General features: G+C 39.9%; 1 protein-coding gene across 5 annotated transcripts; it reads left to right on the forward strand.

Moving 5' to 3' along the window:
• The first annotated feature begins 18,789 nt into the window (after positions 1-18,789).
• On the forward strand, positions 18,790-49,882 carry Fam204a (family with sequence similarity 204 member A). Of its 5 annotated transcripts, none has more exons than XM_023709117.1 (8): positions 18,790-18,829; positions 24,463-24,704; positions 25,267-25,354; positions 25,481-25,511; positions 25,692-25,791; positions 33,114-33,203; positions 48,179-48,285; positions 48,581-49,882. In XM_023709117.1, exons 2-8 carry the CDS (start codon positions 24,471-24,473, stop codon positions 48,630-48,632), a joined length of 702 nt encoding a protein of 233 aa, XP_023564885.1. In that variant the 5' UTR covers positions 18,790-18,829; positions 24,463-24,470; the 3' UTR covers positions 48,633-49,882. The 5 variants fall into 5 exon arrangements, with proteins under 5 accessions (XP_023564885.1, XP_004625697.1, XP_023564884.1 ...); XM_004625640.2 differs by having other exon boundaries at positions 18,809-18,829; positions 24,466-24,704; XM_023709116.1 differs by lacking the exon at positions 18,790-18,829 and adding an exon at positions 19,014-19,083.
• The last annotated feature ends 16,447 nt before the right edge of the window (positions 49,883-66,329 follow it).

Consider the following 66,329-nt stretch of genomic DNA (forward strand, 5'->3'; position numbering starts at 1 on the left):
TCTCTCTCTCTCTCTCTCTCTCTCTCTCTTTGTATTTTAGGGAAGGGTCTACAAGTTGTTTAGGGTTCTCACTACTAGATCAGACTCATAGTGATCCGCCTATTTACAGCCTCCCAAGAGCTGGGATTGCAGGTGCTCACCACCATGCCCAGTCTCAATTGCCATCTCAGTGTGCCCCAGGGGCAGGGCTGGCTGGCAGGCCTAGGACCAAAACCTCATTTTAACATATTTTATCCTAAAAAGAAAGCCCACAGCCATAGCACTCACTCTCCACATCCTGCATCCTATTAACCCTGGGCACCACAAATTTACTTTCTGTCTCTACAGATTAAGCAGCATTTTAGAAACAAATTTTAATTATCTCAAAGGTTGGTGATGTTTATGACCTTATTAAACTAATACATTCAATACAATATTCAGGTAATGACATTTTTATCTTTAAAATGAAGCATTAGGTTTATAACCGTTTCAAACACACTGGTGAGTTGCATCTGTGTCACGTGTACTTGTGTGCCCTTCTATTTGGTTAGTACTGTAGCATTTTATATTAATACCTCCAGAAATGCAGAAATATTGCATTAGAAAAGTGGTAAATACTTGAATGGTTAGCATGAACTACATTCAGAGCAGAATGTCTCCAACAACCATGTCATTCCTGGTGTGTGTGTGTGTGTGTGTGTGTGTGTGTGTGTGTGCGTGTGTGTGTACTGGGGACTGAACCTATGGCTACTCTGCCACTCCTTTTTATTTTGGGGCAAAGTCTCATTAATGTGCTCTGGTTGGCATGGAACTTGCAACTCTGCTGCCCCTGTCTCCCTACTAGCTAGGATTCTCCATGTCCAGCTCACTCCTATTTTTTTTTTTATGTACTTAGTACAAGGTCCACAGGGTCTCACTCACGGATCAGATTCAGTGATCCTCCTGTTTTCAGCCTCCCAAGTGCTGGGATTACAGACATGTGCCACCACACCCAGTCTTCCCTCCTACTTTTTATTCTTCAATTTCTTCTCTCTCAACAACACAAACATGCACACACATGCACACCCACACCCACACCCACACAGAGCTGCCACAGGCATTTGTATACTGAGTCACTGAGCAGGTTTCAGTGACAAAATGTAGCAGCAATGCACACACAGCATTGATATGTTCTTACACAGACTATAAAATAACCTTTATTGTGTATTTTGCTTGCACATACATATGGTTTATTTCTAAATCATACTGGGAGTCATAAGATGTTCTTTGGAGGGCAAATTGCTAAAACAGAAAGCAGAAATATCTAAAATAGTCTTCTTGGTAGGTTATTGATTCTAATGATTTTATTCCTGGCATTATTAGAAACTCTGGAGACAATTCACCCATTCACTCATTTGATCAACACATATTTATTGAATAATGAAAACATAAAGACTGTGGTATAAGGTCTTAGAACAATGTGATGCTAATATACAGCTTCCTTAGGAAGTGTTGCTAACTCCAGCATATAAAGGGTAAGCTGCCTTCTCATAAGGAAAGAGCTCAAAGAATCATGCATCTTTTCCCTTTTCTTGAAAAACTGCAGCCTATATTTTGCAGGAAAATTCAACATAATTGGTATATACCCATCTTTTTAGGTGAATTAGGCCTTAACTGACAGATAGCTCATTTTGTTCTAAAATTCAACGAACTCTTGGAAAATCTTATTCCACACAATCTTTTGAATATGTCATTTACCATTTATATTTGATGGCCTTAAGCAAAAAAGTTATAAAAAGGTATTAATGCAAGTAGATAATAAAGCTGCATTCTATAAATCTATAGCAGCTTACAGTAATCATTAAAGCATGCAAAAGTCTTTCATCTATTCAAAAATATGCAGTGCACAGAATGTCTTCTAAGGTGCATGACAAGTCAGAGTTAAATATATATTAATAAATGAATTAGCTTCATAAATAATAGCCATAATGACATTTTAGGAGACAATAAGTCTGAGGATTGTCAGAAAACGGTTGATGTATGAGCTTCACGTCTCAGTGATTCTTCAAAATGAATAGGCTTTGCAAGATAGTTCAGACCCGCAACCAGCCTATTTCCTTGAATAATTTACTTGTTGTCAATTTGTACAGCCACATTACACATGCAAATTGTGCTGCCTGTGCAAACACCACTTGGAGATGATAAAAACAAATTTACGAAGGCTATAGAAGGAGGATTTATTTCACTTTCTCACCCAGGTCAAGCAATACATGTATCTGACGATTGTGTGTACCCAATTTTGTTGTAATTATATCAGCAAATTATTCCTTATAATCTTATTATTTTTAGCAGTCTCCTTGTGCTTGGGATAATTAGCTTTCTTCACTCAGTGTAAAAACAATTCAACTTGCCAGCCAGGCAGGGCATAGCTCCATTATCTGTTTTGGGTTTAAATTTATTCCCTATATTCTTGGACACTTTGTGTAAATTAAAAATTTCATAGTCCCTAATACTGTACACGCTGTTCATTCAGTGATGAATTAAGGCCCCTAAACCTCTCCGTTTGCTATTAGATATCTCACCCACTTTATATGTTAATCTGTGCTAATGAATTCCACAACCCCTAGCCACAGCGAGATGACTAAAATTATTACCACTTACAGAGATATGCCTTTTTCATTTAAAGTTCAATTCAAATTGCTCCCATAAACAGTCTGCCACACAAAGATACCTCCTATAAAGAAGAGTTACTTACCTATAAGTAGAGTTCTCTGAAGGTAGTATTATCTTTGGATGCACATTCCTAGGTCACGTGCCCTCAGGTCTGTGGCACTGGGGAGAGGATTCATAGCTGATGGGTAGGCCTTTCTTTCCTTGGGGCTCTTCATTAGCTCTTTGGACAATATTCCCAAGGGTTCTTTGTGCCACACCCCTTCTCACAACTACTCCCATTCTTATCAGGAGTCAGGCCATGCAACTGCCTGAGAGCTGAAGGACTGGTTATCCTAAATAGTCACTGATGAGCAAGATGCGTAGTTTCCTCTGGAAAGAAGTTGCCTATTAAATAGTGTGCTTGGCAATTGAAAAACAAATCTAGGGGCTGAAATTTTAGATGTGTACTTGCTTTACATATAAGTAACATTTTTTTCTTCTCGTTATAGAAGAATTAGAAAATATAAATTAAATGTCTAAAACTCACACATCCCACCAGTAGTCCTACTGCCCAGTGTCACAGCTGGGGGTAGTATCCATTTTTCAGACTAGTCTTCTCTGTAGAAACCCTCTTTCTTTGACAACAAAATCACTGGTCTTATCATGTCCCTTTTCCACCCATTCCATCCAGAAGTAGGTACACAGAGTTACTTGATCCATTCTCCCAAGTATCCAATTCAACCCACTGTAAGAATTTTGGCTGCCATCTTCCCAAAGTTGAAGGATTCCCACAGTTTCAAGTCCTGAACTCTTGGCTCTTTCCACTTCTTGTTCCTTAACAGAGCATGAGTTCTCACACTGCTACAGCTCCAACATAACCTCTATAATTATCACTTTCTGAAATAAGTCCCATCCACCACAGAGCATGGTACAAGGTACAGACTACAGTTGGAAGCTGTGATTGTTGGTACGGGTGCCTCCCTTCTGTTGCTGGTTCTGCCTGTGATCCTCGTGACCTCTGTGGGAGAAACAGCAGCTGCTGCCTTGCTGGAGAGAATGCCTGAGGTCCAACAGCTTCAGTAACTTTCCCAGAGAAAGGGATGAGTACGCATGTCTTTGCCCCTTCTGAACACAGAACTCCATTTTTCATTGTTGTTCTAAATTGTCACTTTCAACTTTGACACTTCAGGCAATTGGTGTGCTTTGGGGATCTTTCCATAAAGATATTTTTTTTTTCCCAAAGGTATATTTTTGGAAACTTTTTTGGTCAGAAATTCAGAGCTTCATACACTATTTTATTTTGTGTATTTTTAATTATTTATTACGTTGAGAGGGCTATTTATGTAAAGCAAACATTTTTGCTTTGGGAGATTTTAATAATAGTGTACCTTTCATAGTATCCTCTGTTTAGATGTCAAAACAACTTCTTGGGGATGAGAATTTTCAGTCAATGGTTGGGAAAATACCATAGGAGAACTTAATTCAGTATCTCACTGGCATGCAGGTGGTTAGCTCCAAACTCCAACCCTTCCCACTCCATTTGCTCGGCTCCATTTGCCTCAGGGTCACTCACAGGATTATACATCCGTGCAGATCGGATGGCAAGTCATATGTGATATATTATAGCATGAGAGTAACATCAAATTAGGGGGCAATTTAGTACATCATTTTCAAATTGGAAACCATCCTGTGGATGATAGATCGAGCAGCCTACAATTAAGCTGAGTTAGTATTTGGCAGAACCTGGTGGACAGCTCTTAACAAGTAATCTCTCCCTCATGTGTTCTTAGAGGAAGATTAAATGTGTTTTAATCCAGCATCTCCTGTGGAACAGAGTGTTTGTTTAATGGCCTCATCTCCATTTATTTGTCTTAAGTGTACATTTGATTCCAACGGGCCAAACCCTGAGAAATGTGAAGTAGGCGCTGTTGCTTCTGCATCTCAGCCACCTCAGGAGCAGCTTTCCCTTGCTGCTTCCGGTCCCATAGCCTTCTTCTCAGACATACACGCTGCCGACTGCTGCTCTCATTTGCTTCCTCAGAGGCCAAGCTTTCCTTCAATTTCTTTCTTTCTTTTTTTCAGAACCGGGGATTGAACTCAGACCCTTGCGCTTGCCAGGGAATTGCTTATTCCACTGAGCCATCTCCCCAGCCCCCCCAAGCTTTCCTTCAGACACATTGTGGGGCAATCGACTAATAATGCTCACCGTGCTTCCGGCCTCAGCATTATTTTCATTTTGATGGGGACAAATCCTAGAGAAAAGTATGTCGGGGCCAAGAACATGTTCCAAGGATACCAAAGGATGTGACTTAGCTCAAGAATCTCAATTGTTAGCAATCATTTTGTGGAATCGTTGGCTGCCACGTGGAAGACTGGGATTCTTGTTCTAGTTCACATAACTCTTTTTGTGTAGTTAAGTCATATACAAAATGGGAATAATGTGGAATCTCCCTCATTTGATTGTTGTTCGTTAATATGCTCCATGTTCTTCTTCCTCTTCCTCTTTGTCCTCTTATTTCTTGGAGGAGCTGGTTTGCTAGGAGAAGAGTGTGTGTAGGGTGAGAGTCACATGTTCAGGACTCCAATCTCAGCTGCCATTTGCTCTGTAGCCATGTGACTGTGGGCATGTGGCCCCCTCCTTTTTTTTTTTTTTTTTTTTTTTCATTTTAGGGAAAGGTCTACAAGGTGTTCAGGGTCTCACTACTAGATCACACTAGTGATCTGCCTGTTTACAGCCTCCCAAGGGCTGGGATTACAGGCGTGCGCCACCATGCTCAGTTTCATCTGACCTTTTGAACTTTAATTTCTTTCAGTACAAAAAGGGATAATAAAGCATCTTATATTTCAGTTGCAAAAATTAAAAAGGCAATGTTTATGTCAGACTTAGCAAGACATTCTATATCTGGAAGACAAGCATGGGAGCATTAGACAATTATTATTCAGGCTAATAAAGACAGAGGAAATTTAAATTCAAAAGCGCAATTTTCTCAATATGAAATTACCTCTTACAATCTCTTAACTAAATATAGATGTTGACTTACTTTCATTTAAATAGTAAGTTTCTAGGTTAGTGAACTATAAACACTGTTTCTTTTATTTGAATATTTTCCTACTGTCCAAAACAAATAATCAAATAAAAACATAATGCTATTGTTTGGAGAAAAAAATCCAATGAAATGCTAAGGAGATACTAGAGAGTGGAAGGTTGCTATAAACAAAAAATTAATATCTGGAATTTTAAAGAACGTGTTAATAAGAATTCAATGAGCAAAATGGAAAAAGTATAGAAATCCTATTATTAAGCAAAATTATGAACAAAGGCTTCGCTTTTCTATTTAATTAAAAACTTGACTTTGAAAATTATTGTTCTCTTTCAAGTCCCATTATTAGTTTTAAAAAGTTTATGATTTTGTTAAAATGTGTCAAATGTTTCAGTTACCCTTATGTCAGGAAAAATGAATCCTAGATACATAATAACACTTAATAACATGTATAATCTTTACAACTAACAATTTAGAGGTTTTTTAAAAAATTGGTTCTAGCTCATTCTACTAATCTGAGCGTCACTTCACCTTACTACCTTGAATCAACTGCCAAGTCCTTTATATTGGTACTGTGTTTTAAAGGCAGCCTATAGTTTTCCCAGCCTCTAGTTGAAAAAGAAAATAATCTTTTGGTTTTGGGCTCAGTTCCACACCTCTACTTTTCATGTAAGTTATCACTGCAGCCACCAGGCTCCATGACTTCCGTTTCCATGCCTTTAGGAGCCTCTCTTTCAAAGCTCTCCAGAATTTGGTATCAACCCAACTTTCCCATTTTTCTGATGAAACTCAGATTCAGGGACTTTTGGATACCTGAACATATCATTGTGACTTCAAGTTCTAGGTTTGATCTTTAAATCATGCTACACTTTTCTGAACATGGCCTATAGTTCCCCTAATTTTCCTAAAATGAATTCCTTTATCATACACATCTATTATGTATTTTATATCCTTCTAAGGCTGGTGTATAGATAGTTAATCAAAAAATAATCCTGGAATCCCAGTGTAAATGAACTGTTTCTTACTAATTACAATGACAACACAGTGTTCTAGACTTTAACTAGCACTTATTACTACAATTGTTTATTTCCATCTGGCACGGCAACTATACTTTGGAGTCTTGGGTGGCAGGGACCATGACTTATATGTCTTATTTAATTATCTTTCCCTTTGTTCAAAAAGCAATCAGTGTTTCTGATAATGCTTTGCTTTTAATATATAGTAAATCATGTTTTAATAAATTGAATTAAAATTCTATTTTAAAAGAGAAGATGAGATTCTGTGTTTTTGTAAAACATTTGCTTTTTTGTTTTGGGTCTACCAGTCATTTTTATGGGGGAAAAAGCAATTCTTAGCGAGGAGTTTTCTTTTTTTAATGTATTTGGTTGCTTCAGGGTCTCACTATGCAGCTCGGGCTCATGGTGATCCTCCTGCTTTCAGCTTCTCCAGCTCTGGGATAGCAGGCATGTTTCGCCATGCCTGGACTCTGGATGGCTCAGTGTGCCTTGGGGGTGGGGCTGGTGCAGCATGTGGTGCTGGGGATCAAACCCTGATCCCTGTGCTTGCCTAAGCTTGCCTAAGCAGGCACTTAAGTCTGCTGAGCTATCTTGCCAGCCCTAAACTAGGAATTCTTAAATAGAATAATTTTTCTCAACAATCATATATTTTTATGTAAGGAAAATTTATAGCACATTTACTCATTATTCATTGTTTAAATATTTATCATGTTCCCAGCGTAAGCACTACAGATAATGTAACTGTCAAAGTGATACTGAACATAAAATTATTAATCTTTGATCTTAAAGAACATAAGCTAAAAGGAATAAACTCAAACAAGAACAAAAGCAAAATGAAAATGTGAAGACCATGGAGAAGAAATAAAACAGACAGATACTGGAAAGGACAGATAAACAGAGAGTGACTCTATCAGTTTTCTAGCTCTTAGCTCGAGGACCAGCCACAGTCGGTGGCACCATGTAGTAAGGCTAGAAAGTGAAATCTGTCTTACTTGGGAAGGAGTTTAGGTCAGTGCTATGGTTTGTGTCTAGGTGTCCCTCCAAAGACTCATGCAGTTCATGGGGCAGCTTCTGGAGTCTGTGATTATTGTGGGTGTGGCTGCTGCACCAGCCCTGGGACAGGTAATTTGCATTACAATGTGAGAAGGGGAGAGAGGCTAGCAAGCTGCCTGAGCTGCTTCCACTCCTTTTGCTGTTTGCTTTTTGCCATACTGTGAAAAGTTGCTCTCTGCCATGTGCCACTCTGCCTTGGAGCGAGTTGAGTATGGACTGAAACCTCCACTAACTGTGAGCTAAAAAACCTTGCCTTCCTTCATTTTGAGTGTTGGATATTCATCCCAGCAATGAGAGCAGAGTAACTGAGACAGTCTATAACAATTGTTAGAAAAGGAAGGGAATATTTTGAGAAAGAAAAGAACCAGAGAAGATGAGCTTAAATTTCATATATAAAATATGACTGAATCACTCTGGATGACAGTTGAGCTACAAAAATGGAACAGAGGCTCCTAGTAACCCAGAAGTGACAAAATTAACTGGAATTTAAGTTGGTTCCTTTCTCTGGAGGGTAAAAGCCTATACTAAGTGGATGGTCTCACTTAACAACAACAACAACGAGATAATATTTTTGGATAAATATAGTATAATCCAGAATTTCTACAACATTATTCACAATTTCCAGAATAAAATTCAAAATACTTGTCATATAAAGACACAGGCAAATAGGAATCTTTTTGAGAAAAAAAATCAGTGGACACTCTGTTCAGGATATTTCAAAACTATGAGGGCAGAAAATATCTCAGTGGTTTTCAGGATCTGGAAATAGAAATATTTGAGTACAACTCAAAGGAAACTTGAGTTGATGGCAATATTCTGTGTATCAGTCATGGTAGTGTTTACATGACTATGTGAAAATCTCATAACATACAAATTATAAAGGGTGAATTTGTATTGCATGTAAATTTTTTACCAGTGTCTGATCTGAGAAAAAGAGAACAAAGGTAAAATAAAGATAAAAGAAAAACTTTTGAAGGGAACACTGGGGCCCTTCGGATAAAAGAAAAACCATTGCCAATAAACTTATACTACAAGATATGTTAAAGGAAGTACTTTTGCATAAAGATAAATGAAAACAGATGCCAACTCAGAATTAGGGAAGAGAATAGAGAGCTTGGAAATAGTAAGTAGGTGGGAAGATATAAGACTATTTTTCTTCTTTATTCTTTTAAAATACAAATGTGAATTAGAGCAAAAATCACTTTAACATGAGAGTTACAATGCATGTAGATGTGAAATACATGGAAACATCAAAGCTGGGTCAAGAACATCAAATGAACCTTCATCGTTGCCAGAGTTCTACATTTTACATGAATTTTTATGATAATAACCCTAAGTAGTCTGTTGAAAAGTTAAAGATGGATAATATAATCCCTACAATGACCATAAAACAAAGGTGTTGAAAACCTAGTACACACATTGGAATGAAATTCTAGAAAGGACCCAGAAGTGAACGTGGGAAGAAACCAGTTCTCTAAGGGTGGGCAATGGCTTAGAGCAGGGGGGGTCATCAAGATGGCAAGGTCAAGCAGCTCAGTATCTGCTTCACTCAGTTAGCCTGTGTATATGTCTATGATTCAAGATGAAAGTGAGAGGTGCTGTAGTTAATTGGAATTAAATGCTATATACATTTATGCAAAGTTTAAAGAAGAAATGCTATACTTTGGACATTGACTGTCCCCAAAGGCACATGTGTTAAAGGTTTGGTGCTGCCATAGTTGTTCTGCTGGTAGGTCATGCAGCCTTTAAGAGGGGTGGCCCTATGGGAGACCCATGTATCATGAGACGTGTGACCAGGAAAGGGATAGTGGCTCCAGCACCTTCCTCTTTTTCTCTTTTGCTCACTAGCTTATGATGAGGTGAGAAGTTTTGCTCAGACACACATTTCTACCATGACGCACCACTTAGCCACAAGCCCAAAGCAACCAGGTCAACTACTCATAGCCCAGAACCTCTAAAAGTGTGAAGCACCATAGACCTTTATAAGTTACTTATCTGAGGTTTTTATTTTCATAGTGATGGGAAGCTTATTAACTCAGAAAGCAAGATGAAGAAATGTCAAAGTCAAAACTTAGTAATAGTAAGATTGTGTGAGTCAGATCATTCAGGAGATCCTTAATTCAGCAAGTACATTTGAAGTGTTTATTTGTAGTTATAGCTCATAGAGAATAATTATTTCATTAGAATAATGCTCTAGGTGGTGTTTATTATTCCCAGGTCCTAGATAATGCCACATTACAAGGCAAACCACCTAAATTACTAACACTCAGTAAGAAATTGATGTGAGAAATCCCTCCACCTTGGGAAACTTCGGGAAAGAATCTAAAGGTTCCTTTTCCACATTCAAAATAAAATGCTAATAAGTAATTAGGTTTTTTACTTAACTTTACAATTTTCTTTTGCACAAATATGCCATCTTCCTGTGAGTTAGCAGTTATGATTAATAGGGTGGGTCATAGTATTTGGGAGGGGCACAAAAAGATGAGGAACAAGACACTGAAGTTACTGTGGAGGAGGTTTCCAGCGTGTGTCCATTCCTGAAGGCTAAGAGGAAAGACAGGGAGCACTTTTGAGGTTCTCCCAATACTAAGAGAAAAAGGTACTGGTTTAGCCCCGCTAAGAGGACCAAACTGGGCACCAGCTGCAGGGGCATCACTCATCTGCAATAGCTTTGTGTTTTGTGGGTTTTTTTTTTTTCCAGATAAATTCAGGATATTGTGTTGAAGGTGGAAAGGAGGTAAAAGCTTGCACACAACAAGTTTTTAAAAAATATCTTTGAAAGTCACATTGAATTAAAGGTGGTATATGGAATTCACAATGAAGAAGGTAGTACCAAGGGCTAAGCTGAATTCATAAGACTGAACACAGAATATGAATGGGTAGAGAGCAGCAATGATAACATGTAAGGACAACCACATGAAAACATGAATGGGAGAAAATGAATAAATAGATAGGGCAATAATAGACTTGATGTTCAGAATTGTCCCTTATTCTCTATTTCCATTCCCTTTGTCATTCATTTCTAACAGCCTTCTCACTAGGTGCCTTTCACTTCGGTTCAACTACCTCCAAATACATCTTTCAAATTCACAAGACTGTAACATAATCTCTCTGGAGAGCCTGCTTCATCGTGTCATGCTGTTGATCAGAGTCATATAATTCCCTCCGCTGTATCAGTGAGAATCTCTCTGTCTGCCTTAGGAGACTCCACAATGTGACCTAAGCTGATTTCTCAGTCTTTTCTGAACTGCAGCATTCCTGTCATTCTATGTTGTTCCTAGACCAAATTCCCCATTTCTCTTTTTCCCATACACTGCCACCTTCATGTCTGCCTTATCTACTACATGACAAGCACTGACATTCAGGGGCTCACAACCTACTGAGGAGACCAACTTATGACAACTTTTGTATTTTGATGTGGTAATGCCATGTCACTAGGAATCAACTATTATAAAGCCATGCAGAAGAAAGGCATGCACTGTGGGAGTCAGGGAACGTTTAACTCAGGAAGTAATATTTGATCTAGGTTATAAGGATGAAGAAAAGTTTAACGGGTATGAAAAAGAAAGGTATTCTAGGTAGAGGAAATAATATGAATTAGAATCTAACTATCCTACCTTTCTACTCTTAGGATCTCTATACCACAAATCTCCTAATTTTAGTGTATAAAGTATGAAGTATATAATTTACAAGTGTGTGTTTCAGACTACAAACTTTTTGACAGGCTAGCTCATGTATTTCTTTTGAATCCTGAAATGTTATGACAGGGGAGAACAATGAACACATAGTAAATATCACAAAAACTGCTAGATTAATCTGATGACCACTCAACATTCATGTGTCCCTTAGTCTTTCCATGTCAAGAGAGAAAATTAATGTTTTCTGACCATCACCTATCTGCCAGGCTCTGTGTACCTTGATTTATAGAGATTAAGCAGGCAGTGGGGGATAATTTGGAGAATGGATGCATCGGTAAAGGAGAGACTAACATAGTTTTCAGTGTTGAGAACCAGAGGTGATTGAAAAGGACGCTTCTGGTGGGACCTAACCACTCATTAAGTGCCAGAAAGGAAAAGTGAGCTAAGAGATTTTGCTTCTGAGGCCTCTTTTCATAAGCTCCCACTTGATTGGCCACTCCACTGAGCAGCACTGGTGTCTACACTTTATTGACTTACTGACCTGATTTGTTAATTACTTTTTCATTGCTGAGACAAAATACCCAACACCCAAAGTTAAAGGAGGGAAGGTTTATTTGATTCACCATTCATAGGTTCAATACACAGGTGGCTGACTTCATGGGAGAGTGGCATAGTGGAGGGGCATGGCAGAGGAGAAATGGTGCATGGTAGAGTAGGGCAGGCAGAAGGCAGCAAGCAACACACAAGCAAGCAACCACAATAAATGCAGCTCTTCTTATTTTATTAGTATACCTTGCCCTCAGGGCAGGTAGCACTCACATCCTACATCCTAACATCAAACCAGGAATCAATCCCAGCATTGCATCTTTGATCCCAGCAGCACACTGCCTAGATTCAGCCACCACCAAGAAGCCCCACACAGGATGACATGAAGCTTTGGGAAGGGACATCTAGATACAATCCATATGCTGCCACCTCATCAGAGTACTGTGCAGCAGGGGACAGAACAAGAGCTTCAGCAAAGGCTCCCTGTCTGTGGTCTTCACAACACTGGATGTATAGTATTAAGCAAGTTGCTTAGACTCTTAAAATCTTAATTGCCTTCCCTGCAAATGGATGCAATAACAGCTACATCATCCTCATAGAATTACATGAGCTGTTAGTGAGAAATTATGTCGCACAGAGGAATGGTCTATAAGAATCCCTCTTCTGTTCTCCCTCTCTCCCTTCATACACCCTATCAGACTTGAAGAATGTGGAAGTCCTACATGTGACCAATGAAGAAAAAATGCATTTCTTTGGCAGCATCCTGTATCATCAAACTTTTCTTTCTTCATATGTCAGTTCTTGTCAATGTTAGTTGTTCCACATTTTCTTGGAAGACTAACATTTACAGAAGCTTCAGCCTACAAGTCTGAAAAATAAATCCACATAGAGAACCTGTATTAGTCATGAAATATATTGACAATTGCTGAAATTCAGCACTCCATGATTTCAATTCTTTTATGTAAGTTAATGATATTTTCTTTCCTCAGTGTTGAAAAAGAGGCACGTTATATAGAAAGAACTTAACTATCGTCAATTTCAGCAAGAAGCACATTTATTATATGTTCAACAAAGTTTCATTCACTTTTTCCAACTGAAAAATATTTAAGGGATTTCATTGTATTTGGAGAAATGTTTCATTAATCAGATGTTTAACAGTCACTGAAAAGAACTTTACAATTAATCTTTTATAACATAGGTGTAACTTCTAATCTCTACACTAAGAAAAAAAACATTAAGTATAAGGGAAACTATCCACAAACCTTAATATTTCTTGGCAAAGAAAAACTGCTTTGTACTTATAAGGATATAGTACAGAATTCAAATGAAACTTACATGCTTGAAATTAGTGCCAGATGCAACACGATTCAAGCACAATTCACTAACTGCGACAAGTATTTCACTGTGATTTAGTAAAAAGTATTCAACAATTCTCTGTTTCATAGAATTCTTAACAATACAAATATTTCATTCACAAAATGCAATGGCTTGGCAGGCTTCCAGGACAGGAATTTGTGGGAGGGAAGGTAAATTTATTGTTAAAAATAAATCAAATGACTGACATTTTCCTTAGAAAACTGACAAAACAGCACTATTCAGAAACCAAGAGACTCCAACAGAAGCAGAAGAAAAATCTGAGCTATATTTATGTTTATTATAGGAATCTTATAATGTAATAAACAATCAGATATTTGAGAAATCTCAAATTAGCATTAAGAAAATTAATGTTAAAATATCCAATTTTGAAGTAGGGCTTTCCCAAAACTCGGTACTTACAGATTTTTGGAACAATGATACTATCTCTAGCCATTTCATATTCAAAGGTACTAAATAACTATCATTATTTAATGGACTATATGCAGAAAGTAACCTAGATAGTTCTTAAATAGCAGTACTAACATTATTTTTCTCCTCCTCCTCCTCTTTTTGAAACAAGTTCTTGCTATGTAGTTCAGATTGGCCTTGAACTCACTATGTAGCCTAGGCTGGCCTCAAACTCACATCCATCCTCCTGCCTCAGCCTAACTAGTGCTGGGATTACAGGTGTATGCCACCATGCCTGGCTTAATATTACTTTCTTGCTATTCCATGTCATATTTTCTGTTTGATGTTCTTCTTCTGCCTCCTTTTTTCCTTTCCTAGTCAGACTTCCACCATCAGTAGTTGTTATAGATGAAACGGTTGCATTCCCTAAATTCATCTGTTAAAGCTTTAATCCACACTGTGGTTATATTAAGGTCTCTAAAGAAGCAATTACAATTGAGTAAAGTCAAAAGGCTAGAACCCTGACCAATAGGATTAGTCCTTACAGGAAGAGAGGAGAGGCAGTGGAGAACTCCCCCAACTCGTGCTCACAGAGTGGCCACGTGATCACAGATAGCGACTATTCACAAGTCAAAAGAAGAGGGCTCAGAAAATCCAATTGCCAGCATGCCACTCAGCATTCAGTACTTGAGAAATAAATCTGTTCGTTAAGCAATCTGTAGTATTTTACTACAGTGGTACAAGCAGATTAATACAGCAATTAAGATGCTCAAGGCAAACAGTTTCAACAGCAATTTCTTATCCTACATATTTTGAACTACTTGTTTTTTTTTTTGTTGTTGTTGTTGTTTTTGTTTTTGTTCTTGTTTTTTGGCAGGGGAGAAGAACCAGGTCCTGCTATGCAGTTGAGGCTGTCCTTGAGTTCACGACGTAGCCCAGGCTGTCCTTGAACTTGCTGTGATCCTGCTGCCTCAGCCTCCCAAGTGCTGAAACTATAGGTGTACTGTACCTTGCCTAACTCACTATTTAACATTTTAGAGATTTGAATCAAAAAAGAAAACTCTGTGAAGAAGCTGGACAGTTTATCCAAAAGAGTTTGCTACATAATCTTTTATTTTTAAATTAGTACACATTTGCAGTACATAACGTTTAGATTCTTAGTGGGGAGTTGGTACACATATATAACACATCTTACTTCCTTTGTTCATCCTGTTACCTCCCTTACCTCCCCATCTTCCCATCTTTTGGTTCCCTTCCTCATTTGAGAAAGATCCATCTCTCTTCTTATTATGTTTTTATTTTGCTCCTTATTAAATTTTGAGTTTCTTATATAAAGGAAACTGGGTGACATTTAAGCCTGTGTGTCTGATATAGTTCACTCAACATTATGGTCTCAAAGTGCATCCACTTTCCTACAAACGACTCAGCTTCATCTTTCTGTACTGTGAAGCTCAAATCCACGATGTGAAAACACCACATTTTCTGTTGGTGGACACTTAGGCTGCTTCCAAGATTCAGCTGTTGTGAATTGCGCTGTGCTCAATGTGAGCGTGTGAGCGTGCAGCACTAGGATATGATGCCGTTAACTCTTTCAGGAAGATGCTTGGATGAGATTTATACTTTTAGTTTCTTGGGGTATTGTCTCGGTTACTTTTCTCACATTGCTGGGAGAAAATCCCCAACACCCAAGAATAAAGAAGGAAAGGTTTATTTAGCTCACAGTTTGCAGAGGTTTCAGTTCATAATCCGCTGGCTCCAAGGCAGAGTGGCACAAAGCAGAGGACGACAGTTCCCAGCAGTGGAAAACAGCAAAACAGCAGAAACGAAAAGGGACGAGCAGCAGAATTAACAGCCGAGGCTGAGAGAAGCCTCCTGCTTTCCTTGCATTGCACTCAGGCTCTCTGTCCCAGGGAGGGTGCAGCACTCACATGCCTAATCCCAGAAATGCTCACCCATAATCCCAGCATTGGATCAAGGATTAATCACAAACCCTAGAAGCCCAGCCCAGTGACTGCTTGAGGCTCTGGGGGAACGCCAAGATACAAACCATAACAAGAATCTCCATACTGACTTCCACTGTGGGTGTACTAGTTTACATTCCCACCACCAATGTAGAAATAATCCTGAATTTCCCCACAGCCTTAATCCAATAATTGAATGTGCTTTTTCCCCCTGCATTCTCTCCTCTGTTGCATTGATCTTCATGTTTGTTTCTGTACCAGCACCATACTGTTTTTATCAATGTACCTCTGTGATTTAACTTCAATTTTGGGATTGCCTTCCTTTTTGCTATTGTTACCAGGATTGCTTTTGCTATTCTGGGTCTCTTCTGGTTCCATGTGAATCTTAGGACTGTTTTCTCCAGTTCTATGAAGAATGCTGTTGGTATTTTGATTGGGATTATATTAAATCTGCGTATCAATTTTGAAAATATGATAATTTTTACTATATTGGTTTTGTCTATTCTGGAACCAGGGACATCTTTCCATCCTGTGATGTTATCTTCAATTTTGTTTTTCAGAATATTATAGTATTTATTGAAAAAAAAAATAAATGAATTTCAGAACACTATTTTTATTGGTCCTTCATTTCCTTATTTAAGTTAATTCCTAAGTATTTAATTTTTCTTGGTGCTATTGTGAATGATATGTTTTCCTAATTTCTTTGTCATTATTTGTGGATGTTGATTTTGTATCCCACTACATTGCTGAATTTGGTTATAAATCTAGGAGTATTTTAGTGGACTTTTGGGGTCTATAGCACAGAAAACCTGTCACCTGCAAATAATGATAATCTGACTTCTTCCTTTACACATATCTCTTTTATTTCTTTTTCTTGCCTGACTTTTCTTGTTAATGTTTTGAGTACTGTTTGTTAAGGCACCCAGCCGTGGGTCCCCTTCCCCCTCACCACTTCCGACGTTCCCGGATGCGCCAACCACAACCCTGCTGCAAAGATTTAACCTGGGCTGTCTGCGCCCGGCTGCTTATGCATATGGCTTTGTTTCAGCTTGCTTCAAGGATTCTATACTTCATGCCCAGAACACCCTGGCCCATCCAGGGACGCTTCATGGCTCCCCTTTCCCATTCCTGCCCACCCAGAACACCCTGGCTCAGCGAAGGACAGTTGATGACTCACTTTACCCATTCCTGCCTGCTCCATAAAGTGTCTGCCTCCCCAGCCATCGCTGCTGAGCAGCCCATCACATGCTTATTGCCATCAATAAACTGCTCCTTTCGTGCCAGCTAACATGATTGTGGTCTTGTGTGGGTTTGAGGGTGCCTTTTTCCCAACAGTTTTCCTGTCACTATGTTGAATAGAAGTGATAGCGGACATTCTTGTCTTGTTCCTGATTATTATTTATTTATTTATTTATTTTGGCGGAACCGGGGATTGAACTCAGGTCCTCGTGCTTGCCAGGCAAGCGCTTATTCTACTGCGCTATCTCCCTGGCCCCTTTGTTCCTGATTTTAAAGGGGGAAGTTTTCAGAAAGTTTTCCCATTTAACATGTTAGTAGCTGGCTTGTCCTAAGTGGCTTCTATACTTATTCTTTTTAAAAACTTTTTTATGTATTTAGTACAGGGTCTACAGATTCTCACTACACAGATTGGACTCATAGTGATCCTCCTGTTTTCAGCCTTTCAAGTGCTGGGATTACAGGTGTGCCACCATTCCTAGTCTTATTCACCATCTCAGCACGCCTTGGAGGTAGGGCTGGCACTGCATGCTGAGGATTGAATCCTAGTCCCTGAACCTGCCTAAGCAGGTGCTTTAGTCTGATGAGCTATCTGGCTGGTGCTTTTATCTTGAAAAGATGTTGAGTTTTTTTTTTTTTTTTTTTTTTTGTGTATTTTAGTACAAGATCTATAGGGTCTCACTACATAGATTGGATTTGTAGTAATCTGCCTGTGTTCAGCCTCCCAAACTTTGGGATTACAGGCTTGCGCTGCCATGCCCAGTCTCAATCGCCATCTCTTTGTGCCCTGGGGGCAGGGCTGGTGCGGCAGCCCAGGGATCGAACCCCTGACCCCTGGGTCTGCCTAAGCAGGTGCTTTAATCCACTGAGCTATTTGGCCAGCCCTAAAAGTTAAGAAGGAATTTTTGGGGGTGGGGCAGGGGCTGGCATAGGCTGCCTTAAGGACAGGTCTGGTGAGGCATGGGAAGCTGGGGATCGAACCCCAGTCTCCTGTTCCTGATTAGATTTGCACCAGCAGGTGCTTCAACAACTGAGCTAACCCAGGAGCCCCCTGCTGGAGGCTTTTTTGCATCTGTTGAGATGATCATGTGATCTTTGTATCTTGTGTTCAGGTAATATATTACATTTATTGATTTGAGTATGTTGAATCATCCTTGCATCCTTGGGATGAAGCCTACTGGATCATGACTTGATTTTTTTTTTTTTTTGTTGCGTTCTGTTTGCCAGTATCTTTTTGATGAATTTTACACCTATATTCATTTAAAAGACTGGGGGAAAAAAAAGAGTTCATAAGCGTTTGACCACGGCTACCCAATCTGTCCATCAGGCAGCTTGGACTCAATCATCTGGAGACCAAGAGTCTTGCTGTCTTCCGCTAACCAAAGAATGGCATGGTGCCTGGAACACGGCGGACAGTAAATAAATATGTGCAGAATAGAAGGAAAGAATGGAGGGAAGGTAAAAGGATAGATAAATGAAAATGGTCCCAGAAAGCCCAGTGAGCATCTACAACTTGATCTCCTTGAGAACTCACTTCACTATACAAATCAGCACTTTCGTCTCCCTGGAGCACCAGAGGACAAGGAATGTGGAAAAAACCCAAACAAAGCTCTTAAAAGAAGTTCAGTGTAGAAAAAACAAAACAAAACAAAAACAAAAACAAAAGCAAAAGCAAAAGCAAAAGCAAAAGCAAAAGCAAAAGCAAAAGCAAAAGCAAAAGCAAAAGCAAAGCACAGCACAGCACAGCACAGCACAGCACAGCAAAGCAAAGCAGAAAAGAGGAGGCGAAAGAAAAGAAACCACCTCCTTCAGGTCAGCATAAAAAGGAAATCAAGGGAGGCCGTCACCATGGCAACCTCCAGATCAGAACGGCGCCAGCCCATTGGCTGAGACGCTTCCGCCAATGAGAAGGCACGATGTTGACCAGGTCTTAAAATGGACGCCGGGAGTCCGCTTCCTGGTCGGTGAGTGCCGCCGCTGGCGGGGTTGGCTCGGTCGCCGTCCTGACGGGTCCACGGGCCCCCGCGAGGGGAGCGGAGGGGCCGGGTTGAGGCGCCTCACAGCTCGCTGGCCGAAGTGCCGGGACGGCTTCGAGAGCTTCCTGCCGGGTCCGCCGGGCGATGGCGCGCGCGGTGCTCGGAGGGGGCGTCGCGGCGCCTTCGCCCGCCAGTTAGTGGGAGAAGCTTTCCCTGCACCGTCCCGGCCAGAGTGAGACAGGGTGAGGAGCTCGGGGGCAGGGACGCAGGCTCGGCTGTACGGCTGTCTCCGGGAGAGCGGCTTCCGTCCCCAGCGAGGCCCGAGGCCCACCTCCCGCCGGACTCCGCGGGCGCGGCCCTGGGCGGCTCGGGTGGCGGGAGCCCTGCCGCCTGCGAGCGACGGGAAGCGGGCTGCCCTCCTCGAGCCGCCGCTCGCGGCTGAAGCGCGTAAGTATTCTGGCGGCGGCTTCCGTCGCGGGGAGCCCGGCCGCCCCGCGGGTGTCAGCCTTCCGCGCGGGCTCAGGCGTCCGGAAGTGTTTCCCCCCAAGTCACTGTCTGGTTAAACACGTGCGTACGCGCAAAATCCCGCCGACTAGTTTATCTGGCTGAGCAGATTGACAATTTGAACCCTAACTCAGGGCTATTCTTCAGCTATATTTCCTGTATCTTTGTACGCCATAAAAGTAAATAAGACAGTTACATGCCTGTTGATGATACCTGGTAGCAAGTATTTTAGTTAAATAATTCCAAAGCACAGAAACTGATTAGGTGTAATTATTTAACAAAGTTTTTTTTAAGATTAGTGGATGGTGGTTTATGATTATTCCACAGGTATGACTGTATTTAGATTAGAAAAGATTCAAATTTACTTGTAATTGAATTCAAAATATAGAATACAAGATAGTTTCCTTTGGTAATAGAATTTATTTTTTGTCTATTAGAGACAGGAAACATTTATCCATTGATCTGTTCAGATTATATCTTTGGGGTTTTGTTTATAGGTAAAATGGAAAATAGGACATTACCCAAATTTCCGAATGAAATTTTGTAGTTTAATACCTTATATAGATTTTTGTACTTCAAAACTACAGGAAAAAAAAAAATCTTACATTTTAGCAAGTCTGTATTTATAGGCTAGAATCATTCTTTGGTTTTGCTCTTAAATCTTGGTCTTCTCCAAGAATTTTAGCCCTCACAACTCTGCTGTCTAAAAGTTCATAACTTAAAGGCCACGGGGTTCTAGTTTTAAAAATGAATGGATTACAATGTGTTAGGCAAGTCAGTTACCTCATCTGTAAAAAGGGTGTAGATAGTAATTTTTAGTGAAAAGATTGTTGTGAGGATTAATGGTAAACCAGTGCCTGCCACTTTGTTTATATGTCGTGACATTGACCTGCTTCATTTTCTCTGTTCCTTCTGTGTTCTGTTGTAACTGTGGTTTCCTTTCGTTTCTCAGTGTCCTGATGTACAGTTTGAAGCTAGTAATCCTAGCTGGGCTAGTAGATAGAGCATGGACACCTTATCTCTTGGGAGTTCGATGGTATATACTGGAAGAAAATGGGATGTTGCAGCAAGGAGTGAGGTACCCCTGGGCGGGGTCACTTTAATAATATTAAGATCATAAACATTTTAGAGTCTTCTCATAGATTATCTGGTCACACATTCCTTTTAAAGTGACCCAGACAAATACATTGACTTGCTTTGAACTAGAAAGCATCTGACTTGAAGACGAGAGTTTTTGCTCCTGTGACCAATAGTTCCCAGTTCCTGCAGAGTCTGGAACTCTTTTTGTTACACTTTGAAATGTATGGATTCTGTATTTTCAGAGATTGTGTTTGGGGCCCGGGGAGATAGCTCAGTAGAATAAGCACTTGCCTGGCAAGTGCAGGGCCCTGAGTTCAATCCCTAGTGCCACACACAAAAAAAAGGAAAAAAGAAAAAAAAATTGTTTTACTAAACTGTGTTCATTGTTTTTCTTATAAAAGGTTTCAGGCAGCATCTCTGGTGTGCTAAGGCATAGTGAATGCTTCACTGAATTTAAATCTCCTCACCTCATAGTGGATGAGTTGTTTCTCATTGAGAGGAAAAATATGTTGGGTTTTTTTAAAACACTGCATTTAACTTAGTGATTCCAGTTACTGCCATGATCCAGAATAGGACCTTCTGCACTGGTGCCCCTCTGCCCACGTGTGCTAAATAATGACGATGAGTGGTTTTCAAAAGCAGAAGAATACAGTTATTCACATCAGTTTGATACAGAAATATTTTTAGTTTATGATAGTGTCAGCCCAGGCCTAAGATGTTCTGCATAGTTATATACAATGTTTTGTAGGATAACTCTGGATTAGAAGAAATATTCAATCAAGAGGTGAAGTGTGTATGAAATAATAAGGTGATATTCAAAGCTATAGAGAAAAAAAGTGTTGTAACTCATTCAGATTTTCCTTGGGCCTAAAATTCTTAAGCTGTTTGGTTTATGGACTAAAACTGAATTAATACATTGGCTGTTCTATAGACTGGCTTAATCTACATTAAAAAAGTTTCTATTTCTTTGATATTACATATTTATTGAGAATGGCTGAATAAATGGTAGTTTCTCAGTTAAATGGTAGTTTGTAGTTATCTGATCTAAAATAAAGAAGTACGCTGTGAAAGGCATTAGTAAGAGAAGTGTTAAAGAAAAATTTATTTTTCAGAGCAGCCAAAAAGAGGAATGACAGGAGGCCATTTAGAACATGCCTAAATTACATATATGACATGAATGACGTGTATGTTGTCCATATGAACTCGATGTTTTCAAACAGGAACCCGCAGCAGAAGTCCCTAAACCAGTCCATGCTGACTGACTAAACCTGAGGTACTACCTGACAGGGCATTTCCATTTGGCAGGCCCCGTAGGGAGTGGCGACAGTTACGCTGCTGATCAGTGGCTGCTGGGTCTCCCTTTATTTGGTTGTTTGCTTGTTTTGGTTTTTAACAGTCATAAGAGCATGGCACATGACTAAAGATTTTCAAGAGCTAAGGATGTTTTAGAAACATTCCTTGTTTGAATTTTGCCTTGTTTCATGGGTTTAAAGGTAGGTTCCATTTTTAAAAGTTGCTTCAATTTTCTTTTATCTTTCAGTACACTCAGTTCATCATGCTAGGCAATATTGAATACAGTTCTTAATGCCATGTCAGTAGGAATTAAAAATAATTTTTTAAAAGTCCAAAAAGTCATAAAAAGTAATGACTACCCATCATTGTTGCACTGTTTTCTGCCTGAGTGTGCTGGTGTGGGCTAAAAACGTGAAGGAAAAGCAAGCTGTTAAGAAAACTGAAGCGGTACCAGGAGGAGGCCCATTTGGGCACTGAGAGCGTCGACCAGAGATGGTGAACCTTTAGGAGCTTTTAGTGGTACAAAGAGCCGGCCGTGGTGTGATACGTGTGCCATAGGTTTGCCGCTGCTGGCGTAGACTGTCCTCCTGCAGAGATGCAACAACAGTGGCCTAGCAGGTGCCCTGAAACTGCCCTGTGGGGGAAGCACACCCTGTAAGATGCAGACTGACTTGACACGTGGCTGCACCCTGCATGTGGACGTCCCATCATGAAAATAGGTGTTCTGTTTTGTTTCTGTTTCCATGGTCTGAAAGAGTGCTTAGCACACAGTGAATGTGTAAAAAGTGCCAGGGACGGGAGAAGGAACAGTGCTAACACAGACTCTGCTTATGTTAAGGAGAAAGCTGTTACTGTCCTCAAGTCCTTAAATGGATAGTGAACTTACAGGTATATTTTTATGGCAGGGGCAAAACCATATTGGAGCTTACTGCTGTGCTCCACCCCTTGCTCCTTAGGATAGTTGAAATATTTTTATTACTAGGATAGTAGTCATTTTGAATATCAGCTTTTTTTTTCTTTTAATGTTTTGACAGAGAATCTCAAGAGTACCTCTGTGGCAATTTTTTAACATTCATAGGCTAAGTTTAGGAATGGGTTTGGGTTTTATGGAGCCTGGAGCTTGTAAAAAAAAATTGAGTCTCTGCTTTAAAAAACATAAAAAGAATGCAAATTCTGAATGAAAATCTACTACCATGCTGTTTGGAAGGGTCTAAACAGATGAGGAAAATTGAAGTCTGAGCTTCATCTTCTACCTGATAGTTTATCTTTCATTTTATTGTTCTAGGTAGCAAATCAAATACAAGTTTTTTAGTAGAAATTTCATATCAGACTGTGGAAATAGGGAAATAATTTTATCAGTTCTTAAGTGAATAAATATTAGAGACTTCAAAACTGTATTTTGAATCCTGTCACCCATAGTAGACATGATGCAAGTGTAATACGTAGCCACAGAAATAATGATGGTAAAAGGAGCTTAACATTTCTTGAGCTCCTAGGTTCTTCTAAATACTGGTTGAGAGCCTTATTCCATTTAACCCTTGGACTAGCCCTATGGACAGTATGATTATCCTCTTGTTTCAAATAAGGATCAGAGATGATAAATAATTTCTTTATACCACTAATGGATGGCAGGACCCGGAATCGAAGTGGAGGAGTCCAGAGTCCTTAAAAAGCCAAGAGAATATTTTAGGATGTTTCAGAAAACCCACAACTAATGAAGCTGGACTAAAACCACAAAATGTACAATCTCATTCTTTGGACCTGGGAGGAGGTTCTTGAAAGAGATGACTGCAAACCTCTTGATGTTTTTTTGTCCCAGATATAATAGAAATGGTTTTTGTCCCCTTGGTTAATCAACATTTTTAACAGCAGTCTCAGCAAAACAGATTTCTGTTCTTTCATTTTACCCCTTCGGATTAATAGTAAGTCATGAGCAGTATAGTCAGCTCCTTTGTATTAGACATCTTGTGGGTGACCTGATTTGGTTCAGTATGTATGTAAGAAGTAGGCTGTGCTATAGAGACCAGTGCTTAGTTATTGCCTCAGCAAATGACTACAGCTCTAATTTAAATAATCATTTTCATTAAACTTAGTAATAATTAATGGTTCTACCAGTGGAGTGTGCAACTAATATTAAATACAGTGTCATCCTGAATTTTAACATTAATTTCCAGTGAAAGTTATATTACAATAATGCTAAATTGCTGTAGTTCATTTAGTATTAGAAAACAATGTAAAAGTTATAAGTAGGATATTTGTTATACTTTTTAAGCTGATTGATCATCTTAAATTTTTCGTCTGTTTACTCTTTACACAACAAGCCCCCTTAAAGTTTTATACATTCATATACAGGGTAAATACCCATCTTTATTGTGCTGTCAAGTTGTGTAGGTAGAAATGTAAATACATTGCCTGAAAAGTACACTGGTTTCTAACTTTCTTGAGCAATGAATGTTTTACGGAATTTCTGTGTTTTTAGAAAAATATTACCCATGTGTTAGAAAATCAAGGTCTTAGTTTTTTTACCTTTTGACATGTTTTGAAACACTCACTAAATCTACTTTTAATTTTTTTTCTAACAAGTGAAAGTTCTGGCTGTCTTACTACAGAGGGTTCTAAAACAAAAAAGTTTATGTGGACTGTTCCTAGACCAGTGATTATTAAGCTCTCAGGCTGTCTTTTAATGGTTTTAAAAATTGTTTCCAGTGTTACAGTTTACATCTGATTCATCATTTTCATTCTAGAAGAAAAGATGTGGAGCGGACTGCTGCCTCCCGGTCTAAAGGAGAGTGATACTGAGTTGGATTCTGAAGAGGAGCCCACACTACAGAACAGTGATCATAACTTACAGGAAGACAAAGAGGATGGGACCACTAGAGAAACAGAAGTCTCAGGTTTCCCAGAAGATGAACCAAAAACTGAAACAGAGACCAAAACCAATGCATATGAAGAGTGCCCTTCTGGAATTCCCTTAAATATGTGGAATGTAAGTTTTTTCTGATGTGCCCTTGGTGAGAGAGAGAGAGAGAGAGAGAGAGTGTGTGTGTGTGTGTGTGTGTGTATGTCTGTCTGTCTGTCTGTCCCTGTTTCTCTGTCTGTCTCTCTGTCTATCTGTCTCTGGATTTACTACTGTAGTTGCAGTGTATGTTCTTGAAATGCACCAGATAGGGAATGTGGGTCCAGATCATTTTTCTTACTATTCTCTAAATCTATAGATACTTTTAATATTTTAAGTTTTGTTGCTGTTTTTCATTAAAAGACCTAGGAAAAAAAATACTGCGTAGAATTAATTGTTGTGCCTGACCTGAGAAAGGAGTCTTTCGCTTTCTTTTATTTGCTTGTCTGAGGCATTTAGTTTCACTCTCAATCATCAGACAAGCTAACACCAGAAGTAATGAATGAAGCACAGGCCTGAGTATCTCATAATAGAGTATTTCTTCTCTTCATTAATTGACATTTTCATAAATGTCAAATTGTTATTAGCACATTTGTTGTTTTTAAAATACATGACTATCTTCAATATGTTTCTTTTCTCAATTTTCACATAGAAATTTCAAGAACTGCATAAAAAACATTCTGAACAGAAAACTTCAGCCTCAAGATTCAGAAGGAGAAAGAGAAAACGCTCCAGAAAAGGTGGTGTTGTCTTTAAATTCACATTGTCAGTGGTTGTGATACTATATTATGACTAATTAAATTAAATCATTTTTTAACATGATTTTGAAATAACTGAAGTATTGATGTTCTGCGAATTCTTTTCAGATAAACTGCCGAATGAAAAAGAGTCTCAGAGGTAGGTAGAATTTAAAAATAGGTACTTACTTTAGGCAGTATTTGTAGAACTTCAGATAGCTGAACTACTGATTTCTGATCCTAATCATACATAAAGAACTAATGATTAAAACTGTAGCAAATAAAACATAGTAAAAAATAAAATGAGTAAAGCAAAATTTAAGCTTTTATTTTCTTGCAGTCAGCAGTCCATGAGTGAGACCCAATGGAAGGAGCTTACTCAGTACTTTGGAGCCAATGATAGATTTGAACCCCCTGTTAAAAAGAAAAAGGTTGAAAAGGTAAGAGCTTTTAAATTGCATTTTGTATTAACCAATTTGTGATTAGTCTTATCTAGGGTACTTGTTCATTAGCTTGTTCAGTTAAAAAGTTATAGTAACCATTGTGTACCAAGAAGATGCCAGGTAGATGTATAGTTACAAGTTGTTAAAAAACAGGAAGGAAAAGAATAGGTTGTAGTGAAAAATTGAAATGAGACCCTCACTTGAGTTTGGGTAGTTAAGGAAAGTTTCTTAGATGGTACGATTTCAGTGAAACCTGAAGGGTGGGCAAAAGAAAGAGAGATGAGGAATGATTTGCAGAGGTGGAAACACAGGTGAAGATCCCAAGGATGTGAGATCCTAAGGATGAGTTATCCTGAGGCTTTGAATAGCTAAGAAGGCCAGCCTGTGCTCCAGTCAGCACAGGAAGGGCACCCCAAGATGAACTGGTTGGGCTGACAGGGAGGGACCAAACTGGATAGGACCTTGCTATGGAGGTGTAGCAAGGAAGTAGCTTTTTGTTTATAGAGCAAGTAAGCATCTTTAAGGGGTTTTAAGTGAGTACAATGATCTAATCAAATTTATGTTTTAAAAAATTGTCCTGGTTATTAAACGTGGAGAAAACATTATGAGGCAACAAAGTAGATGAGAGGACAGTTTAAAAAAGCTTCCTGGGGCTGGAGCTGTAACTAGCTCAGTGGCATGGTGACTGCAGGGGGAAGAAAAAGAAGAAACTTACTGGTGAAAGACAATGTTGAATTGAACAAGAGTGGTGTTGCTGAGAATGGAGAAAACTGGGTGGATTTGAGGAATAGTGCAGAAGTAGAATCAACAGTATTTGCTTCTACATTTTATATGAATTGCTGCAGAGGTTTGTGGGCATAAGGAGGAAGGGAACCATTTGGGGCTTTTCCTCAAACAGTGGTGTGCACAGTGATACTTAGAGTGAAGAGAACGATTGAGAAGGGAAGAGATGTTAGAGCGGAGCCTGAGCGGAAGTCATTCTGGGGCATGGTGTTAGGTGGCACACAGAACAGGGCATAGTAAAATGCAGGAGTTCAGAAGAGAGGCAAAGGTGGAGCAGTGAAGTTGTTCCTAGGATGTAGGAAAGGCTTGGGAGAGTAGCTCACAGACCAGAGCCTACAGGAATGTTGGCAAGTTAAATATGTATGTGTGTACAGAGTAAGTGTGTTGTGGAGACCAGTGATGATTATGTGCTTAGTTATCGTCTTAGCAAATGATTACAATCCTAATTATTTTTCTAGGAATTGTTTTTTTTTAATGTTTTACTTATGAATTAGTCTGTAGTTACTTACAATATTTGTTAGGTTTTCTCATAATTATATTGACTTTAAAATGCCTTAAGTTGTTTCTTGCTGAAATTAAAGCCATAAAATGAACTTTTTAGCCATTCTAACGAGTAAAAAATTTATCCTATTTATAAGGATAAAATTTAAAATTTTATCCTTATTAGAATTTTATTGTTCAATTACATATGAAATTACAGCTTTTTGTTAGTGGCCAGATATGACTAGCTCTTATTCATTATCTAAATTTATAATTTGTTTAGTGCAGGATACTAGGATTTGTTGTAGTATGAAGTTTTTTAAAGTCAGTTTTAAGAACTAATGTTCTCTTTCACATTATGCACTAGATATGGTCTAGAAGAACATTGTAAGTCAGATGCCATTCTAAGTGAGATCTCAGGCCAGCCAGATAGTTTAGCAGACTAAAGCGCCTGCTAAGGCAGAGTGCAGTGGCTGGGGTTTGATCCATGGTGTGCCCTGCCTTCGACTGGGCATGGTGGCATGCACCTGTAGTCCCAGTGCTTGAGAGGCTGGAAACAGGAGAATCACTAAGAATCAGATCTATGTAGCGAGACCCTGTAGACCCTGTACTAAAAATACAAAAATAAAAATTTAAAAAAAAGTCTGTGAGATCTCTATTTAAGGGTAATTGCTATAAGTGACTTAGATATCTGTTTTATAACTTCAGGTTTTCTTAATGACAGCATTCCTTTGTATAACTAAGATAAGAAAGTTATGCCAGTCTCCTAAAAAAGGAAACTGATCCTGGTCAGGGTGTGTTTTTTTTTTTTTTTTTTGTGGAACGGGGGATTGAGCTCAGGCCCTTGCACTTGCCAGAGAAGGACTTATTCCACTGAGCCACTCCCCAGCCCCCAGTAATGGATTTTTTGAGGCTAAATTATTTCATGTTCTTGTGGGAATACAGTATAATTGGATGCCAGCAAGCCCACACTCATTCTTTGGTTTAGGGTTGTGGTTTTACATGTCACCCATTGGGCTCAAGTCTCCACTGTGAATCTTATAGAGTAAATAAACTGTAACCTCCACCTTGGAGGACCAAGATAAAGAGCCACCGATAAATGTAAGTCCAGCAGAGAGTGGGTACTGCTCAAGCAGTCTGGTGAGAATCATGAAAACCTCTCATGCATTGTGGACAGTACTGACCTGGATTGCCAGGCAGTTATTTTGTATCTCTAGAGCCGAGGCTGATCTGTTACCTTGCCTTAGAGAGCCTTTTTGTTTTGTATTCACTCAGGTCTCAAGAACAGTAAAGCAAACCAAATTTCTCAATCTTATGTCTATCATGAACTGTTTTTTCTTTTCCTTTTTTGGAACACTGCCACACTGAAACTGTTGCTCAGCCTAGAATGTGTATTTACAGCATGCTGTCACCTGCTTGCCAGACAATGCAAAGAGGCTTGTATTCTACAGTGTAATCTTCCTAATATCCAAAGCTGTTTTAAAGTGTTCTTTGTATTAAATACAGCTATAATTGTGTTTCTGGCAGCAGGTCTGGGACTTACTAATAATTCTGTAATCATAACATAATTATTTTTGAATCTATGTGGGAATTATTATTTTGAATCTATGTGGGGATTTCTTTAGAATAAATTTCACTTATTAACTGCTATAAATGTCTCAAGTATTCTTTAGCTAATCAATTTGACTAGTTAGTACTCATTATTAGAGTAGTTCCAGTGTGCCTAATGGGTAGTTTTTGTCATGAAAACTCAAGTTTTTGTCATGATTGTTAGAGTATTTGTATGTCTTTGATTTTTAAAGTTGTTTATCAGAGAGAACTCCTATGGTATAGTATTTCTGTTTCAAACTTTTTAAAAAGTGGAATGCTTGTTCTAGCCAGATTCTTACGTGGAACTGCAGTATACAGACCAGACAAAAGCCTCACTGCATTGAGTAGTGGACAGCGAGGGAGGTGCAGGAGTGTGGGAGCGCGTGGTGGCAGTATGAGTTCCCCTGGTACCAGTTATAGAGTGTTCTCTCGTGATCGCTTGTGCTTCCGGCGGGGTGGGTAGGCAGGGCCAGTGCCAGTGCTCATAATGCTGATGAAGAAACTGAAGCTTACTGTACTTGGCCTAACAAAACAAACAAGGAATGAAATGAGACTTAAGCTGAAGTCACTTGGTTCCATATCTAGCTTTTTCTGAAAAGCTGATTTGCTTTTACTTAACTCAGGTGATTTATGAGTATAATTTATATATGTAGGTATCAAAATCATAAATAAGACTCATAAATAAAACGAGTAAGACGTATATATACTCCTTTTTCCTTTATGAAGAAATAGCCTCATTTTTTCCCTTATATTTAGGTCAGGTCATAGTAAAACATTATTTCGGTAGATAAGTTATATGTATTCTTTAAAAATTAAGTGTTATCCAAATGAATAAATATTTAGTAGTAAAATATTTATAGAAATACCTTATAATATAGCTCCGTTAAAGAGTTTTAATCACATTGAAAGATAGTCTACATGTTCATGTATGAGGGATTAGTCCATAACATTAAACCTAGTACCAATAAATTTCTTACTGTTTGTAGTAGTACCTTCTTGACATCTGTAGGAAACTATTAATTAAGTCTTTGGTTCTTGCCTCATGGGAACCTGTTAGACAGTAGCCTGAGGTGAATTTCCCACCTGTGGCCACATTGCCTTTCCTAATCTGTCTGCTCTGAGACATGTCTTCAGTTCTGATTTTAGCTGAAAACACCTTAGAAGCGTGGCAGGGTGCTGCAACTGTTAGCACTACATTCTTGAGATCAGGCTCTGTGGGGCTTCTCCTCACTGACTCAAAGTCAGAATATATTCTACAACGCCATTCTAACCAAGGGTCACTGTCCTCAGCTGTGACAGAATGACTCCATACTGGCCCCCCGCTGTGTGTTCATGGGCAGTAGTGGCAAAAGTAGGTTCCTCTTTACTCACTGATCAGTCATCATTCTAGGTCCTGGTAAAAAAGAGTGCAACACTCAGGTTTGTAATGTCAAGAAGCTGAGATAATTATAAGGTTATATATAAGAGAACGTAGTTCCTTTGTGGAGCAGGTAGACAGGCTTAAAAATACATTACAGGAGCTGCTGACATAGCTCAGCGGCACAGTGCCTATCTGGTAGACACAAGGTCCTGATTTCGATTCCTGGTACCAAAAAAGAAATGTTTATATAAGAATCATTGATAGATATTGAAAAGTGGAAAGAAAATGTTCACACAGGATGGGGAATAAGGGAGGGGCTAAGGGAAGGGGAGTATGGGTAAAAAAGAATGGAAGGAAAACAATAGTAATATTTTATAAAGGGAGAAGGGAAGAAGGATGGAAAGGAATGGAATGAGGAACAAAAGAGTTAAGACATATACACGTACAGATTCCCTGATGATTGTGATCATTATGTATTTCAAGAGTGCGCCAATAAATTTAAAAAAAAAAAAAACAGAAAAACAGTGTAAAAGAATACATTATTGACCAGGTTGCTGAGATGAAGATTGGAGCAGGTCTGTGTTGACGAGTTATTTGCATAAACTCTTTAGTTGAGCTATCAGGCTACCCCAGTATTTGTGATGCAGTGACAGCTGAATTTAATATTAATGTTCTGTTTCAGTGTCTTGGTGGCATTTGAAGAGATAACTAGTAGTCTACATGGGAAGGAGAGCGTATTATATCAAGATTTTAAAAATTTTATTTTCATTATAAATTAAGTAATAACTAATGAATATGACGTTTTAAGCACAGCTCTTGTTCAAAGCTCTGGGAACCTCTGGTGGAGAAAATATGCCCCATGCCTTCAGAAACATGTTTTGGGCTGGTGGGATAGCTCAGTGGTCTGTGTGCCTGCCTTTTAAGTGCCAAGCCCTGAGTTCAATGCCCAGTGCCACATGCCATGCCGGTCTCAGAACCACGTGTGGTGGCACACACCTATAATCCTAGAAGCTAGGGAGGCTGAGGCAGGAGGATTACTACGAGTCCAAGTGGCATAGCAAGACCCTGTACCAAATAAATAAAATGAATAAAAATTTTAAAAAAGAAATACATGTTTTAATAGCCAGATAGATGTATATAAGCATGCATAATAACAAGTGCTGCCCCCACCTTTTTACCATGAGAATATTATGTCAACATTCCTATTGTAGGATTCACTTGGGGGTTTCTCAAAGCAGTGGGTGTATAATAAATGTTCCCAGGGTGGGTGGGGTTCTTTTAATATTGATGCAAATTCAGATTATGGATGAGTGCTCTGTGAACGTTAGCTCCGGAGCAAAGACTGAGTGCTTTGTGTGTGGAGGAACTTTGCTGGGTTTGGGGACCTTCTGAGCAGTGAAAGGGTGCTTCAGCTGAGCAGAGAAGCCAAGAGGAGACAGATGAGCACATTAAAAGAGACCTGAGGGGCACTTGAGTGGTCTGGTGTGGGGTATGGGGAGGGGTAGCAGGGTCAGTGGGTACATAGGGCCATGGCGAGGGTAACAGTTGGTGTGAGCCTGAAAAAATAATTAAGATTTTTCAAAGGAAAACACATCAGAGGCACAGAGAACGTAAATAAAATGGTTATTGTGACCAGAGATTGGGAAGTACAGTGTTGCTGAAGATGAGGCTGAGAACCAAGTTGTCTAGACAGAACTGTCAGTTGTGAAATTGATTTGCATTCCGATACAAGCCAGCCCCTTGGCTTTAGACGATCAAAATGAAGAGTTTGTGGACTGGCACTGCTCGCAGACCGCTGCTGTACCTAGCACACATTAGTACATGGGGTTACGGGGTGGAGTTCTGAGGTAGGGAGAGCTAGAGGTCATTGAATATGAAAGATGTTGGAAAAGTGAGTTCAGGGTGTCACTTAGACCATCAGAGGAGGGTTCTACAGGAATATGAGACAGACAAATTTCTGGGGATTTGGCAAAAAATGTGAAGCCACACAGCTGTAGGAGCTGAGGTCAGAAGTTTTGGCCAGCAGTTGCGTGAAGGTCTCCAGCTGGTGTAGCTGAGTGGCCCTAGGTTTTGGGAGAAAGGGTAAGAGCTAGTGGTCTCCATGTGAGGCTGGATGGCAGTGATGACCTCACCGGACTTGGCTTCTCTGATCAGTTTTTCAACAAAGGCTGCACAGGAGCACCATTTTCCTAGTTGACTGGCAACCCATCAGTGTACTGATCGAGGAGGCATTTCTGTTATTAAAGGGGGCTCAGCAAAAAAAAAGTACTTAGAATGGGGCCGGGGAGATGGCTCAGAATAAGCGCTTCCCTGGCAAGTGCAAGGGCCTGAGTTCAGTCCCAGGTTCTGCCAAAAAAAAAAAAAAAAGGTATTAAAGGGGCTCAGTGTTTAACTGAATACTTGGAAATTTAATGTATACAAAGTAAGCCATTGTTGGGGTAAAAAATTTTTTATGAAAAGTATATATTAGGCCCTTTAAAATTTTTAGTTTGTAGTATCTTCACAAACTAAAATTCATTTTATGTCAGCACATCTTTTCATAAATTCATGAGTCCTACCTAGCCTGGTAATCCCATAAAATTTTAATTAGAATTTCTTGAAGCATCTTTAGCAAATCAGAACATTTCCATAAGAAAATTAATCATTTTATATAATTTCTTCTCATGTTTACCATCCAGCCTGTAGGAAGTGGTGTGGTTAACAATATAGGATTCACTGCTTTATTCTTGGGTCCTCTGTCTATGGCCAGGTTGGGGAGGGTATTTGGGTAGTGTGGTTTCTTAATAACTGTAACTAATAATAATAATAATAATTATATAATAATTTGGTCTACCATAAGTTTTTGACTACTATTATCATTAGTGTCATTATTAAGGGAAATCTTTTGGTTAAGATTGTGAATTAGTACCTTTTTATTATTAATTCAGTATATTGTATAACCTGGGGTGTAAGTCATTTAATGTTTTTTAAGACTTCTTATCTATAAATTGTAATGGCAGCAACAACCTGATACGATTAGTGTGAAAGCTAAATGGATTACACATGTGCTGGATTTGGTGTTGCTCTACTTTCCTGACCTTAATTTTTAGAATTATTTTCTTTTTAGTCAGGCCTTGAGAAGAGGATAGACCAGGCTGTGGAGGAGTGGGACGTGGAGAAGGCCGAGGAGCTCAGCAACCAGCTTGCTACTCGCGAGGTGAGCCAGCCCGATTTTACTTCATCTGTGTTTCTAGTTTTTCTAAAATGAACTTTCATGCTGCCTATGTTCATTAATAAATTCAATACTAAAATACTTGATTTATGGTTTTCCGTTTTACTCATTTATTTTCCTGCTTCTTTTGCTTTTATTTTGAAGCTTTACTCGTGTTTAGTGTTCTTAACTTTTCTGGTCTAAAACTTAATACTATAAATAATCCATGATTCATATTCAACCCTAGTTTTACCTAGATTAGAGAGAGCCTTCTTTCCAGGTGAGGTTGCTTCTTCCAGTTAATATCTTTAATTCCACTCCTCCTGAAGGTAGCTGTATGTTCTAAGGTCACATTCCTCAGCCTTTTCTTAATCCTGGACTAAAATGTTCTCTTAATGTGTACTATATTCTGTCTACTTCCCCAGCCCTAGAGAATTGGAAGTCTTCCCCTGTAGTATATATAATAGAGAACTAACTTGCAAACTGAATATTCATTTTCTCATTATAGAAGTCCTCATGAAAATCTTTTACTGTGAGAAGATGATGTGGGGAGGGCATGCTTGCAGTTGAGGATTAACATAGTTTATATTGGCATTTGTTTTGTTGTTAGTTTGTAATTCCCTTTTATTCTTTTTAGAAAAAAGTGTCTACCCTAGTTTGTATCTTAGTGCTTGGGTCCTTATTCCTTTCCTTCTTTCTCAAACCATTACTATTTCTGGTGCTAGTCACACACGGAGCCTCATGGGTCATCTGTGTAAAGTGCTGGCCATGCTCCATTTTTTTAACTCAAAGCAGCTGAAATTTTCTAAGTGGAGACTCAAGATAACTTTAAGTAGATTGTTCTTGGCAAATACTGTGCGCTTTTCTCCATCAGATGCCCCCCTCCCAACAAACCATTGATGGCTGTTGGAATTTTTGCATGTGTTTTTCTCCTCTGTTTTTGGCCTCAGTCTTTAATGATTTTGTGAATTTTATACTTTTTATGAAGAAAAAAAAAGTTCAGAAGAGCGGCATGTGGATTCAAAATTAACTTTTTTTTTTCCTTTAGGCCTTTTAAAGTCATTTCCCTCATGAAATACTTGTGTGTAATATGCATGCCTGTGTATTAATGACTAATGTAAGGGAATTGGTAAAGCCCTAGGCCTCAGGAACATTGGCAAGAAGTAAGTGTGTCAGTTTTGTGACTTTTCAAAGAGCAAGCTTTTATCTTTAAAATTTTTTTTATTGTGGTACAGTAGGCATAAAATTTATCATCTTCACCTCTTAAGTGCATTCAATTTGTTGTACAGCCACCGTCCATCTCCAGAACTCTTCATCTTGCAAACTAACACTGTACTGATTAAATAATGACTTCTCTGGGAGCCATTCCTCTGTGTCTGAATTGCACTCCAGTACTTCTTATAAGTGACACCATGAAATCTTTGCCCGTTTGTGTGTCTGGTGTATTTCAGTTGATGTAATGTCTTCAGAGTTATTTGTGCTGTATGTGTCAGAATTTCCTTCATTTTTAAAAGCAGTACTTTCTATCCCCGGTACCCAAAATAAAACCAAACCATAATACTGATGTACATATTTGGTACATTCTGAGTGTTCGGTACATTTTGATTATGCATTCAGTTGCCACCGGATGCCCTGTATTACTCACCTTTTCTTTACTGTTTCAAAATTCCTGGGAAAATCAACTTGAAAAGGTAAGATTTATTTTGGCTCAGACTTTCAGAGGCTTCAGTCTGTGGTTGCCTAGCTGTCTTGGTTTTGGGCCTGTGATGAGGCAGAGCATGATGGTGGAGAGGGTGTAATGGAGGGCAGCTTCACCTCTCAGCAGGCAGGAGGCGAGAAAAAGCAGGAGACCTCATGATTCAGTCACTTCCCAAAAGGTTATCCGCTGATAAATGATCCCTTAGCACATAATTGAAACTTCATATTTCAGTTATAACAGACTCCACACCCCCGTCTCAGAGAGAGTAAAAGGTTTTCATGAATAACCCTAAGGATCGGATGTATCCTAAAACATCATGATGGGGGGGGTACAGAAGAGTGATTTACAATCTAAGCAGGCTTTCAGAGCCTAGAAAGTGCACACACAGTAACAGCCAGTCACTGGTCTGTGTCACAAGTAAGTAAAAAGGGGCTGTATAGAAGCTGCTGGAAGCCTCAACAAAACCTTTTGGAGAACTGGTACTTAAATGTGTTATTGATGGTAAAGTATTACATGTTGTGCTACATGTTAAGCATGTGTCTCATGAATCCTGTTAAAAGTTCTGGCAGTGTGGTCATGGTTGCTGTTGAATGCTGGCTGGTTTGGAGACAGCTAGATGGATCCCCCCATATGTAGGTAGTTCAGGAAGGGAAACCAGCAGGACCAGAGTATGGTTGCCCTGTTGCTTTTACAAGTGCTCTGGATTTCATTGGTCTGTTCAGTATTATAGGACTTGGCAAACTGATTTCTCATTTTCATTGGTTATCTAGCCTTCCTTGTAGAAGACCTAAGAATTGTATACTGTATGATCTCTTCCAAATACCATGGCAGCTATGAGAGCAGTTTCCGAGGTCAGTCAATTTCCTGAGGCTTTTGCCTTTAAGGGAAAAAGAAGATGGGTAAGGCAAAGCCTAGGCTGCAGTATTATTAAGATGTGGACACCATGTGGTCTATCAGCTGCTGTCTTTTTTTTTTTTTTCTTTTTCTATTAGCACCAGAAGTGAGGGAAATTCTTTGAGAGGCATTTATTTTACTGTAGGTTCTATATTCCTTTTATTAGAAGAATTAGTGCTGAAGTTTTGAACTGAACATACTTTACTTTTAAAAGAAAACTTACTTTGAAATTGACTTTCATTTTTTAATTTTTATTTATTTATTTTTTTTTATGTATTTGGTATAGGGTTACAGGGTCTCACTATGTAGATCAGCTCCTAGTGATTCTCCTGTTTTCCGCCTCCCAAACTCTGGGATTACAGGCATAGGCCACACCACACCCAATCTCAACGTAGTCTCAGTGTGCCCTGGGGGTATGGCGGGGCCCCACAGGGCTTGACTTTCAGAAAGCTGGAAATTCATGAAGAGTTTTCTTTTCAGTCTTTGTACTTTAAACTCACTTATTGTCTTAATGAATTCCTTTCAAAATTATATTTATATTGGTCTATAACATCTTACATTTTCAACTTTTTTTTCATCTTTTATCAATTCGTCTTATTTCTCAGGACCTTAATGTTTTTGAAGCGTGGGGACCAGTTATTTTGTAGCATGTCCCTTAATTTTGGCTTGTCTGTTGCTCATGATTGATTTAAGACTATGCAGTTTGGGCAGAAAAAGGACAGAAGAGATTGTTGGGTGCTTCTCACCTGCTGTCTCCTCATCCCATGTCCTGGCGGGGTTGCGTTGAGTATCTGATTAGGGTAATCTCTCAGCTGTCAAGTTGCTTATTTCCCCTTCGTAATGAGTAACTAACTTAGTCATTATAGACTGGGGATAATGTAAAACTGTGTGCAGATATTCTTCTTTGCATATTTTATCCACTTATTTTAGCATCTTTTGCTAATTCTTTTCTGTCTTGGGACATTTATTATAATAGTGATGAGGTGACTTTAGATGTTTAGAGTTTAAATTGATTATACTTCATCTTGGCATATCACATCTGAAAGTTGTTTTAAGTGGAATACTGGATTATAGACTCTTTTCCATATCCATGTTAATCTCTTAGTAAACCTGGATAATTTCCTGAATGACACACAGGACTGGGAAGCAGTCACGTGTGATTTTCTGCCCTCCAGCTGTGCCCCAGCCTTCCCTCCTTGTTTGCTGGTGAGCTTGTCTCACTGAATGCGGCATGAAGCTGCCCGCCGAAGCATCCAGGGGTAGTATGTGAGAGACCTTAGATACAAATGTGCATGTGTTTCTTTGAGGATACAGCACTGTGTTTCTGCTTTGGTGTTTTGTCATTTTGCAATTTTAGAAATGGGAATTTTGTAATACTTGGCGTTTTCTATTTAAAAGGCTGTTTTTTCTTGTCATACTCTACGGAGAGTGAGATTGCTTTGGAAATACATGATATTTCTAGGGTTTATAAAGATGGGAAACATTTTTCTCAGTTATTCTTACTCCATACAAATACAATGATTTGTTCTAGTAAAACTAATTAAAATTGTTTAGTATACAGATTTCTGATTAAAAGTGAAATAAAAAATTTGGTCCATTTTCTCTAGTTAAGCAGAAAGACATCTGGAAAATGCTCTGGTATAGGCATTAGAAAGATAGCTGATGCCATAGTAATTAAATATGTTTAAAATATAACTAATAAAGATGAAATTGTTGAGTGCGTAGTTTAGGTTGAGAATTATATCGTCCTGTTCATCCCCTTGGAGCCAGTCACCACGGATACAAGCCGTGGGGTGTGAGTTGGGGACAGAAGCTCTTCATGAGTTTAAGCGTGTATGTGCGTGGTAGGTGTGCTTTTGCAGATCAGGTATATTGGTTTTTAATCAGTACCATTTTCTTTTTTCAAGAAACAGTGACTGGGACCTGCTGATAAAGCCTTTGCTCAGAGGCACAGATCTCAGAGTTCTTAAAACCTTTTCCAGACATAATATGTGAAGCTAATTTTTGATGTCAGACATTTATAAGTCTGTGAAATAAATAGGGCAACATCAGTTTGGGGATAAATGAAGCCAAAAGTAGAACCATTTCTGGCTGAGAATAAGCCTTGAAAGCAGTTATTTAAAAAAAAAAAAAAAAAAAAAAAAAAAGCCCACTAAAATAGGCTTGACGGTGTGCTGTCATTGAAACGCAGAAGACACAATTTTCCATTAATCCAATAACCGTATTCCCGTAAATTGCCAACAACATTCAGGGTGTGTAGGACCCAGTTTGGAGGGCTGATTCAAGTGCACGTGTTTGAAGCCTGAAGTATGCTTCAAATCCTTGGTTTTGCAAGAGAGTATGTAGTGGTTTATTTTGTTTTGTTTTGTTTTTTGCAGTACTGGGGATTGAACTCAGGACCTTGGGCTTGCCAGGCAGATACTTATGCCCTTGATCCCTCTCCCTAGCCCTGTAGTGGGTTGTTTTGAGACTGTTCCTCCTACTGGTTAAATACTTCTTTGTTGTTAAAAGTCTTGGAAGAGAAATGAGGTGGGTGCATAGATTGGCATTTGTGGTATACTGATAAAACTGTTCTAGTTTGGAAAAACAGGCTTTGTTTTTTCAGAATACATACACACATATTGAGCATGCTCATGGCTTGTTAGCCTCTATCTTAGAAATATGTTATATTCATTCCCAGCAACACTTTACATGCTTCCTTTGGCATTGTCTTTTCCTACAGGTTATCTTCAATGCAGTACACATACAGAAGTCAATAGAAATAAGTATTTTGAAATTAAGAGCAAAAGCTGAGGTTTAATTTAGTAGGCAATAGGTTAAATTTCACATTTTGTACAGACAATTTTTTTTCTAAGTATTTTCATATAACTGGTTGTGAAAACCAACTTGGATTGGCAGCAGAAGAGTATACTTCCACCAGAGAGTGAGTCAGACCTATGTTAGGTACATTGCCTGAGTGGACTATAGGTTTGCCTGTGCAATGTTGGGCAGAGATGAGCGCAGAGGTGACTCTAAGGCTCCTTCAGCTTTGCATGGCTGTGCCCTTGATGATTAAGCTTTTCCTGTAAGGGACTGTGGGCTTTGGCTGCACCTATTAAACTTGGCTCCTTAAAACAGTACTTTCTCTTGCAGCTTTATAACAATTTTGAGTCACCTGGAAGGAGTGGTCATTTTTTTGTTGTTGTTGTTGATTTTTAGGGCATTAGTATTCACATTCAAGGTGCTTTGGTTATAATCCAGTGCCATCTTTGCCACAGGTAATGATACAATAAAATGTTTCACATTTTAAAACTCATTTTCTTGAATTTATGAATGAGGACCAAAGCAATGACTGGCTATTGATCATATTATTTAGAATCAAACCAAAGTATTGGAGGTAGGAATAAAAATACTTATGTTAGTATTATCTTTATATGTGTGTGTATATGTAAATGAGCCATTAATTTAATATTCTTATAAGTACGGTAGCCTGGCTAGGTGTGGTGGTGCATGCCTGTAAGCCCAGCACTTGTGAAGCTGAAGAAGGAGGATCGCTGTGAGTTTGAGACCATTCTGAGCTACAGAGTAAGTTCAAGGCCAGTCTGAACTGCATAACAAAACCCTGTCTCAAAAAGGCAAAAAATGAAAAATAAGTACAGTAGACTGCTTAAATATGGAAACTTGCAAAAATATAGATAAAAGTTAACAATAGTAATCACTTAATATTTGAAGGGAGAAGGATGACTTTGGTTGTATGCTTTCATAGCTCAGCAAATCTTTTGGGTAGACTTTTTTTAAATCATTTATGTATTTGGCACAGAGTCTCGCTAAGCAGCTTGGATTTGTAGTGATCCTCCTCTCTCAGCCTCCCCAATGTTGGGATTATAGGCATGTGCCACCACACCCAGTTTCTGTGGCTGGCTCAGTGTAGGACCGGCACAGCATGTGGTACCAGGGATTGAACCTGAGTCCTTACGCTTGTCAGGCAGGTGCTTAGACTACCAAGTCATCTTCTTGGCCCTCAAATGGGTAGAAATTTTTTTTTTTAAACTGTCTGTCTGTCTGTCTGTGTCTATCTATCTATCTATCTGTCTGTCTCTCTCTCTCTCTCTCTCTCTCTCTCTCTCTCTCTCTCTCTCTCCCCCCTCTCCTTCTCCTCTCTCCCCTCCCCTCCCCTCCCCTCCCTTCCCCTGCCCTGCCCTGCCCTGCCCTGCCCTGCCCTGCCCTGCCCCCCCCCCTCTCTCTCTCTTTCATTCATGTGTTTAGTACAGGGTCTCACTATGTAGATCAAGTAACCCCGGCCACTGTGCTCTGCCTAAGCAGACACTTTAGTCCACTGAGCTATCTGCCCATCCATATGGGTGGACTATAAATTTGTAGCCCACACTGTATTTTTCAGAGAAATTCCTAGAAAATCAGTCATTTTCATTTGAGAACTGCATGTATACATCTGAGGAGAGAGGTTCTGCATGTTACGTTAATCTCTAAAATATAGTCATTTCTCAGAGGTGCTGTGGACAGCATGGCATTTGCTTTAGTATTTGGGATTTTTCCAAGTTAATTTATTAATTTTGGCTTCTCCTGAGAGTCTGACTACAATTCACCCTTTTCATTTTGGTTATTAATGGAGGTAGAAGTGCTCATTATGGGATGGGAGCTTGGATACCACCCCACCCAAACTTTCCCAAGTAATACAGTTCTGACAGATTTACTTATCAGAGTAGTTAAGGTATTATAGCTAGAGTTCGGCTGGAAACATTCACTTAAATTGTTAAGAATGACTGTCAAACGTGAATTACTTCGAGCTAGTGCAACTATGTGTGTCCCAAACAGAATCCAAATTAAAGAATCTGAATTGAAAGACATAGTGAAGCAGATCTATTGTTACTAAACCTTTTATTCTATAAGCTAGAAAGCAAAATCGTTTTCTGTTTTTGACAACGTTGGGTAAAAATATCTTGACAACCATGTTTCTAAGGTAAAACAGTTCACTCACATATAAAGCTGAACAATATAGTCCAATTAACTATAGTAAAAATTTATCACTGGAACTTATGACCCTACTCAGCAAGGGCAGGTCCTTTTTATTGTCTTAATTACTGTGGTTTCTAGCCACTGAAGACTGGGTAAACGCCATAAGGAATGCACTGAATATTACTTGTATGTATTAAGAATTTATTTTTATGGAGAATATTTTGTTGCCAGTGCAACAAAAGTGTGTACAGTGAATACAATTTATAGATTTGCTATTAAAAACAAATGATTGTTTTATTACAAAATAATTTTGAGACTGAAAAAATACATTTTATCTCTCTCAAATTTTGCTGTTCTGCCTTTGGTTTCTTTTTTATTTTTGTTTAATCCTTTCTAGTCAGGCAGTAGGGTTTAGGACCACTTTCTCTTTGGCAATTCACTGATGTGCATTGGGAAAGAATACAGGGCATTGCCAAGGAAAGCCCTCTGACCAAAAAGGCTGTTGCAGCTCCTTGAGCTACCCAGGGAATTGGGAGCGCCTTGTTTTCAGGAGGGGCAGGGAGGACTGCTAAGGATCATTCAGAACTGACTCCTTTTTATTAACTTTGGTCATCTCTCATTGCGTTTTCATTTAAACATTTGCCCGTGTATCATTTTGTAGTCTGCGCCAAGTGTGGGTGGGAGTCACTTAACTGGTAATTTTAATTCTTTGAAGCCTTGTTCTTCTAAGTAATTTAGTTATTACATGTGGTGAGCACTTTGTGTTATATATGGAGAATAAGCATTGTCTGTCCGAGTAAGGAGGCTCTGTGTGCATTCCTTTACATCTAATAGCAGGGTATTTTCATCCTCATAAAAGAAAAAAAGAAAAGGAAAAAAAAAAAAAAAAACCTTGAAGTTGGGGCATTTGAACCTCAGAAAAGTAAGATACATGCTCCGTGATGGGGCTATCTTAGGTTTTTAGGTGTGCTTACCGGATCTCATTGCATTGTGGATGTTTTCTTTTAACCTTTGGGGTCTGGTTGGGTGATCACCTTGAATAGTGTTCCTTATGCTCTCTTTTAATTATGTTTATCTGTGCTTTTAACTAACCTTAAAAAAAGATTTCAGATGTTACAAGTCTAATTAAAGAGACAGACAAAGCACAGTTTATACTGTAGATTTTTTCTGCAGTTCAATTAATCAGCATGTTTTCTCTTTTAATTAAAACCATTTTAGTAAATTAAAGCCCACAGCAAAACACATATATAATTTGTTTGTAATTAGCTCTTAATTGGTGGTAGTTGAAGCTTAGCACCCTTGGTTTCTTTCTTCATGATTGCCATTTTATTAGCAGCCAGTCATTAATTAATCTTTTTCTAATTAGCTTATAAAACTGTTGATGGCACATTATTGTAAATGTGATTTTAAGTTCAAAGCTTGTTAATAGGCTTTCTTACTTAGAAGAACAGAGATAAAGAAATTGCTGAAAACAGTACTACAGTTCTTTTAAAAAAACTGTCTTTCTTATAGAGGCTGTGTAAAGCATCTAACAGCTTATGGTTAATTTTTTAATGCTTTTCCCCCTTATGAATGGAATAAGTTATTTAGATATAAATGTCTGTATCCAGGAGTAATTTCAACAATATAACATCGTCCCTCTTTCCTTTGGAATACTATAACCTACATATATTTCCAGGCCTTAGTAGTCATCATTAAAATAGGTGTGGCATCAACTACTCTATGAAATCAAAGTTGTGTATATGAATCTTCATGTGTGGATGTGTACATGTTTGTGTGCACATACTAGAAAAGGTACTTTTGCATATGTACAGTACATCTTTTTGATATGTTTTTAAACCAGAACTTACTGGATTATACTTTGAAATGGTGGTACAAAATTGTAGGTATAAAAATAAAGACGAAGTGTGCATGTAGTTAGATACCATATAGATCTGTGTAGTCCACGAACATATACTAACATGCACCTGCCCGTAGTATAAATTATTTGCTGTCATTGGAGCTTTGACATCTCAGGTGTGATCATGGAGAAAAAGGGACCGATCCAAATGGTGACGCCCCGAATCCACTGACCTACATTGCAGATTGAGTGAGCACAGTAGTCACAGGTATATTTTATTGAAATACACCACTGGTTTCATAAAATTCCTTAACTGCATGACATCCTGAATTTTTTTTTTTATTTTCAGTTGATTATTAGTGCAATTTTGAAAGTCATTTTTAAAACCATAGCATTGCCAGTTATTGGAAAGGGCTGCTTCTTGTTTGCTTCTTGAACTTTGCATGTTATTTCAACTTTGGCTGTTTCTTTGCTTGTTTTTTAGAAGGCATTTTATGATGCCGTGCAAGAGACACTAGAAAGGGATAGCTGACAAGGAAAAAATTAAAAATTGGATAAAAAGTAAATGAATAATGTCATATTACTAAAAAGATGAGAGGCTAATTTGTGCCGACTTTTTGCTAATTTTGTTCAAGCCTCAAAATGAGGAGCTGTCACCCGTTCTGTGTAGCACTGATGACAGTGCCAATGATCCATGAAATAAGCTGCCGCTGGCTTTGTTCTGATAAGAATGAACAAATCTGCACAATGTTCAGCTCCCAGAATCTCATTTTCATACTTGCATGCAGGCTAAAAGAAATAAGCTGTTTGCAGGCTTGATTAATCAGACATTGGAGGGGTTTTTGTCTCTTTGATCTCTTTCGTCTCCTAGGTAACTTGCTTGACATTAATGTTGAGCTTGAGTAAAGACAATCAGGAATTGTCGACTAAACTGATATAAAAATTAAAGACCTTAACACTTTAAGTACTCCAGTAATGGTTCCGCTTTACTTCAGAAAACATCTGTTTTCATTTAATTAAAGAACAAAAGGGAATGGCATAAATATTTTTCATAGAGGCCTATTATTCCATAAAAAGTTAAAGTATGATAATTGGTATTTTTAAATAAGTGCCTTGAAAGTGTTCAAAAGGGAGCAAAACTTCATAAATCTGTTACAAGCTAGTAATTCTGAGATGAGTGAAATATTTTATGAAATGGATAAGAACTTTATAGTTGTGCTAGATTAAGCTATTTGAATCAGATGTTTCAAATGATTATCAGCAAACTTTATAATGACAACATTTGGCAAGAAAAACTAACTTTATTTTGAAGTTTGTCTTTAAAAAATCTGTGTTATAAGGATGTGCCATTATATCTATTTTACAACCCAATATGATTTACACATGCTAAACCTGTAAAATTGAAAGGAATTAAAAAAATGTCGCCGTGCATTTGCTTGAGGTTATGCAGACGCTTTTACAAATCTTCCAAGTGGCTGTAAAGATGAATGCCTCAAGGGTCCAGCCAGGGCCCTGCTTTTCCAACCAGCTAAAGCCCTTATCTTAAATCCAAGCAAAGTACCATTAATCTTTTTGAAAGACCTTTTATGGCTTTTAATATATCCCAAATTAGAACATTTTACACCCTTGGTTCCTGAAATATGGTGATAAAAAGCCTTTAGAGCTTAATTTTCCTTACCGCATGCTCTGACCAATTTGCAGTTCTTTGTGATAATGTTTAGACACCTTAATTAAAATGCAGCAAAATATTGGATGGTCTATATGGAAAATGCTGATACTTAGGCTACATGTACAAGAAAATCTGTATATATTTTTATTCATTAAAAAAAATTTCTTTCGTATTGTGTCGCTGTAGTTATCTGATGACCCAAAACAGTCTTTTAATATAGAAACCATTGACCAAGCTTTTGTGATGTTTACATTGAGTAGCAAGATGCATTTTTCTTTTTATGGAAGCAAAAGGGTGATTCTTGTGGGCTTATATTACTTGTTTGTAATACTGAAAAATAGCACGAAATCTTTTGTATTCTGGAACTCGAGTTAGTCATCTTGAGTGGGAAACTGCATTTCTTCTTAACCGTCTTTTCTACTGGAGGCCTTATTATCCTATTCTATTTCCAAATATGTCTTATTCTTTTTTCTTTCTCCACAGAAATAAGTGAAACACATTCATTCTAAGCATGTGAGGACACAAGGTTATGACTTTTCATCATCATTACAAACTAAAAGATGTTTTCTGTAAAAAGTACATAGACCAGATTTAAAATTTTTCAGTTGATAAACATTCCATTTATCGTCCATCGTAAAATAACAGAAATCTGTTTTATGGGAACAACTATATTGTTTGAAAGCATTCCTACATGCCCAGTAGTCTTACTTAGTTTACAGAATGATAGCGCCCTCGTTTGTAAATACCTGCTTAATGCATTCTAATAAGTTATTTTTAAATACTTAGAGACATTTGCTACCCTCCTCTCTGGCATTGGCTGTGCTGGGTTTGGCCTTAGCCTTGCTGGAACATTTAAGAACATTTCCATTGTCAAGTATGTGATATGTCAGGGTGAAAAGCCCACTGAGGTTAAGTGGCTGCACATCCAGGTGCTTAGAGATGCTCCTTGGTTTGTCTCTTCCAAATCCATGAACCCACTACTGAGGAATTAATTAATTAATTAATTAATTAATTTGATACAGGGTCTCGCTATGCAGCTTGGATGCGTAGTGATCCCCCTGTCTCAGCCTCCCCAGTTCTGGGATTACAGGTGTGTGACACCATGCCCAGTTTCAGTGGCCAGCTTGGCACATGGGGTTCTGGGGCCAGCACAGCATGCAATACCAGGGAGTGAACCCAAGTGCTTGCACTTACCTAGGCAGGTGCTTAGACCATCAAGCTAACTCCCCAGCTCTATACTGAGGCATTTTAAATAAGCTAAACATGTAAAGCTTAATGTACCACAGTTTTAGAGAATAATTTAGTCCCATGATTAATATATATGGCAGAAGTATTTCCAGTGGCTTTTGTTTCTTAGCCAAACTATAGGCTTAATTTAAATACAATATGCTATCTGTGTTTTTACATTTATTTATATTGTATAGAAATGGGGGGACTGGGGAAATGGCTCAAGGGCCTGAGTTCAGTCTCCAGTTCCGCCAAAAAAAAGAAAAATGGGTTTAATGAAAAACTACAGTTTTTTAAAACTATACATTGTTTTACCTTTAGGAGATAGGTCATGAAAAAGAGATTGCCTCATCTGTATGAATGTGGACAGCCTGCTGTGCATCATAAACATGGGTCATAAGCACTTTTCTGGTATGAGACAGCTTCTTAGGTGCACACACTGTTGCCCTCATGTCGTGTTGTAGCTCTGTGTTTGCTGGCCCCTTACATTTAGGTGGAGCCATCTAAGCCGTTGAATAGTGTGTGTTGCTTGAGGGACTAAGTACTTAAGAGCAAGTGTGAAGCCTCTTGTTCTTTTGCCTTGGTAAACCTGAAGGCCGCATGTAGAGATGCTGACCTCATGGAATCTTGAAGTGAAACGAGTGAAAGTTCAGTCAGTGAGATATTTGGAAGTTTGACCTGCAGTGTTGACTAGCTTCATCCTGCAGGTGCTAACTTGATTTTTCATGTGTGACAGACAAGTGGGCAGTTTTTCACTGGTTGGGAATTCCATCCTGTTGAAAAATGATGCCCCAGCATCTTCCCAGGGTTTCTTTTTCCCCTGAGATGATGATGCTACAGCCCTTTGATTCTTAGCCTTGTTTTGGTTGACTTAGGTGAACTTTCTGTGATGAACTAGGAACAAAATAACCAAAAGAACAAAGCCAGCATTGAAGCAGCCATGCCTCATCCTTACTTGCAATTTGATAGCAAGCTGTGTTTTGTTTGGGACTGTGTCTCCAGCACCTACAGCAGTGCCGGGTAAATTGTACATCTGTGCCTTCATGAAGTTTATGGAATAAACTTTCTTCTTGTGTGAAAGATGATGGCAGGAGGGCTGCTGACATTGCTTTGAGTGTTGAGAAGATACTGAGGTTGCTGTTTTCTCCAGTGGTCTCTTAAATCACTGTCATCTTTTCTTCAGTGACTGTCTTATTGAAGCACTTTGGTTTGTCAGCTTCCTTCCATTTATGTATTCATCCTTTCCTTAACTGAAAAATAAGATCTGTTTTTCTCTCATTTGTAAAGTCTGCTGAGTGCTTGATTACCCCGTCTCTTTTGCCCTAAAGAAAACTTTTCCAAGAAGAGCTAGAAGATCTAACAAGTTTGCCAGACCTTGTTTTTCTTTTTCTTTTTCTTTTCTTTTTTTTAAAAATGTATTTGGTTGTTATAGGGTTTCACCACACAGCTTGGACTCATGGTGGTCCTCCTGCTTTCAGCCTCCCTCGCACTAAGATTACAGGCATGAGCCACCATGCTCAGACTCTGGCAGGCTCAGCCCACCTTGGGAGCGGGGTTGGCACAGCATGTGGTGCTGGAGATCTAACCGCAGTGCCCACGCTTTGCCTAAGCTTGCCTAAGCAGGCACTTTAGTCTACTGAGCCCTAGACCTTGTTTTTCTGATTGGCTTCTTTGCTTGCACGTGTGTTCATAACTGTTCTCCATGCCTTCCTATTGGCAAGCAGATCTCTGAAGCTTAGGCTTTGATGCACTGACTTCAGACAGTGTTTCTTGTCTTCCACAGATCTGCTTGTCTAGTAACATGCATCACATTGAGTAAAGGAATAGAAAAAGCAAGAAAAAACAAAGCTTTTGGCTTTCATTGTTTCACTTGGGTTTTAATGGATCTGTTTGAGCTATCCATCATAGTTGGGCACCCCAGTCTTGGAGATACTTGCTGAAGAAATAGTTTTGCAGCTAGAAAAAGGCTAGAGGGATATAGAGACAAGGACTGTTATAGATTGAATTAGAGAGGACTTCCTAGCTGGGGTGTTCTTTTGGAGCAGACCTGGTAGGATTTCTGATTGCCTGTCAGGAGCCCTGAACAAAGGGTCTTGCCCAGGGAACACCTGAGTCCTACAGGCTGGAGCCTTTTCATGTTCTGGAACCTTTTATATTCTTTTCTCTGTCAGAGACTTAAAAGCTCTTCCTCATCATGCATAGTGCATTTATGAAGTAGTAATTAGCTTTTCCATGTTTTATTAATCCCATCTGTCACTGCCAATCAGAGCTTCTGATCAGCATGAGATAACTGGTGTGACCATACTGAGTTGCTGTAATTCTAGCCCAGAGCAAAGAAAGTTGATGTCTCTGTCAGTCTGTGCAGCCTTATCAGGGTAAATTCCTGTTCAGCCTATTGAAATGTTGGGATAGCTTGAAGAGCCTCATTACTACCTTGTGGACCCTTGAGGGGCCTCACTTTGGAAAGGATTTTGATCCAGGAGAAGGTTCAACTAGGGTAGAAGGTCTTCGGGGAGGGAAAGGAAATATGGGCCATATCTGTGTGTTCATTTTACTTTGTTCAAGGAGCGGGAGCGTAGAATTTCTGATCCCAGGAATGGCTTTCTTACTTTGCAAGTTCTCACTTAATATGTCATTATAAGTCTTGTATTATCAGGAATACTTGTTTTCACTTCTTTTTTCTCCTTTTTAATTCTTAGCTTGGTGTAAAAATTGCCAAAGCAATTGCCTGCCACAAGTTTGTAAAAGCCAAAAAGGAGATTGAAAACTCACAGGCTGCTCGAAAAAAGAAGAAACTTGCGTGGGGGTAAGTTTCCTTATGATTTTTTAGTAGTAGTTCTACTAACATCATAGGAATTTCAGACAGCTTGTTAATGCATTTTGTTAATCCATTTTGTTGGTAACTTTTATTTTATTCCATATCTTTGTTTATAAGATTAGAAGTATGGAGCCATGGTTTTTTTTTTTTTTCTGTTGTTTATTTTATAAGCAATGGGAGTGTGTGGAATTGTTTTGCTTGGGTCACATAGTCAACATGCACTTTAGCAAAGTTTTATTATGATTTTAGAAATAAATTGAGATTTTTGTGTTCTTCATTTCAGTTTTGAAGCAAAGAAGAGATGGGAAACCAAAAGCAACATGGGATATATGTAACTGGGCAGAACTCTTCAGGACACAGGGAGATTTGTGTGCTTCATTTATAGAAAAGACTTTTCTGCTTAGCTTAAATATATCAGGAAATTGATAGAAGTAGAAAGAAGTAAGCATAAATCTTGGGAGTTATCAGCTCTTCAGTTTTTTTCCTAAAGATTTCATTCTATTGAAATAACTGGAATGAAGTATTTGATATTTTGTATAAAATCTAAGCATACATACAGGCAAAGAAGATAGGATGTTATTTATTTGTACAGATTTATGGTATAAAATCAATGTTGCCTTTTATCTGTTTGGTATAGCACAGCCGTGATCCTTGTACTTTCTTATCTGTTCTTGGCATAGCTGCACTTTCCTGGAATTAATGTTTTTAAGATTGGTTTTTGTTTAAAATGGATTAGTCATAGGTGCAAAAATGTCTCAGTTGATGTTATTTTTTCCTGCAATTACCTTAATGCTATAAACTACCTAAATGACTGTAATTATCTTAATGCTATAAAACAATTATTAATTATTTATTGGAAGCCATGGCATTATTTCATAGTCCACCATAAAAGCAATTGATTAATTTTTGTGTACCTTCAGATGATTACAGTGAAAAAGGAACAAAATACAGTAATTGGGAGCTGATTTACATTCAGCTCTTTCTGGAATGTCCTGTATCGCTCAATCATGTCAGTCACTGTAAGATGCTTCTTAGGTAAAAAGATGCTGTAACTATTAGTCGTAATGTAAGGCAATTAAACCTGAGAACTGCTTTCATACTATTGCCAATTACTCCTTAAAAACTGAATGAAATGTTAATAAAGGTAAGGAAAAGAATGAATGAATTAATGCTCATAGAGTGTCATGGTACCACAGGAAGTAGCGCTCATTAGATGTACGCTTCTAATGGGAAGTTGCTTTGAGAAATCAGATGACAGTTGGTATGTAGGATCACTGGATGGTAGGAAAAATGAGTCATGATTCTGATTTGTTATTTTTAGACTTAAAATATTACAAGTTCTATTTATGGCAATATTTAAATTTTTTCTATGTTCTAGAGGAAGTGAATAATTAGTTCCTGTCTGAAAGTCCAGAAGTCATATCTTGTTTCCATTTTGTTGAGAAAACCCAGAAAGCAAGTATATGATACGATACTGTGTGGCTGATAACTTATCATGCAAAGCCACCCAGACCAAAAACTGGAAAATTGTGTATTTTATGATTTAAAATCCATTGTCTTATTTTGTAGATATCATCTTGTACTACTGTCTACTCCATTGTGGAGAGGTATCCATTTCATGATACACTTTTCATATTTGATGTATGAAAAGTGGGTAGATTTGAGCAGATGGGTGGTGTACAGAGCCTCATAGGTAGAAACAGTTCCTTCCCTTGGGCATCTGCCTCCTTTTTCTTTTTCCTACATGCACGTCCTTAGGGCATTTAATGACCCCTGCAATCATGTTTCACTTTGTCTGCTGAGGCTGCACCAGTGTGACAGTTAGGGAGCCTGTGACCTGGAGCCAGCCATCAGGACCCTTCACTTCACTGGGGGCCAACAGTGCCCCACTCAGCATTCTTGTGTCTGTGGGGACATTTTACTGAGTGGAAGTCAATGCGACAGTACAGATGCAGTCAGGGGACTCTCTTGAGGGAAGTCACATCCCCTTTTGTAGAAACATGAGTTGTGTACAAAGCTTTAAAACATAGTGGTACAGCCGGAAGGTGGGTGGGAGAGAGGATTTAGAGGTGAGGAAGGGACTGAGTATCCTGGGCTGCCCCTGCTAGCATCTTATTTGGGATTGCTTTGCTTGCTCAGCTTTAATTTTTTTTTCGATTTATTTGGTACAGGGTCTCACTGTATAGCTCTGATTCATAATGATCCTCCTGTTTCAGCCTCCCCAGCACTGGGGTTACAAGCTACAGGTATGTTCCACCATGCCCAGTCTTAGTGGCCAGCAGGGCGTGGGGCTGGCACAGCATGTGGTGCCAGGGACTGAACGCAGGTCCTTGTGCTTGCCTTTGCTCAGCTTTATTACAAATTAGACATTTTATTCATTAAAGCAATAAAGTGAGCGCTTCATTCCTAGAGAGGAGCCTTGCTGCCTGAGGAGTGTAGTCATTGGATGTCCCCATTCTTGTCGCTTCGAAGTAAAGTTTCTTCTTGGATCAGCGCTAGCTTTAATTCCTGATGCTCCAGTGTGTGCATGCACCACCAGAACGCTTGAATTAGATTAGTGATGTACATGTCAGGTATTGTTAAGATTAATATGTTTTAGGCCATCGGTATGGCACTAATGTAGCTGTGATTTATTGTGTAAGTACTTTAGGCTAAACGAGCTTACTAAAGAACAGTAATTTTGAGCTTTAGAGCGCTGATCCTGAGAAGTACAGTTGGTAGTGCATTCTTGTTAGGAGCCTCGGGATGTTTCTGACTTTAGCAGAGCAGTCCGTTTCTTTCACTGAAAGGAGAGTTTGGATATATAATTTCAGGCTTGCTATAATTAGTTCTGATGACAGAGTTAAATACCTTGGGCAAGACTGTAAATCAGTAGCTAAACAGGTTTCTGCAACTGATCATAAATCTTAAACTCCATATTTTAAACCCTAATATTTGGAGACAGATAAGGGAGGGGCAGGCCAAAAACAGAAACAAAATGTTATCTGAACACTAGGTTTATACTTTAAATCTCACATTTAAAATCTTTTGCCTTTTGTCTAAGATATCTTTTAAATATTTTAATAACTCAATTTCTTAACTGACCAAGTACGAATCTAATTTCTAAAGTATATTGTATAACTTGAGCTATGTCTTGAATTCTCATTTGTTAGGTAAGGATTAATACTAACTTTTTTAGAAATAATATGTCTTACTATAAATACTGTATGAGGCCAATGTTTAAATAAGATGCCAATTATGCATTATTTTTTAAAGAGATAAAAGTGTAGGGGAAAAAAGCTGATGTTCTGTCGGTTTCAGTCTTGCAAATCAACTTAGTAAAACCTAGTCATCAAATTGAGAATCAACTGAGACAGTTCAAGTTTTTCTGTGCTGGCAGAAGTTGCTTTTTTTTAGTATCTGGCAGGGTTACAAATGCTTTGCATGTCAATTTAATATTTTTTCAAGCCAGCTGTTTATTCATTGGCTTAAAATTTACACTCTACTAAAGTCTTAGCTCTGACTTTCATGAAACAAATAGTAATATTTGGACAAAATATATACATGGAAATCTTTTTCCGAAACCTAGTGTTGTAGATTGACATTTGTAGCATCAGTGCCTTGTAACCTGGTAACAGACCTGAAAGTGTTTTGCAAAGTCAAAGGCTTTACAAAAGTGCTTCAGTTGTTATTTTTTAAATGGTATATATATATTAGAGAAGTGCTTTACACAGAGCTACATTCCTATTATGTTATTTTTTAACTTCATTTTAAGACAGTCTCACTAAGAGGTCTCAGTTTTCTTCATAACTCCTGCTCCTCCTGTCTTGACTTTCCTCGTAGTTGAAATTACAGGTCAATGCCACACATGTCTGCTGCAGGTACTTTAGTTAGCAAGTAATCAGAACCTCTTTATGTGTTTTTAAACTTCAATTAGAGTAGAATATGTGTTAGAGTAAGTTCCCACATGCTACTGAGAGAGATAGTTTATCAGTACTGAGACAGTGAGACTGCTTTTCCATTTTTTGATGCTGAGGGGCGCTGTATATTTGATTAAATGAGCAGAACTGCATTCTTTAGTAATTATTTTTCCACTACAGTACTCACTTTGAAAGGAAAAACCTCTTCACACATTTCTTTGTGTTACGGCTTTCATCCACACAGACTTGATTGGGAAAAGTATTCTTGACCAGTGAGAAGTAGAAAATAGGACATCGGGCCTGGAAAGATAGCTTAGTAGAGTAAGTGCTTGCCTGGCAAGTGGAAGGTCCTGAGTTCAATCCCTCGTACCACAAAAAAAAAAAAAAGAACGGGACATCGTGGGGCCAGTATAGGAGACCACGAAGAAACTGGCGTTGGAATGACATGTGCTGCCTGTGCCGTAGCCCTCCTCTGCCCTCTGCTGTGTGTTCTGGGGGAGGCGGTGCTTGCTTGGCCAAGATCGCCTCGAATGCCCCAGTGCCTTCTGAGCCTCTTACTGCTACCCTGGCTTGGTGATTTTGATCCCTGGAACACAGCTGCAGGCTTTATGGGGCAGTTTATGAAATGCCATGCTATACCCCGTGTGTTTATATCTGCTTGTAAAATCAAGATGTAGCTGAGGCATGATGCATAATTATATTTTTATTAGTATTAGTAATCCCTTCTTAAATTCAAGTAGAAAAGGCATAAAAATTTTCCAAGTGAAAGGGCTTTGTTTAATTCGCATTTGGCTAGAGCCTTTCTAGCTAGCCCAGACGGGCCTCCACCTCAGTATCTTCCTGCCTCAGCCTCCAAGGTGTTTTCATTACGGGTAAGTGCTGCTGCCTCTAGTTACTACTCCTTGTTCAAGTGGTTTTTAAAGAAATTTATGCTTAGTATGGTATATGTCTTTTATGTCCGGATCAGGTTTCTCAAGTGTCAAGAGAATACCCAGGAATGAAAGGGGAAGGGAAGGGAGTGTCTCAAGGAAAGTTTGGGCTACTGAGCGCCCCTGCCTGTGGGCACCACCACCGGCTGCAGCCTGGGTCATGAGCTGCTCTTGGCGAATCACGGCAGGGGTCCTGCTATGTGATGGGCCCGGAATGAGGTCACCTTCTCACCTCTTTATTTCAGAAGGGTGTGTCTGTCCAGTTATTACTTGTTCATTGAACCTAGAGTTAGAAACCCAGAGCTACAGTACAAGCTGTAATTATTGATGTCTGTTTCATATTCTGTAAGTTCTGGCATTTGATCAAGAAGTTAATATATCGCTTCATCTTCAGGCCAAGTGTGTCTCAGCTATCAAAATTTTATTGTTTGATGGATAGCATACAATTATGACTGCTCAGAAAAAAAAAATGTTTTCATTTGTAAGGTGAGTGATACTAGAAGAAGTAATTATGGATCTTACGAGGAAACGTGGAACAGTCAAGCTTTGACTTTCCTTGAATTCCTCCCTACACATGACTTACAGCGCATATACATGTCAGATACGAAGCTGACTGGTGCAGAAAGATGAAAGCTTTTTTGATGGGAAATGCATGTAAGCCACCTTGGACATGATTCTTACACGGGTTGTTTGAAAGTCAGTGACTTTCTTCTGGACACACAAACCAATCGACCTGGGCATCTGTAGGGTACTGATCTTCCTGGCTGCTAGCTGCTGCTGTCTAGCTCAGCATCTGTTCCTGACTTCTGCCTATTTCCTGCGTTCTCTAGAGGTAGGAGTGGCTGGTACAGTGTGACTTGGAAATGAGTGTGACTATTCTGTGTGTGACTTAGTAATTTGTAGAGCTTTTCTGACACTATCAATGTGTCCTTTATATTAGAAAGATTAACAACAGATTGCCTGCCAGTAGTGGGGAAGGACTGGCTACTGCTGTAAACGTGCTCCTCAAAGTAGAGTGACTCGAGCACAGGAGAAGTTGGTCCTTCTGCTCTAGCAGGGGCCTTCTGCTCTAGCAGGGGCTCAGCCCAACTGACTCCGCCTTGCTTTCCTGGTATTCCCAGGCACTGCCACAGTCAAGTGGAAAAGAAAAGAGCAGTGGAAGTTATGGGCCTGCCAGGAAGTAGAACTCACTACTTCTTGCTTTGTACTGGTGAGAACTTCGTTATTTCACCACACCTCACTGCAAAGGAGGCTGAGAAGTATAGACCAGCTCTTCCCAGGAAGGCGAGGAAATAAACTTTAGCCAACAGCCAGTGGTGCCTACCACCTTGCCTCAGCTACACACAGTGTTGAAGTGTGAAATTTAAGTTCTGCTGATGTTAAATGGTGTGAACTGCTCTTTGTGACTTAATGCAGTCACTTTTGCTTAAATGTGTTCACAGAGCTGAGTCAAAATAGCCACTGGACTTAGCAAGTAGTGTGCATGCTATGGACTGCAGGAAGTGCTGAAGCGGAGCTATGTGTCAGTGAGGCAGGAGAGGAGCTTAGAGCAAGTCGAGTGGGCAGCAAGGAATTCAGCCCAGAGAGAGAGAAGCCTCAGTGTGCGACTGAGGGAGTCTGGCCATGTGTGGCAATGGCTGGCTGCCTGGGCGTGGTGATGGTGAGGAGGGTTTTTTTTTTGATTACTAGTAAATGTCATATTGCTAATTGCATCTTATCAAAGTATGTATTTTGTAATGTGTTTGATAGTTGAGATCATATTTAGACCGTCAGAGTACCTGGGGAATGTCCTAGAAGTGTCAAGGGGCAACTGCATGTAGAACATGACGGACAGAAGAGAAATTGCTGGCAGAGGATAGAGGAGAGAGGTATTCAGAAGTGGCTGATGAACAGCAGCATGCCACCAAGCTGTCAAGGGGATAGAGGAGAGGTGGCTATTAGTGTTAGCATCAGGTGACATGGGGCATTGTGGCCAAATTGGACATTCAAGCCAGGGAGGGACACAGTGGATTATGTCTTAGGTGGGTTTCTTGGAAAAAGTGCCTCAGATCTCTTGCAAGTATATATCTTCAGGAAAAAGCAAAGCCAAAAGGAAGGCAAGCAGCTGAACGTATGGGCAAAGACACTGAATCCTGCTTATGATGGGAAAACCCATCTTTACTAACAGGCCTTAGAGTCACTCGTTCAGTGGCAGGGCAAGGTCCTTCCCCAGTGGGGAACAGAGAGCTAGAAAGGGGGGCTGTGGACAACTGATGATAGCCAAAGAAGCCCTAGAAAATGGGCACACTGACTCCTAAAGGTGATCTGGTGCCTGCTATAGAGAGCTGCGTAGAAGAGGGTGTGTGTGTGCGTGTGCGTGTGCGCGCGCGCGCTGTCCCCTGGGCATGACATCATTGTACTGTTCCTGGGCTGAGACCCATTCAAAAGAGATCTAGTTAGAGTAGTATGCAGTATTGAACTTAAAATCAAAAGGGTTTCAGCTTTCCACACTCTACTTTGTATTATGATTAAATAAGAAAGGCTACCTAGAAGCCTGCTGGGTCTGAAATCATTAAGTATTTTTTTGTCTTGTTTTTATTTTAGGGAAGGGTCTACAGGATGTTCAGGGTCTCACTACTAGATTGGACTCGTAGTGATCCTCTTATTTACAGCCTCCCAAGAGCTGGGATTACAGGCGTGCACCACTGCGCTCATTGCGTCTCAGTGCACCCTGGGGGTGGGGCCCGCATGAACCCCCAGCCCCTGTGCCTGCTTGCAGGCGCTTTAATCCACTGAGCTATTTGGCTAGCTGTAGTATTGTGACTATTGACTCCCAAGAATTAAGCTATTTAAGACTCATCTTAAATCCTCTCACTAGAGCTTTTCCTAGGTTTTTCTTGACATTCAGCATGGGAATTACATCCTCAAAACCATGTCACATAGATTTCTGACCTCTGACATGCCTGAATCCCTAAGCAGGCCATCTGGATCTGTTTTGCCTTGTCTTAAACCTCTTTGGGTGATTGTCATAAAGCTGGTCAGCACTTACATGGCATGCAAGCATGGGTGGATGGACACACAAATGGCTAGGCACACATACATGGGAGTTGAGTTCCATTCAAACCATTTGAAGTCTTGTTATATTCTTTATTACTCATTGAGAACCTAAGGCTTGGAAATAATGTTTCAACTGAAAATGTGTAAACACTTTGAAAATTTATTATGTGAGCTACAAACTAATAGACACATTATTTCTACAGATAGCCTGTAAATGTCTAAACCTCTGCTGTTTCTGCATAGTGCTTTTGCACCACCCACTATATAAGACAAGCATGCATTAAATGTTTAGATGATGCAACTTTGGGCACTGGGAGGTTTCCAAGAGAATTCTACTGTTACACAGCTATCATAAAAGGGCCAGAATTCGAATACAGGCCAGGCATTTGCCCTTTCCCCAGTTCCATTGTTCTACTTGTCCCCTAAAAGTTCATGTGTTAGAAACTTAATCCCAAAATTTGTGTTGATGATATCTAAGTAGGGAAAATAGGAGCAGGTGGAATTAGGGTTAGATAAAGTCAAGGCAGAGCAGAGCAAAGGAAGACGCCTGAGCTAGCAAGGTTCCTGTCTCCTTGTGCTGCCCTCCAGCAAGCTATAACGCAGCAAGACGGCCCTTACTGGATGCTTCTGCACGGCTCGGCCTCCAGCACTGAGCCTTGTATACTGTACAACATACCTCAGCTTGTTACGGAAACAAAAAGTGGAGTAAGACCCAGGTGGTTGGTGCTCATCTACAAGCGGCATCACTTATTAAAAATGTAAACTCTAAGGTCCTTATCTGGAGACAGGGCCTGGGATTCTGCATTTTAATAAGCTCTGTGATTAGTGCATCCTAACAAACGTGTTGTGTTAGAGTAGCACACTTGGAGAGGCTGGAATAGGAGAGACAGGCCAGCAGACCTCGTGTGTTTTTCCACAGATCATAAGGAGCTGTATCATGTACTGCTGAGTAATTTCATTAATCCAAATGTGCACGTCCCCAAACAGGCCAGCTCTACGCAGCAGACCACTTTAATTTTAAAGGAAAAAAGGCAGAAAAGAAAGGTGCTGTGTCATCTGGAATTCTCACTTGGTGCTTGCTTCCTTGCCAGTGGTACTCAAAAATAGAAAAAAAAATCCAAAGCCTCTGTACATAAGTTCCATTCCCAGTGGCGGAGGGCTTAATTAAAGTCCTCAGATGTTTCTATGTATCTTGGAAGGCATTTGTATGAAATCCAGATATTACCAGAAATGACTTCAACGATTCTTACGGTCACAAACTGTGTAAATTGTCCAGCTTCGGTAGGAGCAGGCTGCCTTCTACATTCAGGGTCCTGGTCCCCATACGTCTGCACTCCTTCACGGATGGCGCCAGATGATTTTTCAGTTAATGTCCAATAACAATGTGGAAGAAGTGAGTCCCTCTCCCTGTTTTATCGGTTCATTTCACCAATGCATATGCATTGAAGGCTTATACTATGGTGGGCCCTCTACCGGCTCCGGGGATTCTGTGCTGAATGCAGCAGGCCTGCCCTGGACATCATGGAGCTCATGTTCCAGTGGGGAAGGAAGGTGATTGAACAAGTGGTGACCTCACCGCGGTGCCCAAAGCCAGGCCCTTACAGCAGCACTCCCACCTGGGAAGTTGACCAACAAAGGCAGTTTCCCGGGCTCCAAGCAGAACTGATTCAGAAACTTAAAACCTCTAGGAGATTTTGGTGCACAAGCAAAGTTGGGAACCACTGTGCTCTCAAATGATGACAAGCGGTGGAGTAATGGGTGTGTTGCTGACAGCAGAGAGCATTAACTCAGTGAAGTAGAATCACGCTGCACCATGGAGCAGCCCATGTCGGAATTCCAGCTCTGCCGCTTCGGGGTGTGAGCTCAGGTAGCTGACTGGACCCTTGTGCACCTGAGGTTCTTCTGAAAAATAAAGGTAATAATAGTACACATTTGATAGGGTTGTGAGGATTAAATGGATTGACAAAGATGAAAGTCCTTGTAGAACCTGACAGCAATCAGTACATTTGTTAGAACACAGTTATCCAGATAATTTTTGGCTTTGGGTACAGCTTACAAGCAGAGCACAAAGCATTGTATACTGCCTTTGTTCCAGGCTCTTTGCAAGGGTGTTTGTAAATAAACCTTGGAAGATGGAAATAATGCCTCCCTCTGGGGCAAAGAGTAGCCAAGCTTACTTTGAGGACTGTATTCCTTTGCTCAGAGTTCCTGTCTAATGAATTCATGAAGTCTGCAGTCTACAAGAAACATTGGGAAAGGGCTTAGACTATGGCTACAGCTATTTCCCTGAGTAATAAATTTTCCTTTGTCTCTGACAAAAGTGACTTGCACCAGGATCCGTGAAACAGGAAAGCTAACCTGCTAATTTACAAGTAGGATAAAATCAAGCTCCTTCACAAGGCTTCATGACACAGTATGTTTGTATTGTCTGGTAGCACTAATGTCGTTACTATCTACTGTGTGCTGATTTTTCTGGAAGAAACAAGTATAACTGGCAACTCCAGTTTTCAAAGAATTCTCAAGCCAGGATATGAAGCCTGCATATGTGTGAAATGATAGACATACAATGGCAGTCTTTAGAATAAAATGGGTTTCAGTCTGAGCTCTGGTCACTCGTGATCTACAGAAATTTGAAGTATCAAGTGATGTAAACCATAACTCCCTCTGCAACGTTGTGAACGTGAAGATGTATGGAGTTCCTCACGTGACCAGACAGGCAGTGAACGCTCAATTCCTAGTCCTAGCTCTGCTGTCTTCCTTTCCTGCAGGCTTTGGCCAGAACGTTCACTCTTCTCCCTGGACCTTCAGGGAGGTAAGGCCAGCACTGGACTACCTTCCATGAGGAAGCTGTTTTCTCCAAAAGGATTTGAACTTCAACTTAGTAAATCCTTGAGCTTTGCCCAAAGACTTGCCCAAAGCTGAATTTCTGTAGGTGGGGCAGGTGGAAGATTGGCTTTGGAGTCAGCACTTAGTTCGCATACACTTTGAGGTTTAATACAATAATAGAATTCACAGTTTCTGTGGTTGTTTATGAAGAGTTTATTACTGCACACCAAAGGCCTAGCCGACGGTAGGGTTCAGCAGTGCCAAGCAGTTCTCTCGTGCTCTCAGCTGCATCATCAGTTTTTCCTGATTCATCCTCTAGCCCTTTCTCAGTGACTCAGATTTGGTTAAGTGGCCAATAAATATCTACTGACTGAGTTAATGAAACAAACAAACAGAAAAACCCCAACTTTTTCATCTTTACTTTGGAGATAAATTGCATTAAATTAACTGATCCCTAACATTTTCCTGAAAGCAAAGAGTCTCCCGCAAAACTTATTTCCTCATCCTTTCTTCCACTGGGTTTTAAGCTGCTGAAAGCTGAGACCCTCTCTAAAAAGAAATAGCTGTGAGCACAATTAGCACAATTTGTACAAAAGTTCAATAGGTTACACACCCTCCATAATTTCCCAGTCCATTTAGAGGCCCCTGTGTACACACTCCATTCTGGGGTGTCCAACCCAGAGGTGCCTCAGAAATTGCTTCCCTTCATTTGCCCCGTCAGTACAGATCATGGGCAGTCTGCAACACGGTCGCTGTCTCCTTCCTCTGGCCAAGGGCACACAACCCTTCCTCTGGACCTTTCTCCTTGTGACTTAAGGGTAGCTGAGGATTAAAGCAATGTGGGTATCTGAGGGGTTCTTTATTATAACTTTTAAGATAAGCGGATAGAAATATTGTAAAAATTGCTTTATTCAGGTTACTGGGCATTCCTAAAAATTCTAGATTAATTTTCATTACCATAGTTCTCTTCCATTTTCTGCTTGTGAAAAAATTAAAATGTCATAGAATTATCATCATCCTTGGTCCTTAGGAAACTGAGCGGTCAAGACCCTTCTGGGAGCAGGAAGAAAGCTACAAGGGAACTCTCCAAATCTAAACCATATCAAGCAATAGTAATGGGATGGTAGGTAAGGAACTCAAAGATGGAAATGCAGTAGGTGAAACACTTGAGTGGTACCACCCAAAAGAAGAATCTGGAAAGTTTGGCCACACATTTTCTGAGAAGATGAGAAAGTGTAAGCATTAGCATATTCAGGGATTCAGCATTGAATTTTCCCCATTTGCACATTAAAAAAGGAAGGAACAAATGCCAGAGACAACGAGTAAAAGGAGCTGGGCCCAAGGGGAATTATCACTCACATAAACTCTGTCCAGAGGGCTGGGGAGATGATAGCCACCATTTTGGCTTCTGTAGAGTAGAGCAGTGAATGATGTCTAGTGGTTGCTAGGCAACCAGTAGCCCATCTCTGCCCTTTTCCATTAAACATTATCTGCCTTCTTAGATTGTTTTAATTTATTTTTTTAAACAGGAAAGGTAATGCAACAGAATTACTAGTGAGGCCTAACAGTGAAAATGTGTGAGGGTCTCAAAGCCGTGAAGACTTTGCAAAGTTAGGTCTTTTTGGGGGTGGGATGTTGAAGATGGTAGTGGCTGCTTGAAGCCTGTCCCACAGCATTTCATCACTTGTCCTCAGGTTTTGTGAGAATGTCATCACTGGAAAAATAACAATAGCCTTTGATGCTGTAAAATTTAAGACCTTTGATCATTACCTTGATCTGGCTTGAATAATCTCTGTCTTCTGCTGTGATCTGCCCCAAGCTAGACTAGAACCTGTTCTTCGGAGGTGTCATTAACAGTGCAGAGTGGTTGTCAGGGGAAGCAAGTGGAGTTCTGGCTCTGGTCAACTTTGCAGGTACCTAAAATGTGTCATTCTCAGCAAAAATACATGGCAATATCACTTTTTTGTATAATTAATACTTTCTGCCACATAAAAAAAATGATAAAGGGGCCAGGGAGATAGCTCAGTAGAATAAGTGCTTCCCTGGCAAGTGCAAGGGCCTGAGTTCAGTCCCCAGTTCTGGAAAAAAGAAAGTACCTGGTAGGAGAGAATAAGCATGTTTATTCAAAAACCTATTTCTGACTGGGGAGGTAGCTCAGTGGTCTAAGTGCCTGCCTGGCAAGCAGAAGGACCCAGGTTCTATACCCAGTAGTGTATATAATGCCACTGAGCTGGCCACCAAAACGGCATAGTGGCACACACCTATAATCCCAGAGCTGGGGAGGCTGAAACAGGATCATTATGAGTCTGAGCTGTATAGGAAACCCTGTACCAAAGACATAAAATGAAAAAAAAAATTTTTCCATTCAAGTTTTAGAGAGATGTTAGTGACTTCTTTGTGGGGATATTGAGATGCCCCACATAGGAGGTGTCCAGTCAGAACTAGGAAAGAGCCCCTGGTGGCCTGTCGTTGCACCGTGCACACAGACTATCTTCTTAAATACCAATGGGTTCTGTCTGTCTTGATGAACCTGCATAGAAAATGATGCAGGAAAAGTAGACGGTTGCCTTCTTCTGGGACGGAAAAACTTAAAGCCACACGCATAAAATTAGCTCTGTCCGTCTCACACACAGCCACTGTAGAGGAGATGGGAGGGGTGGGAGTACAAGGCCCAGAGGCTGGATGTGTGGACAGTGAGCTCCTGGGTCTGTTTCTACTCACGTGACCTTGCAGGGCTTTCTTAGGTTCTCATCTGTGACCAGGATTAACCGCAAGTACTTTGTCAGGGTTGCGGTGACTTTCAACAATATGACAGTGATTATTACTGTTAGTAATAGTATTAAAATAAATAAAGTAATAGTATTGTCTTTATCATTACCAGCACCTCGAGTTCCTGCGCTGTCCCTCTGCAGCTGGTGAAGCAGCCCTTCAGGTTGCCCATCCAGGTATCCCCTGCGGGCTGCCTGTGGGCTGCTGAGAGGGATTTCATCTGGATAGGGATGGGTGCAATATATATCCTGCACAGGAAGGAACCTCCAACAGGAGGAGGCTCCAAGCATGCCCCACTCATGAGAATCCTGCCCTGTGGAGTCACTGACACTTTGCCAGGTGGACCCGCCTCCTGCTGCCTCTGAGTGCATGGGGCCCTGGCATGTTAGCGTTGTCAGCACAGATCCTCTGTGTGGTGAGACACAGGCACCAGTTTTTAAAATTTCGTGACCGGCATCACATCAAGCACTTCATGTGTGGATCGTACTTAATCTTGCAAGTCTGGGAAGTAGGTGCTATGATCCTTATTTTACACATGAAATAAATATGGATATTGCTGAGGTCAGAGAGAGTTGCAGAACTTTCCCAGATCAAACCCACAGGAAGTGGCGAAGCCAAGGCCCACACTATGCTAGTACAGTACTGACATAATGATGCTGGCCTTGACAAGGTGGGACACCTGGTGAGGGAAAAGGAGGCTTGTGCAAGTCGCACATCTGCATAGAATTTCGTAGGGTCCCCATCTCTGACAAGGCAGTGAGGGGTGAGGTTATGGTTCCCCTGCCCTGCTGCAACCAGCGGCAACTAATAGAAGCAGACGCTTCTGCTTCCCATAATAACTAGTTGAGGTCATAAGCTTACAAGTTATGAGGTGATGGCGCTCAGACTCCCTGCTGCTTCCCTCTGCATCTCTTACCCCTCTTGGTGGCCTCATCGAGTCTTTTTCTATTTTGAAGAACATTTGCTTAGAGTGTCATCTCTGCTGTGGTCTCCTTCTACCCCCAAATGGTCTCTGCTTCTGGAAGAGGCTGCCCTGGACAGGAAAATGAGCCCTGCACCTCAGCCATTCAGCCTCTGCCCTCCGGACGCCCTGTATCTTTTTCAGATGATATTGGCCTTTGTCCCCTCCCCTGAACTCTGCGAAAAGCTGGCGATTCCCCAGCCTTTGGTGCCTTGTAGGTGTCCTTCATGAAGACACTAATAGAGCTCAGGGGAAAAGAACCCTTTTACTCTTATTCATACATTTTTATTATCGTCTGCTACTTAAAAGGATCTATGATAGGAAATTCCTGAGTAATTATTTTACAAGCGTGATTCAGCTGATCTATTAGGAAAATTGTTTTAGAAGAGTGAGATACTCATCAGCAAATATAAAAAACTATCAATTCAGCCACTGTAGTAAACCACCCAGAGTGTGGAGCCTACTACCCACTGTGTTAAGGCCAGACTTTTCCTGTGCTTTCAATTTTTCATCAAAAAATCCTATAGAAAATATCTAAACAGATGGTTTTAGTTCATTAAAACTTCACAATTGTTACATTACCACAGTTATTTTTGTAGGAAAACAAAATGTTATTGATGAGAATATTAGGGAGATTAGGGTCCACTTTTTCAAACTGCAATCAATACACCTTGAAACTTGAAGATTGATATCTACTGTATTCCTGAAAATGGTAAATGATTGGAGTTGCCAGGCTACGCTGTTTCACGGAGCTTTGCTGTCTAGAGAGTCACCACTGCGGTGCATGCTGGGCTGCGGGCTCTACCCAGGTGGAGAACACACCCTGTACTGGACAGCAGAGCCTCAGCACCTCCACTACATGTGCAGGGGCCACGGTATCTGATGACGCCACCTGTGGTCATCCTGAAGACAGCCATCCTGCCACTGTGTGGGACAGACCCGTGTAGTATACAGAGGAGAGCTATAAGAGTGAGGGTTCATTAGGTGGATTGGCTCCTGTGATTATGAACCTGCTAAGTCCCCACAGACCTCGTGTCAGCTGGATACGCTGGATCCAAGTATTGCACCTCAAGCTGAATCTGAAGACCTGAGAACCCAGTGGGGTTGGGGGAGACTTGTGTAATCCTGGGGTGCAAAGATCAGAGTGCGTGGAATTTTGTTGCCCAAGGGCAGGAAGAGAAAGCTGTGTCCTCCCTCACTTTTCTTCTGCTTCTGTCACATTCAGCCCCAGCCACTTGAACATGTCACCCACATCCAGGGCGGGGGAACGCACATGCCGGTCTCCTTTGGACTCACCACACTCAAATGAAATGCTTTTCCAGCTAGCTAAATATTCCTTAACCCAGTTGACAACTAAAGGCAGCCATCCAAGCCACCAAGTCCTTTTTCTGCAAGGCCAAACTTCGTGGAAGTCACCAGAATCCTGGTCTGCCCCTCAATTGTGCAGACCCAGCCCTCTGGCTTGGTCAAAGTCAACATGTGCTGACTTAATTTACAAAAGCCTGATTCATGTAAATCAGATGCTAATTTATTCATTTATGATGGGACACAACCCTACCCAGGAACTGTACTCTTACACCCATCAGTTAGCAGGGTATCTTCTTAGAAGAAAATAACTCAGGAAGCAGAACCACAACCTGCTACCTTTAGCTGTGGTGGCTGTCTTTTTCTGCAGGATGACAGCTGGCCCTTCGAGGCCACCCACCGACACTACCACCACTTGGTGGGCACCTTCATCTTCTGCAGTGCCAGTGGCTCCACCATGTTCCTCTGCTCCAGGTGCTGCTGAAGTCTGTGTGTCTATGTTCCAATCTCTGAAGCACAGATAGGGTTGTAGTTTTGTTCACAGGGTGAACCTCCTTTCAAATTCTTGGTGGTGGGAGTGGAGATGCTCACTGATGTCCTATTGTATCACCTCTGATTTACAAGTATAGAATATATCTATAGCTTAAATTTAATATGTTCTTAATTGAAATTTTTATTGATTTCTAATATGTATACAATAAAATAAATTGACCCTAAGCATATACCTTGATGAATTCATATGTAATTCCCATGAACTACCTCTACTTGGGTCCAATATTTCTTCTCAATCACCACTTCCTCCCCACCACCACTACCAGTAACCACTATTTGAGCGCTGAATCATTTTGTATGTTTCTGCACTTCACATCAACAGAACCGCAAAAGCTGTGGTCCTTTTGTATCTAGCTTCTTTGCTTGATCCTAGGCCTGTGAGATAGACTTATATTCTATGGGACAGTAATATTGTTTTAGTTCTTGATATATACAAAGCAATCTTATTTTCTGACCATGACTTAGCTTTCATATATGTATCACTATTTGATACAACTGACTGAGGGATTTCAAGTTATAATGAGCTACAAGTGCCCATTCAAACCAGCCTGGAACTACATGCTTATAATCCCATCTCTTCGACAGGCTGAGGCAGGGGGATCACAAATTCAAGGTGAGCCTGGGCAGTTGAGCAAGACTCTGCCTCAAAATAAAAATTTTAAAGTGCTGGTTATGTATGGCTTATTGGTAGAGCACTTGCCTGACAGGCATCCTGGGTTTGATCCTCAGAACTTCCAAAGGGAGAAATAAGTATTTAGGACTTTTTGTTTCAGTCAGAGTTCTTGGGATGTAAGTGCACAGCCTGATGGTTGTCACTCTGCTCCAGGGGTTCCAGATTCGAAAGGCTTCAGAGACCAGGAAGATAACACTAATGGAAAATGAAGTTGGAACAGGGATTGGTAGAGTAAACATGGGTGACTATTGTTACCATATGTTCTGTTTTAAGAAACCAAGGATCCAGATCGCATGAAAGAGTTCTCTGTTTTTAAATTTTGCCAGATTCAGCCACTAGGTTGAGGATAACATAGACAAATATTTTGAGAGGCCTAATATTTTCCATTTGCTGGTATATATAAAAAGTCATCAAGTTTGTTCGTTGTTCCTATCTACCACTTCTATCCTTGGCCATATTTTATTTTTATTTCTGTAAGCTATTTGCACTAATTTTACCTATGAAACTAGTGAAATATGTAAAATGGTTGTGGTGATAGCAAAATGGTTCTCAGATTTTCCAAATCTCCATTAAAGAAAAGAAGACTCAACAATTAGCCATCCAAATAATGAACTCCAGCACGCAAGTGCTTAGGGAAACAAGCACAATTCCAAGACCTGCACATCATCAGCATCATTGCAGCAAAAAGCAGTGGACAGAATCAGAGCATCCGAGGGGCCAAAGGAGGCTTCCAGACTCCCACCCAGATGCACAGGGTAGGTTAACCGGGTAGGTTAACCTGGAAAGATGAGTGCAAATGATTGGTAGTAAAACTCCAAGGTGCCAGAGTATGTGGCATCCATGGATTCTCAAGTTGAACCACTAGGGCTCCATCTCAAGACAGGCCCAACAGAACAGGGATGGTCTTAGATGGTCTTGCTCTGCAGTCCAGGATGGCCTTGAACTTGGCAATCCTCTAATGTCAGCCTCTGGAGTGCTGGACCTACAGAAATATGCCACTGTGCCTGGCTATGCCACTGTGTTTTTAAAGAGGAAGTTGTGTGTGTGTGTGTGTGTGTGTGTGTGTGTGTGTGTGTGTGTGT

Source organism: Octodon degus, unplaced genomic scaffold (genome assembly GCF_000260255.1).
Source record: "Octodon degus isolate 3935 unplaced genomic scaffold, OctDeg1.0 scaffold00010, whole genome shotgun sequence".
Taxonomy (NCBI): Eukaryota; Metazoa; Chordata; class Mammalia; order Rodentia; family Octodontidae; genus Octodon; species Octodon degus.

Bases quoted from the DNA above. Each gene is read 5' to 3' on its own strand.
- Fam204a (XM_023709117.1), top strand. From the start codon at position 24,471: ATGTGGAGCGGACTGCTGCCTCCCGGTCTAAAGGAGAGTGATACTGAG. The intron at 24,705-25,266 runs GTAAGTTTTTTC...ATTTTCACATAG, and splicing joins TTCCCTTAAATATGTGGAAT to AAATTTCAAGAACTGCATAA. The intron at 25,792-33,113 runs GTAAGAGCTTTT...TTTTCTTTTTAG, and splicing joins AAAAGAAAAAGGTTGAAAAG to TCAGGCCTTGAGAAGAGGAT.